This window comes from Psittacula echo (genome assembly GCF_963264785.1).
Source record: "Psittacula echo genome assembly, chromosome: 21".
In the NCBI taxonomy this organism is placed as follows: Eukaryota; Metazoa; Chordata; class Aves; order Psittaciformes; family Psittacidae; genus Psittacula; species Psittacula echo.
Genome location: NC_137757.1, coordinates 5291558 through 5359886, shown reverse-complemented (window position 1 = coordinate 5359886; position 68329 = coordinate 5291558). Strand labels below are relative to the sequence as shown.

Genomic DNA, 68329 nt, shown 5'->3' with positions numbered 1-68329 from the left:
TACCAAAACCATCCCCCCCTCAGGACTGACCCCTCAGCTCCACCATGGGACTCAGTCTCACCCAGTGGGTGAGACCCAGCTCCCCTGGGCGCAGGGCTGAGGGGCTGCAGGGGGTCAGGGGGCCGCGGCCATGCCGGCCACCCTTCCTCCCCCCACCGTGGCCTGGAACTCCTGGAATTTGGGCAGCGGGAGCGCGGCCGCCGCCGGCCCTTTGTTCTCGCTGGCCGGTGGCTCCCAGCCCTGGCCCTCCCCTGCGCTCCCCCCCCATCCCCAGCATCCCCGGCTTGCTCCAATCCCCCCCTTCCTCTCTTTATTTTTTGGGGGTGTGTGTGTGTGCGCGGAGGCCTGGGAAGGCTCCGGCTTTGTGTGTGGTGTGGGACAGGGGCTCTGGGCCCCTTCCTTTCAGATGCAGGAGGTATGCAGCTAATTCAATGGGCTGCAGTTTGATTACCTATCTGATAACAGAGGAATGCCAGCAATGTGTGTGTTTTGGGAAGGGGGCAGGGGGGATGCGCAGGGACCACCAGCCACTCCGCAGCTCACATCAAAAGGCTTCGGTGGGGGGAGAGCTGGGGCACCCCGGCCGCTGCCCCCCTTCCTTCCCTGGGGAGAGGGCGTTTCCTTTGGCCTTTTGGCGGAGGGGGCCGGGGGGGGGTGGTTGTCATCCTCACCGGCTCCTGGAAAACAAATCGCTTCCCCGTCATGTTGCAGCAGCTTCTGCCCCAGCTCTTCCTCCTCTTCCTCACGATGGGGGTAGCGGGTGGCTCACGGGGTGTAGCAGTTTGGCTGCCCAAGGGTGATGGTGCCCAAGCCATGGGCTGTGAGCGGAGGGGGGTCCAGCCTCTGTGTGCCAGGGTCCCCCTGCCATGGCTTGGCTTTATCCTGAGGCTTGGAGCTGAGTGCCTGGGGGTTTTCATCTCCATAGTGTAAACACAGCTGGGCTGCTGGGGCTGTAAACACCCCATCAGGATCTGCAGGAGGACCTGGCTCTTGTCCTGCAGCCTCCGGAGCTGCCTCCTGTGCCATGTGAGTGATGCTCACCATGGAGTAATGCTCAGCTCCTCACCCCCAAAATGCTGCTGCTGATAGAGTGGGGCAAATTCACCATCTGTGGCAGGCCCTGTGGCCCAAACCACTTCACACGGGGTGGTTAAAGGGTTGGTGACTGACCCCAAGGTGAGGATACTGAGCTAAGCACCTCTTGTGCTCTGCTGATAGCTGCTTTGGACACAGAGGTCTTGCTTGGGTGATGCTCAGCATCCTCCTGGTGATGCCCAGTACTAGGGGAAAGCTGAATTGGAGTTGGGGAGCAGAATCTGGCTGTTGTGCTGAGCATGGAAGGGTGTTTGCCACTGGTAGGTGGTGGTGGGACTGCCCAGCACAGCCCTGGATGGGCAGAGGTTGCTGTGAGACCCTGTCATGTCTTTGTTGTCATTAGGGACCCCATAGGTCATGGTTTGGTTCTCCCTTCTGGGAGCAGAGTGGGTCAGAAGCAAAGGTTTCAGACAATCCCATCTGGCCTGCTCTGGACCCCAACCCAGCAGGAAAGTGGACCTGGTGGATGTGGGTGACTTGTCTCAGCCCAGTGGGTCTGTCCCACCCGGAGCTGGGCCCCCAAACACAGAACTGGGGGGCAAAAGCAGCAAAAGGGGCCTCAAGGGTTGTTCCTCGAGCTCTGCTGCGTTCCCACTTCCCTCATGTGCCCGGGGACACATGCACCATGTCCTGCAAGCTCCCGCTGAAAACCAATCACTCCTAAACCCCAACAACTCCAATTCCTCCCTCTTTGTTTTTATGTGAGGTGTTTCCATGTGGGTCCTGGTGAGATTGGGATGGAAGAGGAGACCCGGCCATGCACCCAGCAGTGTATGCATGGAGGCTCTCGGTGCGGGAAGAATGGGCGGCCGCGGCCCACGTGACGGGAACTCGCCAGCATGAATGGGGGAGATGCTCCATTCATAAATGCAGGGTCCCGCTGCAGCCGCGCAGGCGTTGGCGCCGGGAATCCCCAGCCTGAATCCTGAGCCCCTGGAGCTGCTCCTCCCTCTGCCAGCAAATCCCTCTTAACTCTTTGCTCGTGCTCGTTTGAGCTCTGCTAAGAACTTCAGTGAAAGCCCTGCTTGGATCGCTGCCGGGATGCAGTGGTCCTGCACTGATGCTCACGGCAGCACTTGCTGGTACAGGGGAGCAAGAGATGTATTGGCTGCATCATCCAGCTCAGCTCCTTATGAATTTGTGTTGCTAAAATCGTAGAATCACAGACTGGCTTGGGTTGGAAAGGACCTAAAGATCATCTATTTCCAACCCCTTGTCATGGGCAGGACTTTCGGAAGTGGAGTGGATTTTTCAGCCGTCTCATAGCTTCGCTTCCCAGCCTGGGTCTTTATGAACTCTCAGGTTAAATTGCACTGTGATGACCGATGTGGCAACCCTGGGAGGGGCAGGAGATGTTCCCTGCAGTGACAATCCAGGGCCAAACAGCTGCTTAATGAGTTATTGGAGGTAATTAAAGGGCTCAAAGCAAGGCGGCTAGCTGGGCTGGGACCCTGGGCCAACAGTGCCAGCTCCCAGCCCCCTGGCCTTGCTATGGGTTCTGCAGTGAGCAGGGCTGTACGTGCCTATGCAAAGCCTTGTGATCCTTTTGTCTTTTTATAATGATGTTTTGTATCTCTCTGCGAGCAGCCCCAGCCCGGGGTGTCAGGAGGTGCAGGGGCAGCTCTTGCTTGTTCTTGGGAACAAGGGGCTGTTTTGGAGTGCTGAGTCAGCATTTTGCAGCGAACCCTGTTGACATTTGGGTCAGAGCTGGCTCTGCTGGCCCTTGCTTGCCAAACCACTGAGTCCCATTTAGCCAGCTGCCTCAGCTCACTAAAGGCTCTGTGTTATCAAATGGGGCTCCAGAGACTTCATGGAGATGAAGGTGCTTGGTCCCTGATATCCATCCCCTCACAAGAGGTGGTCACGGGGAGATGTCAGCTCTTGTGCCACGGGAGGTGCTTGCTTAATGTGTGCCCAGCAGACACCCGGGTCTGTGCTGACCCCCATCCATTCCCTGTTCCCCCCAGAGCAAGCTCCACATGGAGGGTTTCCGCAGCCTGAAGGAGGGCGAAGCTGTTGAGTTCACCTTCAAGAAGTCATCCAAAGGTTTGGAGTCCATCCGGGTGACTGGCCCTGGAGGCGTCTTCTGCATCGGCAGCGATAGGAGACCCAAGGGCAAGAGCCTCCAGAAACGCAGATCGAAAGGAGACCGGTAAGAGGTGGCTCAATCCAGGGCAGGGTCTAATCCCTGCGGGCACCAGGAGCTGCCCAGCACCCTGCCTCCAGCATGGGGATGGGTTTGGGTCCGGTGGGGCAGGCAGTGACCCTTCCTCTGGGAAAGCAGCTTCCTTTAGTGGTTAATGAGTGGCAGATGCAGCTTGGTGGGGAAAGGGCAGCAAAGCAGCAGTGAAGGGCAGAGGTCAGGGACACCCCAGGCAGCCGCTGCCCTCAGCCGGGGGATCCGCGCTGGGCACGGGTAATTTTCTTGGAGAAAAACCCTTCCTTGTGGGAAGGAAATGTCCGGACGTCCTGGCAGCATCTCCCACGGTGAGGCTGGGAGCCCCAGGGCGAGCTTGTGGCCAGCCCTTCATCCCCCCTCTCCTCTCCCATCCTCTCCATCCTGGCTGCCCCAAGATGCGTTATCCCGGCTTTCCCAGTGGATGCTGCCCACCCAACCCGGCATTTCACATGCAAGTGAGTTCTCAAATGAGTCAGAAAGGAATGGGGAAGGAAAAGGAAAGAGAAAAGAGTTGTGGCTGTCCTAGGTGGATGCACGATTTCAAATGCACACAAGGCAGCTTCCTCTGCCCACACTGCTCTGTGGCACCTCAGGGGATGAGTGCTGCAAGGGTACAGCCATAAGAGAAACCACATCTGGGGTTGTCCCAGCACTGATGGCCACAGTCCCTGTAACTGAGCTGTTGTCCTGTTGCCTGTTCCTGCTCTGCTGCAGGCTTTTGGTCCATAGGAACCCTTGGTGCAGGGTCTGTAGGCACAGGAGCCAGAACCATGATGGAGCCAGAGAGGTGGAAGCCCCCCCAGCATCCCTGCTTTTTGTCCCCATGCTAGGTTTCAGTGCAGGGGTTTGCTGCCATCTCCTGGGTACCAGCAACACCACTGAGCCAGGCCCAAACTGGGGACCAAACCCAGGGCCACCATTCGCCCCCAGAGAGCCTACCCCACATCCCCGCAGCAGCCACCCATCTGAAGCCCAGCGCTGGCTGTGGAGCCAGACGGGCCCCAAGCAAGGCCAACGGCAGCATCCCACCTCATTGTGTTTCTCCTCCTGGATTCTCTCTCCTCCCCCCCGCAGATGCTACAACTGTGGTGGGCTGGACCACCATGCCAAAGAGTGCAAGCTCCCGCCGCAGCCCAAGAAATGCCACTTCTGCCAGAGCATCAGCCACATGGTCGCCAACTGCCCCGCGAAAGCACAGCAGTCCCCCAGCTCCCAGGGAAAACCTGCCTACTTCCGAGAGGAGGAGGACATGCACAGCTCGGGCCTCCTCCCCGAAACCCGGGAATGATGGCGGGCGGCAGGGAGAGGGGGCTTCCACCGGGATGAAAAGGCTTTGGCAAGGCAACGGGCAGCCGCGGGGGCTCGGAGGAGGGACGGCAGGGTGAAAGACTGGGGAGGGAAGGCAGCAGTGCTCATGGCAGGGACCTGGTGTCCCTGCACAGACCTTTTCCCCCTGTTCCCAGCCTGGGAAAAGCTCTGCCTTGAATCAGGATGGCTTGTTCCAAACATAGGGGAAGCAGGGCCCAATGCACCTCTTCCAGCTAAAAAGAACCAAACCCATATTTGATCTAACTTTATTCTTTTCCTAAAGGAAGCCAGGCAATGGTGTCTCTGGGAGGAGGAGCAGAGAAGCAACACCTCAGGGAGGAGCTTATGGCTCCTTGTTCTCCTGAGTTTCAAACAGGCTCTGGCATGGCTTGGATGAGTGGCAGGGGACTCACTCCTTTGCCTGCCCCATCCCTCTCTGCTGCAAGGAGGAAGGCCAAGAGAGGAAGGCTGGCTGCAGAGCACTGGGGAGATGCTGTGGGCTGGCCCCATGGGTCCCCTCATAGTTTCTCACTTGGAGATTGATCTGGGGATTTGCAGTTTCTCTGTGGTTGCCCCATTGCTGAAAGCAGCAGAGCCCAGTTTTGGGCTCAGTCTGGAAGGAAATGGGGTATCTCTGGGCTAATGCTCTCTGCAGTGGGCTGCGAGCTGCAGCCTGGGGAAGATCAAGTCAAAAGAAAACCACTTTTATTTTCCACCTACCTCTTCCTAAGTGCCAGCCCAGAGAGCACAAGGTGGTTTATGCAGCCAGCTCCTCCCCTCTAAGGCTTCTCCTTGCCTCTGAAATGCGGAGCTGGGGAGTAGGAGGGCTTCATGGAGCAGAAATGCTCTTCCCTAAGTGTTGGGCACCAGACATGGGGCAGAGCCAGCTCCCAGGGATGTTGCTGGCAGCATTTCCCTTGGAGGCTGAGGACAGAACCCTCTGTTCACACGAATCCAGCCATGGCTTAAACCCATGCAGGACAAAACCACGTCTCTGCTCCTCCTGCCCATCTCATACTCCTGGGCTGAGCCCCCCCAGGGGCAGAGGGAAAAGGAGCCCAGGTTGTTATCTGCTGCTGCCCTCCCTCCCCACCGGCCCCCCCCAAGTCCTGCCTTTATTTATTGCCCCGGTGGACAGCCCCCCTGGTCCATGTCAAAGCCAACACCAAGTGAAACCTGCACTAGGACGTGCGTGAATGACGTATCTTTGGGTTTGTTTGTCGTCTTTGGTGGTATTTTTTTGATTTTTTTCTTTTTTAATATAAATATTCTGGTTTTGTATTTTTGTATATTTTAATCTTTAAGGAAAAAAAAAAGAAAGAAAGGAAAAAAAAAAAAAAAGAAAATAGAGAGAGAGAAAGGACATAATTCCTGCAAGTTATTCTCAGGTATTCAAGCAATCTCAGGGATAAAATGCTTCTGTAGCCCAGTGCTGGACAGAGAGGAAGGCTTTTTCTAACAGCACAAAAACATGACCAAGTTTGTATTGGAAGTGTAGATCTACCTCACTGGATGTTTGCCAGGTGGACTGACGTTGTCAAGCTTTTCAGTTGTGTTTTTTGGTGTGTTTGGGATTTGTTTTCTTTTTAACTGTGATTTAATAGAGTCTCTTTCCCTTCCCCATGGACTGGCTGAGGAGGAGTTTGGGTCTGTAGATCAGTGTGTGGGGATGGAGAAGCCAGGCAGTGCCATGGGAACAGCTGCTAGAGCCCATTTTGGCTCCTCAATTCCAGATTTTCTCCCAGCCTGGTGGCTTTTGAGGCCTGTCCTCCGTTTCTCTCTCCTGTTTATGCTCCAGTGTCCCCTCCCTGCTGTCCCAATGTCCAGTCTGCCCTATGTCCAAGTCCTCCCATTGCCTGCAGGCTGGGATGCTGCACAGGCTCCCAGCAGGCTGGTGCCGTGTGGCTGGGGGCTGGAAAGCCAGGATGGGGGTCCCGGCCTGTTCAGGGGGACATGGCAAGAGCAGACAGTGGCCAGGGAGGTTGTTGGGATTGAGGATAACCCTCAGTCTGCCCTGCCCTAACTTGGACTCAGGCAAAGGGCTGCTGTGACCTGGGGAGAGGGACTTGGTGCCAAGGTGGACCCAAGTCCAAGGGAGGTACAACTGCTCCCTCTTTCTTCTCCCTTCCTGGCTTCTCCCAAATGCTGGCTCATGATGGCTGGGGGAAACTCTGGATCCTTGGTTTTGGGGCATTAACACTCCACTTGCAGCCTGGGGGCTGGCTGGAGCCTTCCTGTGCTGGCATGTCAGGACGCGGGTGCTGTTTCTGCTGGGTTTTAGGTAGCAATAGGTTTAGGTGCAGAGCAGGGCTGGAGCAGACAGGGAGCACCTACTCCATCCTCACGGATGGGGCTTGCTGAGGCTGCTGGAGCCCAGTGACCCCTCTGAGGCTTTTCTCTGCCCTGCGGCACACAGAGGATGGAGAGCAGCTCCTCGGCTGCCTGCCCTGCTCCCGTAGTTGTAATGGTGAGGTGGTGGTCTCTTCTTGGGAGGGTGGGGGGAAGGACTTTAGAAGTTCTTGACTAGCAATGGGATCTGTACAAAACTACTTCAGCAAAACAGCTTTTGGCTGAACGGGGTAAATGCAATAGAGTGCACTGGGCTGCGCGTCTAAGCCTGCGCCTCAGCCCTGCTGCCGTGTTGTTGGGGGCTGTTGGCCTTCCCCTGGCACCTCGGTTGTGGCAGGGAAACTGCTGCCCCCCCCGATTCTGTCTTCAAGAATCGTGTAGGACCTTTCCTCCCTCCCCCTTGCCCCCTGTTTAATGGTTTGGTGGTTTTTCTGCTAGGTGTCTATAGTGTGTGTCAAGACCTCTGTCAAACTTCCCATTTCTTTCAGTATTCTCCTTGATTATTGTTTACAGAAGTAAAGAGGAAAAAGAAGAAAAAGGAAAAAAAAATATAGCCAAAGCATCCAATATGTTATGGATGAGGGAGAGAGGATGTCCTCTGTGTACTGTCCCCACACAGAGCTGCAAGGGGCAGGAGCTCTGTAACCATCCCTGTCCTAGGCTGAAGTAAATGGCTTAGAGAATCACTCAGGTTCCCCCCGGCGCCAGCATGGTACCGGGATCCAAGAAAACAGGGAGTTTTATCTGTAACGGGAAGCCATGCTGGAGAGGATGGGATTGAGTCACATCTCCTCCTTGCTTTTCCCATGGTGGTTCTTCCCGTGTCTTGACAATAATGAACTAAATTGCTGCATCATCACCCCCCCTGCCCATGCTCGGCTCGCAGGTGCTGGGCTCTATGCATTAGGGGCCAGTGAGGCTGCACACTCAGGGTCCTGCTGGAACACGGGAGTGTTTGAATGTACGATGAGGAGAAGATGTCCCTCACGAGGGGGTGTCCCCGGGTGCGAAAGCCTCGACTCACACGATTGTCTACGAGGAGACGGAAGAATGTAATAATCCATGTTTACTGCTAGCAACCAAAGCGTGTTTGTGTCAGACTCTTGGGGGTTTTATGAAGTGGGAGGGAGGGAGGGAGGTAGCAACCAGGGTGGGCGCTTCCCAAAGAGGTTTCCCATTGGAGGCCCTGCAGCGGGATCCCCAGTTCCTGCTGCTGCAGGTTTTAACCCCTCTGTTTATTTTAATTTGGTTTTGTACCAACTATGTAAAATGTGTTGTTTTTATTTTCTTTTCTGGAAAAATAATAATAATAAAGACCATGGGCAGTGGCTGCTGGTGATGTTGTGTGTGTGGTTACTCTCGCCGCCTTCCTCCTGTGCAGCTGAGGAGCCCAAACCCAAACTGGGGCTGCCTGTGCAGAGGGAATGGGGATACCCCAACCTGCAGGCCATAACGAGCCCCCCATAACCACTATGGCCTTGCCTCATGGGCTCTATAAGCACCCCACTCCCACCCTCAGCTTGCAGTGACCTGTGAGCACCCCAATTCCCTGGCACACCCCAACTCTGGCACGGCCCTGTCAGCCCCCAGCCCCCCCAATAACCGATCCTTCCTCAAAACCAAGCCCTCCCCCGTCACCTCGCCGAGCCCCGGCTCCACCACCGCCGCCCGCTCCCTTCAACCGCTTCCTGCTGTCGCCTCACAGCGCTACTGCGCCTGCGCGTCAGGCCCAGCCTCCTGCCCTGCCCCGCCCTGCGGCACGGGCGCTTGCGCACGCCCCCAGCCCTGGGCGCGGGTGGGTGACGTAGGCGGAAGGGCACGTCGCCCTCTGGTGAAGGCTGAGGTGGTGCCGCCGGGAGAGGTAACGGGCGGTGGCGGGGCCGGGGCCGGGGGGAGCTGAGCAGCCCTTTGGGGCTGGGCTGCTGTGCTGTGCGGTGCCGTGGGAGGTGTCTTCTTCCACCGGGTGTTACTCGCCGGCGACCCCTTCCCTCCCCTCAAGGAGCAGGGGAGGCCTGAAGGCAGCCCCGCTGCCCGCCGCCCCCGGAGCGGGCGCTCCGCGCGTCCTTGCCCCCCGCTCCCTCCGCCCCTGCTCGCACCGCGCTGTGGGTAGGGATTGCGGCGTGAAGGTCCTGCGCCCACGGGCTGGGCGGGAGCGAGTCGTGCCCCTCCCGGTGCTCTGTCTCGGTTTGCAGGCACGGGGCGCCTGTGTGAAGGTTGTTCTTTAAGGTGACTGTGTGAAGTGGCATGTGAAGGGTGGATTGCTTTGACAGCAGTGGAAGAGGATGTGTTTTCAGACCGAGCTGGTCGGGGGGAGCGTTAAGAGCTTTAGTAACAGAGGCCGAGGTTCAGCAGTTCTTTGCCTTAATGTTTTGTGGCTGCGTCTGTGGCTAAACATCTCTTCCTGAGGGAGGAAGCAGAGGAGGCCCCGCACAAAACTAATGCAGTCAGTGTAATTTGAATCTATTCTGGTCTCTAGATGGGTACCAGGTGGCTGGATCTGGACTGTTGCCCCCGCAGATCTCTCTTCAAAGCTGCTTTGCCCCCATTCTCAGTGTTCCTAGCTGAGAGAATTGGAGATTAATGTGGAAGCTCAGATTTGATAACTCAAACCAGATCTTGGTATTTGATGTGCCGATAATGTGGTAATATTTTTACAGCTCTGGAGCTGAAAGTGCTCTTTGTGAAGGAAAAGCAATATCAGTCGAGACACAAGTGCAGGGCAGTTGGTGATGTAGAGGGTTGCATCATTTGAAGGACTTCCAGCAACTCCAACACAAAAGCACTGAAGGTCAGTTTGTGCTGCTGCCACCCTGTGACGTTCCTGGTGGTTGCCCAACCTGTGGGTCTGTCCCAGCCCACCAGCACCTCAGCTGGAAGATGCAATATGTGGGTTTTCTTCTTGTTACCAAAGAAAAAAGAATCCAAAGAATCCCCTTTGCTGACACACACCTGGAAAATTCCAGTGCTCATTTCTGAGCTCCCCCATTTTATGCGTATCAAAGTACTTGCACAAATGATAGAAAGGGCTCCAAAGCAGCTAGTCAAAGCTTATTTTTCTAAGGTGATTGTTTGCAGCGTTGCTTTGGGCTCAGACTTTTCTAACCCCTATGTTTTCATCTTCCCATTGAAAAAGAAAAGGAGCTCTTGGTAAAACATGTCGTGGATCAGAGAGGGTGAGCTGACCATCATAGAGAGATTTTGTGCCAACATCATTAAGGTAAGGAATTAATTTGGTTACCTGTGGTAAGGGACTGGGAGGTTCCTCAGGGTGCAGAGGGGAACTGCCTGTGTGGCTGCTCTGTTCTAGAAAGGCAGTGTTCTAGAAAGGGTATGTGTTGGTGCTGGCACTGGATGTACATCCCTTAGCATTCGAGGACGGAAGATTACTTAAGCTTAGCCTTGCAAATGAGCAATGCTGTAGGCAGTGCTTGCCAATAATGAGCTTACATTCCCAGGCTTCCATGGTGTGTGCCCTTGCTGATGAAGGCAAGGGACAGAAGGAGAAGGGAGAGAAGCAAGATGGTCAAATTATGAGTCTCAAGAAAAGAAACTGAATTTCTCTTGATTAGCATAACAACTCACTGGTTCCAGGAATATTCTCCTGCTCAGCAAAGTCTTGAGGCTGGTGACGATGTCCTTGTGAAAGGGTCTGTGCAGACCTGATGGAAAAGAATACTCAACTGGGGGAAGGCCTTATGACTTCCTTTGTTTTCTCTGAAGTGTCTGTGAGAATGCCCTTGTACTCTGAAATAACAAATACTTCCAATAGCAGCAGCATAACCCTGCGTGCACCCTCCCCATTGCTGCAGAGAGGTAGCTGTGGCACTGCTGCTTACAGCAGCTGTTACAGGACAGAAACGGGGTAGGCCAAGCTGCTGCTCAGTTTAGGCTGATGTCAATACTTGACATGCTTTTTAGAGAGCCTAAACTGGGCTTAGCAAAGGGGTCATTAGCATTGTGCTCCTTCCACCTCCAGACTTGAATCTAGGAGATAACGTTGCAATCCTACAAACAGGCAGTGCTGCCAGGAATGGTGGCACTAAACTCTCTGTGGTGCAAGATGCCAGCTGGGCTGTTTGCTCTGTTGGGTTTCTCCTCATTTTCCAGGCAGGTCCAATACCCAAGCATGTGGCCTTCATCATGGATGGCAATCGCCGTTACGCCTGCAAGTGCCATGTGGAGAGGCAGCAGGGGCACTCACAAGGCTTCGATAAGCTGGCTCAGGTGGGAGGACATTTGCTGCCTTTGAGTTGTGTGTTGAAAGCTTGAGCCGTGTTTCCTGGTGTGTTGTGTTCCTTTTCCTCACTGAAGTCAGGTCTGTGCTTGGAGCTGATGTTAGTCATCAGAGTTCTCAGCTTCACCTCCTGTCTGTCTGCTGTCTTGCAGAGTCATTCTCATCAGCCTTTTTTTTGCCCTCTGTTTTGCACTCGATTAAAATATCCACCTTGCAGATCTTGAGGCTTTTAACTCTGTGAAACAAGTTGAATTTATTTGAAAAGATTTTGAAAGGTATGATATTAAATAATTCATAATGTTATCTGCAAGAGGTGCTTTCCCCTGGCTGGATTAATCCCATATCTGTTACGGATTCTCATCCATAGAAGTGCTGTTTTCTTCCTGTTCTTTAAAATGAATCTGAAATTCTCATCAAGTAGGTTTTATTGGCAGCTTTCTGTGGTTGTTTCTTATAATCCAGTCTTAGCATAGTGGAAAATAACAGGAAGGTTATAGCAGCGGAGAAGCTGGGTCTTGCTGACCTGATTGTCTGAATCTGCTCATCCGGCTTCTGTTTTTCACTCTGTTTCGTCTTCTTGCAGACACTGCGGTGGTGTTTAAACCTTGGCATTCGGGAGGTCACTGTTTATGCCTTTAGTATTGAGAACTTTAAACGCTCCAAGGAGGAGGTGGATGGACTAATGGATTTGGCAAGGCAGAAATTTAGCCGCCTACTGGAAGAACAGTAAGAATCTTCTCATGTCTGTATCCCACATTGTGGAACTAAAGCAGAACATGATTAGGAGTTGTTTACAGGGATGTTACTAGTTGTGAAAATGGATTAAATGAAGGAAGCCTTTATCTCCAGTCAGAGTTTTGGGTTGAGGGACTTTGCCCACCCGGATGGGATGTACAGCTCCTGAGTGGGCACAGTTCCTATGCATACTGGATTTGTGTCTGTATCCTATGGCTCACTGCAACAATCCCATGCAAGCAGCTGGGACAATGCAGCTTTCGAATAAGCACAGCACAATTAGGAATTCTTGCTTAGCACAAGATGCTCTGTGCCTTGTTTCCATGAAGTCTCAAAGCCCTGTCTTAAACTCTGTCACAATATTCTTGGCAGATCAGAGTTCAGCTCAGCAACTTGAGTTGTGGTAACCCGAGACTTCTACATATGGGCACACAGTGTGTTACATCACTTGTTGGAGTTGGAGAACTAGTTAATGTATTGTGAACAGATGAAACTAGTAGAGGTCTGGGTGAGCAGGGAGGAGTGTTACAGTGCTGTGTGGCCCAGTAACTCAGTGGATATGTTGGTTTCCCCATGCCTGACTGATGCATAGAAGGGGTCCTTATCTGGTCAAAGTAAATTTGAAAGGCAGCAAAGGAGCATAGCTGGAAGGAGGGAGAGAATAGCTTGGGTGTGCTGGTAGGAGCTGGGAAGATCAGGGCTACCTGAGCACTGCAATACTCTGTGATTCAAACAGGCCGTTTCCCTACTTTATACCTGATACAGCCCTTCATCAGGGAGTTTGTAGCACAAGACAGACAGCACCAGGAACCCATAAGATCCCATGGGATGTCCTGTCTGCTCAGAATACTGCTATATCAGGCATGGATGATTCTCTGTCTCCTCTGATGTTCACTCCACCACCCTCATTGATACATTAATCTTTCCTTGCACCAGAAAGTAGCTGTGCCACTCTATGGGTGACCATTAGTCATCTTAATTTTTAATTAGATTTAGGTGCCAAGAGTCTATGGTTGTATTCTAAGTTTTCCATGTGGATTTTCATAACTTCAGGTAGGAATGCCTAATCTGTGATGATTTTCTAGTCCTTTGGTTACATTTGTACCTCAGGAACTCGTATGGGGAATGATCAGTTCCCCTTCATGAACAGTTTGGGATGATCAAATCTAAGGCAGCTTTCCACACCTGAAAAACATTTGGTCATTTTGCCTTTTTCTAATTCTGAGCTGTGCCTGCTGCTTCCTGTCTTCATCTGGTTGAACAAGGCAGATCTGGCACTTGTGCAGTAGAGACTGATCTGTTTTCTGTAGTCCTCACTCTTCTTGTTGGGTGTAGGGAGAACCTGAAGAAACACGGTGTGTGCATCCGTGTCCTCGGGGACCTGCCACTTCTGCCCTTGGATATTCAGGAGCTGCTTGCCCAAGCTGTGCTGGCAACGAGGAACTACAACAAGTAAGTAACACACAGCTTGAAGTAGCTCATACCTCTCACGTCATCTACCTGAAGGCTGAGACTAGGCAGGCATGCTGCGCCTTTTTATGTGCTTTGTCATACAAGCACATGTAACTGATGTAGATATTCCCTCTGTCATCTGCTGGACCTTCCTTAGGTTGGTCTTTCACATCTTTCTCTTTTCAGATGCTTTCTAAATGTTTGCTTTGCATACACATCGAGACATGAAATCAGCAATGCTGTCAGGGAGATGGCATGGGGGGTGGAACAAGGACTGCTTGAACCCAGGTAACTCTTGTCTTTCTCTGAGAGGCTTCATAGGTGAAAACTGCCTCTCTTCCCACCTATGCTTTGTTACTAACCCCTCAAAAGCCAAGTGGCTTTTAAATAGATCTCATTAAACCAGTATGACTGGAACAAATGACTTAAAGCTACGATGCAATGTTTGGCTTTTATTATGGCAGTTACCATGGCGATAGATATACAACCAAGACAGAAGAGAAATTAGGTCTGTGTCTTAAGCTAGTTTAAATGTGAAGGCAGATTTTATGCCACAACAATTGGCTGCTTGGCTGGCAGTCTTAGCTATGAGGTCAAACAACAGATGAATCATGAATACTAAACTGTTCCTCCACCCTGGAGGAGATGGAGTAGTTAATGTTGTGCTCTCTGCTCCAGATGGAAGTCCTCACAGTCTGGTTCCATCACAAAAGCACACAGGGGATGCTTTGGGGGCTGAAAGAACGTTTGAAATAGCCTGTGGAACAGAGAGCAGTGTCCATCAGAAGCAAGTTGAAGACAGGCTGTGGTACAGCTCCACCACCCAGTTTTAATCTGCAGTCCTGTGTTTAGAAAGAAACCAAACCCCTCATAATTCTGATTTAGCAGTGCCACCTCTGTCGGGTCAGGGAAGTGATCTCAATAAGATGCCTCTGTCTCTCTTAGTGACGTGTCTGAATCATTGCTCGATAAGTGTCTGTACACCAACAACTCCCCTGACCCAGACCTCCTGATTCGAACCTCTGGAGAGGTTCGACTGAGTGATTTCCTACTCTGGCAGGTAAAGTCTTTGTTTTCTTCTTGACGTATTCCGTCTTTATATCAGTGTTCTGCTGACTTCAGGCATGAGCTGACATGAGGGCTCTTAAACTCTCTCTGCCAGGGGTTAGGTAACTTCTTGGACGGACTAAGTGCTGGGGCATCTCTGAGGAACCTGTTTCTTGCAGTTCTGTGATTGCCTAAAATACCTTGCAGCATGAGTCTGACACTGATCATCCTGAAAACAATAGGAACTCACAAATTAGTCTAGCTGACAGCAGCCAAGGAGATCATGAATTGCTCATCCTTTGTGCCTCACATTTAGGTAATTCCTCATTTGTTAGTAAATTCCTGGCTTTCATTTAACCTGGCAACATGTTTCCTGGGATGTGGAAGATTTCTACATCCCTGGGAGACGTGTTAGTGACATGCCAGCTGGAGGTGTAACCCTGTAATGTACGTGTAAGGTACATCCTTGACTTGTCACAGCTTCAGAAGTTTGTTAGACTTTCATACTGAAACAAGACCCCAGAAGATATGTTCTGTGTTCTGAGGCTGGCATAGTCAAATCAGCATGATGAGGCTGCTAAGCTCAAACCTAGTAAGTTCTTAATGCATCTAAAGCTCATGTATTTGCAGGTACAGTATCCAAAGCTGCTTCCATTTCTCTCCTCTGTGCTAGGCCTTATTGACTTGTTTGTAACCCAGATTTTGCAGGAGAACATTTGAGTTGAGCTGCTTTACTTAAGGCTAACATTTTGTTTTACATGTACACAGCCAAAACCCAACTGCCTTTAAGCAACCACATCAAATGTTCTTATTCCAAGTTATTTAATTGGCAGGTTCACAGAAGCTGTCTGGCCTGAGCTGTGGTTGCCTTCCAAGGCACCCCCTCTCCTCCCGGTGTTTTTGGAGGACCTGTACTCTTGCCTGTCATGGATTACAGCATGAGCAGCAAAGGAGAATGTGTGATTGTGCTCCTGCTCTTCCAGCTCACACACCAGAGCAGTAGTGCAGATTTCCCTTCACTACCAATTGTGTGTCTCCTGATGGCCCCAAACTAGGAGGAAATTGTGCTTTCAGGATGATTCTCTGATGTCAAGGAAAATGTCCTTATGGTGGTGATTGTATAGAATTGACACTAAGTTTCTGTAGCATCACAATTTTAAGAGTCATACAGAGTCCATTAAGTGTTAGATATTGTAGTAATGGTCATAGGAACACTTTTACCTGAAACTTTGAGGACCTTGATGGCAAAAATAGGTTTTTAATTTGGAAACTTGAATCATGCAGCATTAGAATCAATTCAGTGGACCTCGTGGGTTCATTAAGCAGTTTAAATGCTATGAGTGGGCAGCAAGGAACAACACAGGATGTCATTTGATTAAATGTCATGTCCTGATCCTCAGTTCATCTCTTATTCCTTTAACTCAGCTTTTGGTAGTCCAGTGTTGCTATTTTAGTTTTGTTATAAGTCTGTGATGCTTAAGCCTGTAAAAAATACCTCTGTGAAGGCCAACATAGCATTAGAAAGAGTTCTGCTGGTATCTTTGGAGAAATGGATGACTGGTGTCCCAGCATTTAAAAACTAATTGGAAAGACTCTACGCTGTGTAATTTCAAACTCTCCTGGCCAGTATTTATTTCATTTGAAGTAGAATCTGATAACGCAGCTTAGGTAAAATCTTTATGGGAGATCTGGCATAGTTTGACCATTAGAGCTGCATCTTGATGACTTTTCGCTTGCTACATGACTAAAGTATTGGTGATCTTGCTTTCTGCAGACATCCCATTCATGCCTGGTGTTTCAGTCAGTCTTGTGGCCAGAATATTCCTTTTGGAACTTGTGTGAGGCTGTCCTTCGGTTCCAGATGAACTACAGTGCTTTACAGGTAAGGGAGCTGGAGAGGGATGGAAAGCCCAACACAACATGTTCCCTGCACAGCAACGTGCTGAAGATCAGGTGAGAGTGTGCCAGGTGGGAACAGAGGGACTGTTTATTCAGTGTGGATAATCTTGTTTCAGTAGCAGGTAATGTTGGATGTGTGGCTTCTCCTGTACCTGTGTCCTTTGTTGTATCTTAGCATGTGGCCAGACTCCTCTCTTTTGAGGAATACCTAAAATATCTGAAGTCGCCACTGTCTCTATTACTCATTGCTCATTCCACCAGCTGGAAGTATCTGTCTCCACTCCTCAGCTAACAGGACAGAATAAGGAAGCACTCCTGATTTGCTACAGGATAAAATCAGCCAGTTCAACTCAAACCACTTCATCAGTGGTTTACACAAAGACTGCTGGGTTCACTGTGGAATGAGCAGGGAGGACCTGCATGCTCTTCCTCCGACTCTATTGCTTTTAGGCTTGTTACAAGTGGGTTTAAAGTTTCCTTTCTGGGAGCTGAAGTGAGGCTGCCTGCATTGTGAGACTGTGGACAAGTGTCCTCTTTCTGGTGGGTCCAGATGTGCCTGCTTGAGGTTGTTCCTATTGCTTGCTGTCATTGTTCCTCTCCTCTTAGATCTTTTGTTGTGAGCTCTCCCTGACCTGGTGCTGATAAGTCTGGCCAAGTTAGTAGTGATTTAGTAATCTGGTTATTTTTAAGCAAAACAAATTTGGGAGCTGGAGCTCTTGATGGGGAAATGTAGGGGGCAGCAGCTTGTAGCACAGAGACGGCAGTGACTGGCAGGAGGAGGAATTCAGTGTGGTGAGTCTTACCTCTGCTGTATCTGGTTGCCGAGTGTGTCTGTTCCTTAATTATTTGGGTCCTCTCCTTTTAAAGACAGGCATTATATTGCCCTTTTCTACCTTCAGGGACCTTGCTCACCTCTGAGAGCTGTCAAAGATTATAGACAGCCATGGTTATGGGTGAGTTTAATCAGGTCCAGTCAGTCTGGAAACATCCAAATTCTCCACGTCCTTAACCTCTCTAATTCCTATTTCTGCCCTTTTCCTACCAGCAACTCATTGTATTAGTACAACTAATGACAAGTCACCTTCTGCATGAAGAGAAAAGCAAAAAAGGGCAGTAGTGTTTGCCGCTGACATCAGCTTGGCCTCTGTCTTGAACAGTGTTGAACAGTAAGGTCACTGTTCTGCCTTTGCTCCTAGTGCTCATTTCTGATGGGTGACAAATGCTGCTTCTGTTCTCAGCTTGTCTCATCTTTTCTTCGTTCTCGTTTGTGGCTATGTGTGTTCATGCTATGCTATTATCAAGGTTTCTTATTGTCCAGCTTTGTTCTTTGGTCAGTTTTCTTGCTGTAAGATCCACTTTGCAGTACATAAAGCTACCCTTTTCTCAAGGGATGCAGTCCAGTTGTGCAGAAGGGAGGACATCTCACTCAAAGGAAATGATCAGATTTATGACCTGGGGCTCAGGGGTTCATTTGCTGAGAAACCACAGTATATAGCAGTAGCTGTATCTGCTTTGGGAGAGTGCTGCTGTGTTCAGGACACTGGAGATAGTTACAGTGTGGATGGGCAGCTGCATGGAAGGTTTAACAAGGTACATAAAAAAACCACAACCACCTTGATTTGGAGGTGTTGGCAAAAACTATCCTCCTTCCATCAGCTCTCAGCATCATCTTTAATGGCTGTCTTCATTTCCCACATAGCCTGCTGCTCAAGGAAGCCTCCTGCCTGGTTGTTGGTCCCCACTTAGCCCCGGGATTAGCTCTAACTCAATTTTGATGTGTGGTGGACCCAGAAAGAGGGTGCAGATGTTGGCTGGCAAAGCTGCCCTGTGGAAGGGGTCATGCCAAGCCTTTCCTGGTGAACAGGCAGAGTTTCACTCTTTTCGGGGGTGGAGCAGGCTGATGATCTCTGCATTTCAACTCAACAGATCTGCAGCAGTGGAGTGCTGTCAATTCACTGGGCTTTCTGTAGCTAGGGATATTTCTACTCTTGTTCCCAGCACCACAAATGCTAATTTACAGTGCCAGAGCATAGACTGAGGCATGGGGAAAGTGTGGTGAAGAGTGAGTCAGGCTCTCATTAGAATAATTCTTTCTTGCTTGTTTGAAAGGCCAGCACTCCTCCCCAGCGTGTGTGCGTGTGTGTCAGGTTATGTCGCAGTGACCAGTTCTGTTCTTGTTTTTCTAAAACTGAAGGCTGCAGATGTGTGTTTGCTGTTGGAGGCTGCAGGTTATGAAATGTGCAATAAGAAGAAATCCCAAAGTGATGCTCTGCAAAAATATTCCAGTCCTTGAAGGGTAGGCGAGGGTAGCTACTGCCTCTACCTTTCTCCTGCCCATCCTGCTGTGTCTGGAGCCAGGACATTATTAGATCACAAGCATTTGGCAACCCTGAGCCCTCATGCTTTATGCTGTAGCTGATTTAGCTCAGTACCTGATCATCTGCTCAAAGAATTGCCCCATAAATGATTGTTCTGAATCCTGTAACCCCTTTCAGCTGCCATGTGAATAGGATCAAAGATTCTGCAGTGACACTGGTGAGGATAGATTGTGTGTACGTCCGTGGTTTAAAAGTCCTCCTGTATGCTGTTCCTCTCCAATATCTGAGGGTTGCTCCACAAAGTGTGTGACCTTTAACTGTTTTACCTAGGAGCTGATGCTGTGAGCAGACTTGGCTCTTGAGGAGAAGGTTCAGAAGCGTATCTCTGTATCTCTTTATAACCAGTCAAGCAGGAGGAGGCACGTGCAGGGCCACCCTTCATTTAACCTGCAGCCTGATAGCCCAAGCAGAGGCTGTTTCTTCCATAACCTATGCTGCTTGACCACAGATGAGCTAAAAGGCCTGCTAAAGTGCTAACACTCTACTGCTTTTCACTCTAGAAGGCCAGAGACTCCTACATGGAGGAAAGGAGGCGACAGCAGATGGAAAGGGATCAGGCTTATGTGGCAAAGAAGCTGCAGCAGGAGGGGGTTGCGTCCCACGGAGACTCTCGGCGCCGACGGACACTGTTGCAGAAATGCACTGCCATGAGGGAGGAGAGAATCCAGAGCTTCCTGCAGGCACTGGAGCACAAGAGAGCGGACTTCTTTGAGAGATTGTGTTCGGTGTCCGCATGACACAGGTGCTGGGTTCTTCATGGGAAGGCCATTTTAACCCGTGTTAGAGAGAACAGCTGCTGCCCTGAGGAATTCACTCGCTGTGGCGATGCAGGTCTGCTGTAGGACTTGTCCCTGCTGGCCCTGACCAAGGGCAGGGACAGAGAGTACTGTGAACCCTTCTAGTTCTGTGAATGCTGCCGAGGAAGGTAATGCCGTCCTGACTTGCCTCCCTGCCCCTGGTGATGGAGAATAAGCACACTCCACTGTATCTCTGCTGCTTGATACGTTACAGATCTGGGGGTTTTGGTGACAAGAAGTTACCTGAAACGAGCCTCTGGTTGTGTTTGACTCCTCATGAATTGGCCCAAGCAAACCAGTTCAGTCCTGTTAAATCAGTCCAGGCTTGAATTCTTTCCATAGTGAATCTCTGTGGAGATTTCCTCTGCTGTGCAATAAAGGGAGCCTTCCTTCCTGCAGGGAAAGGGTAATTTCTGGTTAGAAGGGAGCCCCATGCCAAGCAGTGGCAGAGATATTCCCCACTGCCTACTTCATGAGAGTATCTTGGCTTTTCCCCACCTTACTCTGCTGGTTTGAGTCTGCTCTTGTCTTCCAAAGAGCTAAAGTGAGGTGGTGTCAGCCTTGCTGTAAGGGAAAAAAGATACTCCAAAGTCTTGTGATCCCTTCTGAGCACTGTGTGTTGGGAAAACCCAAATGCCAAAGATGCTGATGTTGAAGCTGACTGTCACTGCTTAGCAAAGGCTCTGAGGAGCCAAGGAAGAATGACTGGGAATTAACTTCATGGCTCAGAATACAGTACCCAAAACCAACCTCTGCCCCCAGCCAATATGGTTTTGAAGGATTATTTAACTGATTGCAATGGGAGTGGCCAGAGCAGCTGTGGAGTGTGGTTTATTCTCAGAGTTCCATTGGCAGGGACATGGGCTAGCTTATTTCCAAGCCCGTATCCACCTCTGAATTCTCCTGGTTTCCGTCCCCATGGTCAAAATAACAGGAAATGTCTTGATTTGTGTTTCTGATGCACATCCAGGTGCAACAGTACCAGCTAGTGCTGGATTTCAAGTGTTCCTTTTTACCTCCAGGTGAAAACTAGGAAAACACGGAGTCAAAAGACTTGTCAGTGCTGCAAACCCAGCACTTTGTGATTGTGAAGAGGATAACTATTGTCAAATTGTGAATAAAGCCTATCCGTACCAAACTTACTTAAAACCCAAGCTGAACATCTAAAAGTATGTAGAGCTGCTTCTCCTAAGGTGTGATGAAGTTGGTCTCTGGGTCTAGTATGATATTGTTTAACCTGTGACAGACTCCTCATCTGATTCTTGTTAGACTGGAAACAATTTGAAGGCTGTGTTCTCTTTACAGTCTGGTGTGAGCAATTTGCTGCTACCCCAAGGCTTGGCTGAGTGAAGCTCCGTGCACGTACCTCCTCTTGCGTAAGTAGCAAACAGTAGCTTGGCTAAAAGCATGGTGAGATGATGGGAGCTGTCGATTGGAAGCTTCTTTTGCTGTTGTTTTCCTTTTCTCTGTCTTCACCTTCCAGGAAGCTGTTTGTGGAAATAGTTTGCTCTGCATGAGATGGAGCACTCTGCAGTCTGCTTGGCCAGAGCTGTTTTCTACCCGAGGATGTATTTTTACCTTAAAAAGGGGTTTGGTTGTGTTATGATGATGTAGGTGACCAAAGCTACAGCGGTGGTTTTCCATACTGTGGTACTACTGTTGCAAGGGTGTGAATTGAAGGATCTGGTTTACAAAAAGCTTGTAGGGAAAGAGTTAGTCCCTTTTATAATATAGCCTTGGCTGTAATAGGGGAGAAGAAAAATGTCCTTCACGCAGTGGAAAAAGGTTTCAGTTACCCGATGGTTTATCCAACCTGCATTGGTTAATCCAGTAAAATGTCAGGTCTCCGTTAAGCCTTCCAGTTGGGGTTGGCCATGAGTTACGCAGGCAAGCTCTGCCTTTCAGGGACGCATCTTTCCAGTGAACCTTGGTGGCAGTTGTGGAAATACCAACCAGGAGATGGCAGGAAACCTGGAAGAGGGGCTTTGGCAAGGGCCCGTAGGGACAGGCCAGGGGAATGGCTTTAACCTGCCAGAGGGGAGACTGAGATGAGCTCTTAGGCACAAGCTCTTCCCTGTGAGGGTGCTGAGGCGCTGGCCCAGGGTGCCCAGAGAAGCTGTGGCTGCCCCATCCCTGGCAGTGTTCAAGGCCAGGTTGGACACAGGGGCTTGGAGCAAGCTGCTCCAGTGGAAGGGGTCCCTGCCCGTGGCAGGGGTTGGAGCTGGAGGAGCTTTAAGGTCTCTTCAACCCAAACCAGTCTGGTTCTGTGCAATAGAGCTACAGACTTACTTCAGGGAGAATTTAACTTCCCTAATTGACGTCTGCATGGTGAAGATGTGAAAAGTCAGCGCAGCCTTTGGGGTCTGATAAAGCCTGAGAGGTAACAGGGAGGGGAGAGAGCTCCTTGGGCTGGATTTTGGGTGAGGTTCCAGTAAGAGATGAGAAGTTTGGGCACGGTGAAGTGTGCATCTTGTATCCGGATTTGCAGCAAATGGCTGTGCCCATGTCCCAGTGTGGGACATGGCCCCTTTGGGAAGGAGCCCAGCTCTACAAGTGAGTGTGAGTGCAGGCCCCTGTTTGAAGTGTTTTAATGTCATTTCCCTGCATTTCGACTCTTTTGTCCACTCCAGCCCCGCCGCTGCCTCTCCCTCGCTCCTGGTCACCAATCCCCATCCCCATCTCCCATTATTTCGCAGGAGAAGCGCTACGGGCCCTGCAGAGCCCGGTGGGGGCCCGGGCCGCGCCGTGCCCGCGGCGGTGCTGAACGAACAGCTCCGCTCCCCCCGCCGCGGACGGTTCGCAGCTCCCCGCGGAGAAGGACAGCGGCGCGGGGGGGGGGTGTGTGTGTGTGATGTGTGTGGAGTCACCCCCTTTCCCCCCGCGCTCAGGCACCGTCCCGCCGCCCTTTCCCATTGCCGCTTTTTGCCTTTTCCTCCTCATTTTTTGCCTGCCCCCCCCCCTCCTCCTTCACCCTCAGCATTTTCCCGCCCGCGGGAAGCGGGGAGGGGGCGCGCGCGCCGCCTCCTCAGCGCGTCCCGTTCCTCCCCCCCCCCCCGCGCTCCCTCCATCATCTTCTCCCATCCCCTCCCTCCCCGGCTGGCCCCACCCCACGTGACCTTGCCTGTCCAATGGGCGCGCGGGGCGGTGGGGATCCGGCTGGAACCGGTTGGGCCGCGTCCGGCTCTATATAAAACTTTATAAACAGCCGCTCCGCAATCCGCGGGGTCGGTCGGGCAGCAGCGGAGCCCCCGCCGGGAGCAGCGCCGCACCGAGCCCCGCCGCGCCGGCCGCACCGCCCGCTCCTTCCCCTTCCCCGCTGCTGCCCTCACTTCCCTTCCCCCGCTCCTCGCCGCCGCCCCGCACCGAGCGCGCCCGGCCCCCCCCCTCCCCACCTCTCCGCCCTTCCTCCGCCTTCTCCCTCCGCCCCCTTCACGCCGCGCTCCGCTCTCCCTCACACACACACACACAACACGCCCGCACGGAGCCATGCCGAAGAGAAAGGTACGTGGCGCCGCCGGGCCCCTCTCCGCCGTAGCGGCCTACAGTCCCGGTGCCTCCCCCTTCCCTTCGCTGCGAGCGCCTGTGCGGGATGGGGGGGGGCGGGACTACGCGCTCACACCCCCCCCACTCCTCCTTTCCCGTTTCCCCCCTCCCGTTCGGGGCGGTAACGGTTGTGAGGCCGCAACGGGCTCGGGGGTGGGGGCGGGGCGGCGAGGAGACCGTTACCGGCCGCGCCTGGGGGGGGACTTAACGGGCGCGGGGGCCCTCGGAGGGGGGGGGAACGGGAAGGAGGGGCGCGCCGAGCGGCGCCGGTCCGATCCGGTTGGTTTTGGCGGGAGGTCGGAGTGAGGGGATGAGGGGGGAGGGAGGGAAAGGGCGGGAAGCGGCCGCGCTGCTTTGCCGCCAAAACCGCCGCCCCGCGGGGGCAGCTGTGGGCGGGAGCGGGGCCTCCCTGAAGGGGCAGCGCCGCTTCCCCGCCTGCCCCCACCCCGGGGAGGAGGTGTCCGCTCCCGCCCCAACGTGGGGTGGGTCGCGAAGGGGCCTCCGCCCGGCCCGGGGATGTGAGGGGCGGCCTCCAGCCCCTCCCCGGATCCCGGGGCCTGGCACCTTCCGGGAGCGGGGGGTGGGGGGGGAACGTTTCCCTTTGGGATGGGGAGGGTTAAAAATAGCGGCCGGTGCGGGGCTGGGGACTGAGAGTGCGTCCCCCGAACTTGCCGGTACTTGTGTTCACGTCCTAGGCTGAAGGAGATACCAAGGGCGATAAGGCCAAAGTTAAGGATGAGGTAAGAAGTTCCAGTATTCGAGGAAAGTTGGATCATAAAGTGTTTGTGTTGGGAGAGAAGTTGAACTTTGTCGAAATAAAGAAGTGGGGAGCGGGGGGAGGCTTGGTCTTGATGGATTCTGATTCTTCTAAAGGATTTAACTCTTTTAGCCTTGACTGTGAAAAAAATCTACTTTATTATCGTCAGCTATTAGAAGGGATTCAACTGGGACAGTCTCCCTGTTCCTTGAGAACAGGGGGCAAAAAGGGACCTAAAAACTTAAACCTGGGATTTTGCTACTTGGAAATGAAAGTTCCTGTATAAGTTCTTGAGCGTTCATATTCCACCACGTTAAATGCAATCATTTTCCTTTTCGAACAGCCACAACGGAGATCAGCGAGGTTATCTGCTGTGAGTATTCTCTTGTTGAGCAGAGGTGCCCCGACATTGAGCAGGTTTAAGCTCAGTGTTAGGTGCTGCGTCTACGTGCGGTATTCTGGAGAGACGCATTGTTCAGTTGAAAGAAAGTTACTGGCTTAACAAATTGCCCCATTGTGTGGTGCTGTGGGAGCAGGAGAATAATGGACAAACCAAGTAAGTGCTTCAAGTTCAAGTGTTTTGATTTGCTTTCCTATTGCTAAGCTATTGGGGTTGAGTGTTTTAAAACCAGGTAGTGGGTGTCTCTTAAAATAGCTTGGCTAATCTGAGGGGTGTTTCTCACTTACAGAAGCCCGCTCCTCCCAAGCCAGAGCCTAAACCTAAAAAGGCAGCTCCAAAGGTAAGTTGTTGTGGCAGTGAGTGTTGAGACGTAAATTTGTCCAATCATAACTAACAAAACAATAGTATATGTGGTGATGGAATTGAGCTGCATCGTCACTTCTAGAAACTTGCACTGAAAACCTTGGAATTTTACAAAATTGGCGTTAAAAATACCTAAGGGAAGACTCTTTGCAGTTGTTGTCAGTCTCTTAAACGCACACACAGTCGTGTGTTGTGTTCTCTTGTCATGCCAACGTCCAGGGTTGGGTTTCACCATTCTAGTTCTTGGACTCTTGTGGCTCAGTGCCTGTCAGTAAGTGTAACAACGTACCTCATCTTCCATTTCCAGAAGAGCGAGAAGTTGCCCAAGGGAAAGAAGGGGAAGGGTGATGCTGGCAAGGAGGGAAACAACCCTGCAGAAAATGGAGATGCCAAAACAGACCAGGTATAACAGCGGGTCTGGCAGCGTGTCTCACATCAGCTGTCACACACAGGCAGGTCTTGGCTTGCGCTAATAAATTATCACTTGATTATTTGGACCTCTTGCTTCTGACACTTAACACCACATCTATGGGGGGGGGAGTGTTGCTTGGAGCTTAAAGAGTTAAAGTTGTCTGTTTGCCAGTTGAAGCTGTCACATGAAAATGACTCTTGTGCCTTGTTCTGAACTGCTGTAATAAAGCAACTCCACGTTGCCTTTTAGGGTACCTGGAATGTTAGATTTCATGTAGTTAAAAATCACAGTGGTGACAGATACGATTCCCTCTGTCCAGAGGATTGCTCTTTAGAAGAGCAAGTCACCAGCTGTTGGTGTGAGTGCACGGTGTGTATTGACTGGTTCCCTTTCTCTTCCAGGCACAGAAAGCCGAAGGTGCTGGTGAAGCCAAGTAAAATGTGTGAATTTTTGATAACTGTGTACTTCTGGTGACTGTACAGTTTGAAATACTATTTTTTATCAAGTTTTATAACAATGCAGAATTTTGTTTTACTTTTTTTTAAGCTATGTTGTTAGCACACAGACCGCTTCGTTGTTGTGTTGGGGGGGGTGGGGGGGTGGGCAGTGGGGACAAATGTCACTTAGTCTATTTCTCAGAACCTAAATTTTAATAAGAAAAGTTCTCCCCGTCTCCCAGTTTTTTGGAAGAAGAGCTCTTCCTGAATAGAGGAGGAAGAGATCCCTTCATGCTGCACGTGTGTTAAGCTCTGTGAAGTGCATCCAAGTGAACATCAAAGCTCCCAAGATGCCCGTTGTCCACTTCCGAACGGCAGTTTGTAGATCCCTTTATGTTCCCTTTGGTGTCCACGTTGTTTGCCCAGATCCATCGCTCCGAAACAACGGCAAAACCGGAATTTTGGGACTTGCCATCCAGTGTGTTGTCAGGGTGTCCAGTTTGGGGTACAACAGCTCTGCCAGGAGCTGCGCTTCCTCTTTTATATTGTGGATCTTCAAATTAAGAAACCTGCATTTTCAGTTTTGTTTTCCTCTCAAAGTCAGGGTAGGTTTGTGAAGAGTTGTTAAACAACATGCTAAATGTGAAAGTGTCCACCCTCACTCTAAACTTTTCTCTCTACCAAGTATGAAATGAAGATTCTTCGGTTTTATAGCAACTTTTACGTTCTGGTAGTCCATGGAGGGAGGGGAATTTGACAGTTGTTGTAAAATGTTGCAGATTGTAGCCCATGTCCTGCCTAAATTACCATGATTGTTTATGAAAAGTACCTTTAATAAAGCTGGATACGGTTTGGCTTGGACTGTTCTCAATGCCTGTCTAATTCCTCTTTGCTTTTATTTCATCTCTGATGTGGTTAACATCAGGAGAATACTTGCTGTGTACGTGGTTGTACTTACGCAACGTTTTGCTAATGGCCAATAATTTGTTTTAAGCATCTTTAATTCAGATAATTAATTTGGGCTTAAGTGAAAGGCAACATTTTCCTTACTGAAACACTGGATAGCTGCAGGATGTTTTGAGACTTACTGGGAGGCCCAGAACGGAGCATGTAAGTGAATCTACGAAGATAAATGATCTTCATTAATGTCTAAAAAGGAGCACTACACAAAATGGGGAAGAACACAGCAACCTTGCAGTTGCTGCAGCCAGAAAGAAGCTGGGGTATGCTTCTCTTGGTGGTGGAACCAGAACTAGCTTCCTACCGGTGATGGTGTGTTATTTCTGCACTTATATTGAATAATTGTTGCTTCTGCTAATGAAATACAGACTTTGCTGTGGTAGTGACTAAGGAGGAAACAAGATTTGTTGAATAAAACTGCACCATTTTATTGTCACTACTTATACAATAGAGCAGAGCCAAACCAAAAGTTCTGATGTGTCAGTGTCTCTTGCAGTCACTTTTTAGGTGCAATTTTTTCCATCTTTGCTCGGCCTTTTCTGAGATTTCAGTGTCTGTTATTGAGGAAGTTCAGTGACCTGTTTGAACCTGTGCTGCTTTCAGAGGGAATCCAATGAAAAGGAACAGGCGAAGTGTCACAGCCAGAAAATAAGTGTCAAGAGTTCTAGAAATAGCCTAGAAAACAGCCAGTTTGAGCTGTCCTCATGCAAATTGCTCTCCTCATGTTATCATAGCTGGTATGTCTTGTATTCACCTTAGCAAGTATAAGAAAAACCATGATGAATGATTTTGTGTATACCCCACCCAGAAGTGGCAGCTTAGAAATGGCCAACAGAAGTCCCAACATCTTGCTTGAGCAACCACTGATGGGCTGTGGCTGCCAAAAGGCCACAGCTCCCCAGGAGTGGACCAGGCAATGTTGTGGACCAAGGCCTTGAAGAGATGCAGCTCAGGGGTTGAGATGGGGCAAAGTGTGTCGACGAGTTGGGATAAAGGCTATTTGGAAGCTGAGGTGTTGCTCTGTGTTGTTCCACCTCATCCCATGGAAGAGCCACCTTGTAGGGAGCATGACTGGCTCTGGCACCAGAGTGAGAAAGGCTGGTGGTGGGTTTGAGCTCTGGATCTCCAGCGAGTCAACTCTCAAATACCAGAGGGAGCTGAAGCTTGAGGCTGTGGAATGATCCAAGATTTGGGGACAGTCTGGGTGATGCTGTGGTCTTCAGATGTTTTAAATCAGGAAGTTTGCAGTGTTTGCAGAGCTGCACGTTGTTGGGCTTCTAGAAAGAGAGTGACGAGTTGCCAATGGATGAGGTTTGGAAGGGGTTGCCACTGGCCACGTTGCCAGCTGGAATGCCGTGGTGTTCCCTTCGAACATCTCTGTGGTTGGAAGGCCTCTTCATCCCCTAGTCATTAAATCAAGTGCTGCTAATGAAGTGTAATTGCAGGGTTGCTGTTTGCTGAAGAACTCCCTGCTTAACTACTACTTAATCTTTTCAGTGCCTGGAAGTCTAAACCGTGCGGTGCTCTCCTGTACAGGATGTCTTCACCAGCCCAGCAGGAAAATGGGTGTTTTACGTGGTAACTGCCACGTAAGTCTTTCTGTAGTTACTCCACTGTGTCTTTTACTGCTAACAGGGAACTTCCAAACCTTGCTGTGTCTTGGCTGTACTGAATCGACTGCCTTAATGTCTTTGCCACGCGTGTTACTTCACACTGATACCATAATATGCTTTGGAAAGTACTGATCTTTTCACTTTAGCTAGAAAACTGTATTTTTCCTTTATCCTGGTCTGGAATCCCTTTGTTGATCAGAACATCCTCTCCCCTCCATATATGTAGAAGTCACTAAAGCAGCTTTAACCCACCTGGATGATCCATGGTGGGTATTCTGCCTGTCTCTGCTCTGCCCTGAAGTGACATCTGTATTGAGTGCTGCACAGTCTGAAGCTCTTCCAAGGTGTTGCCTGATGGACGTCCCCCTGCGCTGGAGTTCTTGGCCTGTTGGGCTTGACTTGACATGCAGGGCTCATCTATGTCTCCTGAAGCAAATAGAGGGTAAAGGATGCTAAAGACAGTAAATCCAACTAATTAGTTCTGTAAATTAAAAGCTAAAGAGCAGACAAGGCTGTGCTGCAATCCGTGAATGTTTAGTGGTTAGAATAGCCACAAATCTGCATCTCCAGCTGCCAGAACGCCTGAAGCTAAAAATAAGCTTTTCTGTTAAATTGTAATCATTTTATATGGAAAATTGTCTCCGTGTATCTGCTGGGAATGTGATTTATGTTGCCGGGTGCATTTGAAAAGCCAGCCTGTCAGGTGGTCTTTGCATTAGCATGTGTTTTGTCCTGTCTGTTGGAGCTTACAAAAACTGGAGACCATCAGTGTTTGATGGAAACAAAGCTAACCTGAAAAACTACCCAAGGACCTCCTGTTGAAGGGTACCAGTGCAATTACTTTCCAGCTTAAAAGGCAGAGAGCATCCTATTTTAAATCAAGCCAAGGATTTGAGCATTTCGAAAAACTCCTGCGAATGCACAAAACCAGTTCCTGCTTGCAGCTGGTGGTTAGGAAAGACCATGGACTGCAGTAACTTCATGTAAAACTGCAAGTATCAGATGTGCAGACAAAGAGCAGTCAGAGCTCAACTGTGTTCTGGAGCTTTTCTCAAGGATCCTCTCTAGGAATCTCTTGTAGAAGACATCCTCCTCCATTCTTTGTCCTCTGTTCTTCAATGCTTCTCAATGTTGCTATGATGAGGACCAGCAATGATGTTCTGAAAGGGCAAGGAAACTGGGGTCCTGGTAACATTTAGAAAGCTCTACTGCTTCATTTTTGCTGGTTGCTGTACACCTTGCAAGCTGTGCCAGGCTGTTAGGCAGTGCTGGGTACAGCAGATGAGTCCTGTACTTAAATAAGACACAAAAGCTTTTTGTCTTTCTGCTAATTACCCCGGTTCTGAACACTTGCTGTCAACTGACATGATAATTTTTCTTGTTCTCCTGTCTGATGCCTTTCCCACCTTCATTTTATCCATCTTACAGGAAAACTTGACTTTTGCAAGAGATGCACAGAGAACTAGAAGTCTGATGCGATATGTCAGGGGAATCTGTTGCTTGGAGTTGCAGCTGCAAAGGGGAACAGCCACGTCCAGGATCCAGAGTCACTGCTGGCAACACGAATGTGTAGGCTCAGTGTTCCTTATCAGGCCTCAGAAGAAGTAGTCGTGTACCAGTATGGTTTAAATCCATGCAGAATGGCTGTGCTGCTAAACTGTTTCTCAATTTATTCATTTCAGCACAAATTGCCTGGGAAATAGACCCAAACTGCTGTTAGCATTTATTTGCCTTTTAATAGGTGAGATTGCAAAGAGTGGCCAACTTCATACCAGTGCTGAAACCTTTGGCAGGCTTCCAGTGAGGCTGTGGATGATTCTGGTTTTCCAAACGCTTCAGACTTTTGCTGGGATCTTAGGAACATTTAGAAGATGGAGAAATGATAAAGGAAAGTCTCTGGATTCCCCCAAAGTAGTGATGATTAAAACCAAGTAGAAGTTAATGTGAGCTAGCTGCTGGCCAGTGGATTACTCACCTTAATCAGAACCACCTTTCTCCTGACTGTGTTTTTGCTTTCAAGTTGAAGTGGATTGGGCTAAAATCCCCATAAGAACAAGTGAACAAGTGATCGTGTTGGGAGGACTCCCCAGGAATGACACACTCCTGTCCCTGCTGCTTCCTGTGCAGTGCCCTTGGATTACCAGGTTTGAGTTTCAGGATGATTCCCTCCTGCAGCAGTTTTCATCTTGCATTCCTTGAGCTCAATTATAGTTTTAAAAAGTGACAGTATGCTCCTCCTGTCACCCATAGCCCTGCCATGGGTGGTATGGAAAGGAACAAGGCAAGAAAAGGGACTGAGTTCCAGGGAGTGCACCCAGTGAATATTGAGCTGCAGGATCATGTGTGGCGGAATTGCCTAGCTTGATGGCACAGGGATTTCATTGTTCCTAAATCATCCCAGATATGCTAATACCATACCCAGGGACTAATAGTGCTGACTGTAATTCCTGAGAAATGGGTCCTTGTCCTGCAGTTTGGAGGGATGAAATGGAGCTAGAGTTAAACTCACAATTTACAGTGTGAGCCCATCCTCATTTGCAGCGGATGGGAAGGAGGTGGCACAGGGGGAGGTGATTCCAAGTAAAGTTTGATTGAGGCTAATGAGGAGGAGATACTGACTAACAGAGAGCTTTAGTATGCTGGCATTAGGAAGGCTTCTGATGTGAAAGGCTGGGCCTTTTTAAAACCCCACCTATTCTGACAATCTTTTGGGGGTTTAACCATCTCCTTGCAAAAGGAATTTTTAGGGTGCTGAAACTCCATGGTGTGGCAGAAGAAACAGCAAAAGGAAACATTAGGAAAACTTCCTAAATGTGAGACCTGTTACAATGCATTAAAGCCTCCAAATAAGAACATGTTATTGCCTTAAGTGCATAAATACAGCCTGGAGAAAGTACTAAGGGAAGGTAGAAGGATGATCCTGCAGTGGCTGTAGGTGTGTAATATCCTGCTCACCTTCCAAAGCACCTGCATGTTCCAGGAGCCTTTGCATTTTACTACCAGATCCTTAACCCCCCGAACTTTCTAGGTTTCCCCTTTTCAACAGAGCTGAGAGTGGATTTCATTTTATCCTACTCAGTTATCCCACTGAGTTTACTTTGGGATTATTAACACATTTCCCTCTGGGCAACAGCTCTCCTCTGCTCTCCAGCTTGTTGGCTGCTGTTGCTGTGCAGAGGTGAGTGTATATGGCAGTTGTGCAGCAAGCCAGGAGTTACTATTAGATTACTATTAATCTAGTTATAGTAGATTACTATTTCAGCATTGCCCAGATGAGAGATTGTGTTTGCCTTTATTCTAATAAAGTGGTATCTTAGTGCTTATTGTTGCTGCAAATACGTGTTATCTCAATACAAGAACTCAATGTACATATATATTAGAGGTTCTGAGTCTAGCCTGAGGACTGATGGCAAACGTAGGCAATTAAATTGCTTTTTCACCTAATTTCCTTCTTCCTGGAGATAATACCCGAGGTGATTACTATGTTGTGGGTGTTTGGTGAATAGGTTTTGTTGGACTGCAGCCTGCGTTGAGATGCCCAGGTTTCCCTGCCATGCCACGATCAAATTGGCTCCCGTGTTGGCAAGCCCTGCAGGAATCAAGGCAGGAAAATTCCACTGATGCTGAATTAATTGCAGAAAGCCCTCCACGGTTTCCAAAGGCAGCTGGATCTGAGGCACGTTGGCAGGGGAAGGCTGGATTTGGCAGCCTCATGGTATCTCCTTGCCATAGCCCAGTGGACCCGGGGATTTGTGTAGCGCCGTTTATCTCATTAACACCGCTTTGATTAGCAGCAGCCTATTCCTTCCCTTCACCACACGGTGGTACCAGGAAACACAGAATCGGTGCTTGGAAGCCGACAAATGGCAGGCAGCGTCCAACTGCAGCACAAGCTGCCGTTGGCAGGCTCGAGGGGCTGGTTTACCGCAGCCTAATGCGTGCTCTTTGCTCTCGGAAAGCGGGAGAAGCGCTCCTCCAGCAACTTCCATCTCCCCGCAGTTCCGCCACCCTCGGGGGATCAGCATTCCGCAAGCAATAACCTCCTGGGCAGTGTGAGTCCCCTCCGAGCCTCTCTCGTGTATCCACACAATCCCAGCATGTGAGTGCTCTCCGGGTTTGGTATGGTTTTGCTTGAAACCCAGGCGGAGCGCCCAATTCATCATCGGCTTCCAGGCATTGCTGACATCCCGCAGGAACCTATGTGTGATACAGCAAGCCTTTGAACTTGGGCTTCCCAAATTCTATTTTAAGAACCAGCGGACTGTTCCTTTTCTTCCTCAGGCACTTGTTGCAGCTGCTGGGGCACGTCCTGAAGGTTTGAGTGTAAACTATTGCTGCTGCTATCCGTCTTATCTGTCCTCAACTGGGAAGGGGATACTTTATCCTAAACCCAGATTTAAATAGGTATTGTATAAGCCTGGTCACTTTTAGGCCTGTTGGTACAAACTGCTGGTATCAGACTTGATGATTCTTCAACCTCAGCTTACAGAATCAATTGTATTGCTCCAAGAAATAATACTTCATTGCAAAGCTCCCCGTGCTTTTTTGTCATCTCTCCTCGTGCTTTTGTATGCCAGTATTTTGAGGGTCTGCTTCGCTTCTACCAGCTAAATCTAGGAAATCAAAGCATAATATTTGTATTAATTCCCAACACTCCCTAAAAGTCCAACTAATGTGATCTTTCTGTGCCCAGTCTGCTAGCCAGCAGCTTCAATACCAGCGTTGCATTTGTCAACTGTCACAGAATGCCATCCTATAATGCGTATTGGGCTGAAGCAATGCCATCAATTGCAGAGAGCTCTTTTTCCTTCACCTTTTACATTATTACCTTAGTCACTGGGTTATCTCCTTCTAACACATGCTTTCCATATTTACCTTTAGCAAGGAGCAGTGTGTGAAGTTGGAAAGGAAGTGGCTGCTTCCCAGGGTTGACAAGATTGCATGTGAAGCATTTAACACCCTTGTGATACTTCCTTGAAGTGGATGCAAACCAGGAAGATGAGCTCCTGGTAAACCAGACTCATTCCTTTTCTCCAGTGCTCAGGACCTGCTTGGGGTGGGCATTTATGCATTTGTTGGATGAAGAGGGCAAAACATCACCCAGAATTACAGGGAAAAGGCAGAGATTTCCAGTCGCGAGCAGAAATGCTGTGGCATGGAGGTGTAGCAAGCTTTGAAACCAGATGTTTGGGGGACATCTGAGTGTGCACCGTCCTGAAAAACATGATGTAGATTTCATTCTCATGTCTCCATCACACAGCCCCTGTCACCGTGCCCCACTAGTTCCTAGATAACAACCCTGCAGTGATTATTCAGTGATTAGCAAAATGAGCAGACCAGGGCTCTTATCTGTTTGCATGGGAATGCTTTGAGAGTTTGGCTTGCTGATTAACTCAGTAAATGAACAGTTTCTATCAGCAAAGCAAGAATGAGCCAGCCTTAAGCTGAGCTTATGGTTTGTGTTTGGGGAGGAAAACAATAGGGGGTAGGGATACTGATGGCCCCTTTCCTCCTGTCATTCTTGGAGCCCCACAGCCCCCCTGAGCGAGCACACTGGAGTGTCCTGGCCCCAGCTAGGTTATACCCTATACAGTGCCTGGCTTGCACACACGAGTAAACAGATTGTTGAAGATCAAACACCCCAATGTCATGCCAAGGTCCTTCTCGTGTGCTTTGTGCTCAGCACCGGGTGTGTGCGCTCGCTGCCTTTGTGCACCCGAGCAGGGAGAAGCACAGTGATAGATTTTCTGAGCTCAGAGGTGCTGGGTTCCTGCCTGGTGGGAAGAAACGGTGTCTGAGCAGGCAGCTCATGACAGAGCCACACGTAGTGAAGGCAGAGCTGTGGCTCCTTCGCTGGGCGCAGTAAACCCAGCAGCAGCTCCCATGCCTGCCTGCCTTACGTAAGTCCCCGTGCAATACCGGGCTTTCCTCGCAAGAGGGATTCCTCCAGCATCCACCCCTCATCCACACTCACCTCCTGCAGACTTTCTGCATTTCAGGCACAATCCCTGTCTTAAACTAGGAGACAAATAACTCACTTTGCCTATGACTGGTGCTAAGAACTGCAGGACCATAAGGGGTAACTAACTAATACTCCAAAAGGGCTGATTTGCCCTGTTCTTGATCTGGCATCACCCTTTCACATCACTGAACAATCGGTTTCTAGGGCCACAGTGATATTTAAACCCATCTGTTTCTGTGTACAGTGATGATATTTAAACCCATTCATTTCTGCCTGTGTCTTCCTCTTCTGAACCGCTTGTGTCAGCAGGTGAGCTTGTGCCAAGAGTGAGCTGGTGATCTTGTAGAAGGGACATTTGCTCATTGGTAATTGACTTCCATATTGACTTCCATATTAACTTCCAAGGAGCTGGCAAACAGCTGCCAAAACCCTGTTTTCCATCTCTCCTGATCAATATTGCCTTTCAACAAGTATATGGTGTTACTGAGCCACAACAGCCAATAGCACTACGTTTCTTGTACCATTTTAAGGGCCATAGCATACCCCAATGTCCTCATATCTGGAGTTAAATAACGTTACATCAGATGTTATTTATTACCCAACATACAGAGCCTATTTCCACCATATCTTATGCTGGGCTGCTGCCATAGGATGTTCGCCTCCAACCTTATGCTAGTGGCTTCTTAGGCTGAGGGGGGGAAATGATTTCTGTGCAGGCTGTAAATAGAAAAACAAGGCAGCAGGTCTGGCCAGGGCTTTCTAACACCAGGTTGTGAGCAGATACCTGATTTCCCACAGGAAAAGGGTGAAAGGAGTCATTACCTAACATGCAAGCCTCATTTTTGCTGTCACAGCAGCAAAACTGAAAAGAGCTTCCAGTGTTGGAACCTTTTAAAACACTCACTGCCTGTGGCAAAACCTTTGTTGATAGAAAGCAGTGTGCAGGGAAGCTTTTATCCACCGGGTGACAAAATACCCATTGCATCAAGGGTTTAGTTTGTAAATCACTGTTACTCGGTGGCTGGAGATGCAGTGTGAGCAAAGCAGGGGTGAGTGGCATGGGAGATCCTACCAATGGTGGGGATGTGTCCCTGGAGCACTCTGGCTGCTGGAGGCTTTCTGTGCATTGAGCAGCCTTTGGTTATTTATTTTCCTGTGCTTACTTGATGAATTCCTCTGGAAAAGATAGTTAATCCCCAGGGATAAAACTTTGCTGTCTGAGCAGCGCTGCCCTCCCCTCTTTACAGTGACAGAGGAAAGACACAGCGTAACCAAGAGATGGCTTTTGATCACATGGGTGCCCACAAAGTTTAGCGGAAGAAAGATAAAAGTAAGCTTCTTGCTTTTGATCTTAGAAATTATCTTTTCTGAGCAGTTCTGGAGTATGACAATGAAATTGAGAGCAGCACACAAGACTCAGGCAGGAGGAGTTTTAGCCTGCTAATGGAAAACCCTTTGGGCTGAACTTTGAATGCCTATAGAGGCACTAAAGAGTAATTCTGAACTAGGATTTTTCTAGTTAAGAATCAAGTGGCTCTTCCCTCATCAGCAGAGCTGTAAGTCCTCCAGGTAAGCTCACAGAGAAGTGCACCAAGCCTCTCTAAAGAGAGCGAGAAACAGCTCAGCTGGACAGTCCTTGCATTTCGATTATAAACCGTAAGTGCCTCTTTGGAAAGGAGAATGTCTAAAGAGCAGTTTCCAAGCTCCCTTCTTCTATCCATCATGAAGGTGAGAGGAGGAAAAGAGCAATTTAAACAGCCAAGCGGCAAAGTACCGACCTTGTGTTTCTGCACCGTGTTATAGGGTGCTCTCAGACATGCAACATGGCAAAATACCCAAGAGCCTCACTAATGCCAGAACCTGGGGGGTTCGTAATGCTGATAAGAGACAGAGACTTTTTTCTGTGCCAGGTAATCGGGTTTCTGACATCGCTGAACCTGTTGTGCCTTTTGTTCGCTCTCCAACAAGGAAACCATTGAACACTGTGTATCTGCTACCTGACCATGCAAACCACCTGAGTCATGTCTGAGCTGCTGCACTGCCTTCATCATAGAGTCATGGAGTGGCTTGGATTGGAAGGGACCTTAAAGCTCCTCCAGCTCCAACCCCTGCCACAGGCAGGGACCCCTTCCACTGGAGCAGCTTGCTCCAAGCCCCTGTGTCCAACCTGGCCTTGAACACTGCCAGGGATGGGGCAGCCACAGCTTCTCTGGGCACCCTGGGCCACCGCCTCAGCACCCTCACAGGGAAGAGCTTGTGCCTAAGAGCTCATCTCAGTCTCCCCTCTGCCTTCTCTTCTCCAGGGTGAACAAATGTTGTTAGAAGAGAAACTGGAGACCTGCTTCTTTCTCCTTGAATGATGAAGGCGCCTCCTTCCCACACCTCCCTAAACACTTGTGTTTGTGTTATGCCTTCCTATGTGATACAGTTGGTCACTGGGCCAAAATATTCTCAGTCAGGATCATTTCTCGTATGTTGGAGGTTTGTTTCTCCTGTTATTTTGGGAATGTGGCTTTACAAGTCTGGATGTGTCCAACAGTCTGTTTCGAGAGAGGACTAAGTTGTTAAATACTGCCAGTCTTGAGTATACCAGTCTTAAATCAGAAATACACTTTGGGGGTTTTCCCTAAGGAAAATCGTTTCCTGGGGTCTTACTCCTCAGGGCTGCTGAAATTCACCTCCAATTCTGAAATGGTTTCTTTTTCTTTACTTTGACTGCTGGCATCCCAAAGTGTGGAACGGGTGTTTGTGTGTGCCCTCGATTAAGCAGGACCGGACTTGTTCAGTTGCATGATGTAGGCTTGAGACAGCGCACACTGGAATGACATTCTCCTCCTGGTGGAGCTGGGTTTCTGTTGACATGTGCTTTTGTTTTCCCTTGCCCTGTCTGGAGAAACCGGGAGCTGTGCACTCTGTGAGTAACACAAAGCTGAGGGCATCCATTTGTATCCACTTGAAAGCCTCATCGCTTGTTTACAAGTTCTTAAACCTAAAAGAAGCATAAACCCAACTGTACTTAATGCTGTTGTTTACTCAGCTTTCTTCTGGCTGGGGGGACAGTGAAAACAGGCCTGGGAGTTTCACTCCTGCTTACAGTCTCTAATAGTTTTCTCTTTCATGTTATCACTCCCTCCCATAGTGCTGCACTGAAATAAACTACAAACATAGCTGTGTGCTCATTGAAAACACAGTTTGTCAGATACCTCGCTCTGAATAACTTCCCACCTGGGCTGCAGCCTGCCTTAAAAATGATGAAGAGGAAAGAAAAAGCAAGCAATTGCTTGTATTTTATATATATGGGGGTTTATAAAAGCCTTTTCCAGGTGTAGTTTGAGCCACATAAGAGCTGAAGGCCCTGGAAGCCGCAGGATTCTGCCTCTGTGTGTGTGTGCTGAGGTGACAGCGCCTACAGCCAGCAGAGCCCGAGTCTGGAGCAGCTCGTCTTGAATCCAGGAGGCTGAGTGAGAGCAAAAGGCTGGGAAAACAGCTCCTCTGAGGTGCTGGGAAATAGCCAAAGGTTAGGACAGAACCCAGCGCAATTGGACAGAGCAATATCAGCCTCGCATAGCTCAAACACTGAAAAACAAGTCACCTCCTACTCTCCCTTCTGATGTCTAGGTTTGAAAGAGGTGATTTTCTCCTTCCGATCGGATGTCAAGGGTTGTGTCCTACATGGGAACAGGAGCAGAGCACTGCTCGTTCATTTGCGTCCAGGAAAGGGAAGGTAACTGATACAGGAGACTGGCAGCGATTGTATCCATGGCAACCAGCAGATATGGCCTCCTGCCTCCCAGCTCATTCCCCATCGCCTCCCCAGGCACATCCCGCTCGGACTGGTCGCTCTCCTCAAGGGCACCCCTTGGCTGCAGCTCAGTGTTCCTGAGAGATAAGTGCAACAGTCACAGATGTTGCCCAAATGAAGCCAAAATCTGAATCCATTCTGCCAGCAAAACCCTCACCTGGCTGGAGCTGTGTGTGCGTCAGCCAGGGAGCTGTTTCAGAAGCTCTGCTCCATGGAGGAACCTCATGGTTTACAGTAACACCACGTAGAAGCGGGGTGGGCTTAGCAGACTGAGGGTCAGTTTGCAGAACCAGCAGGCAAAATGCGATATATTCTGCAAGAGAAAGGGGTTCACGTGCACTAGACCCCTTTAGGAAGACAAGTGAGCTGAGCAAGGTAGCATGATGTTCACCTTTGTGGGAAGTAGCAGTGAAGGTCAAAGGTGTTTGCTCTATGAATAAGCCTTCAGACTGCACAAGCCCTGTCCAAGGGAATGAGACCTGCCTGGGCTGTGCTCCCTAAGGAGCTCTTCATCCCACTGCCTGCATTCCACCCGCTGCCTGGACCTGCCTTGGAGAACGCTGGCATTCAAGGCAGCTGCAGTAGCCCATGGAGCTAAAGAAATCCATCAGACAGGCAGAAAGCAATTCCGCTGTTAACCACAGCCAAAGTTTCTCATTTCCAGGGTCCTGCTTTGTATCTTCAATGCTATGTTTGTACCACACTAAGGAAAAATGTGTCCCTGGGATCCAAACAAGGCCATCTGTCATCTCTGTCTTCATAGCGGCAAAGCGAAGCAAGAATGAGATTGTGAATTGAGAGCTGGGAATTAGAAGCCAGGACGTGGAGTTCAAGTTCTGCCCTCAACCTATTGAAAACATGACTCAGTTTCTCTATTGGTACCACAGGGGTAACAATGAGCTATGGAACTGATTAGTCAATCTTGCAAAGATAATGAGGGTTGCTGCAAGCTCTAATTAAATGGCTGTCTCAGCATAAACACAAAGCAGATGACACAAGTCTATAAATTGTAGGAGGCCTTTGGGATTCAGCCCTGCGAGTTCTTGTGCCTATGAGCTTCCTGAGCTTCCGTCTATGTGTAAAAGCAGCGTAGCATGGAGCAGGCAGTAAATGAGAGATACTCCTTGCCTTGGGTAAAAAGAAAGGAGATGGTGAGCTGTGGGTTACTCTATGGGAAGGTGGAGAATCACTTGGGCAGCTTGTGGAATGATGAGGAGGAACTGGACGTGGTAATGTGGATGCATCTGCTTTGCAAGTGCTCCTTTGGGGATAAGTGGCTTAACGAATGTTGTCAACCTCTCTGCAAAGGAGAACGTTGCACACCAAACGCCGCCTGCAGAAGTGGAAGTGCCTGCAACTGTATTTGAGGAGGGTTTGATGGGTTTAAAACCGAACTAAACCCGCAGCCTTTTGAATTGTCAGCAAACGCAACACTGCCAAAAGGGCCGCTGGCCCACCCGGGGTCTGCGCTAACCAGAGCAGCCTCTCCCCAGCCTGCGACTGCCTCGGGAAAACACCACTGTAGGTGTTTTAATCACTGTATTTAGCCATGGCAGTCACCCGAGTAGCAGCCTCAGTCGTTGAACTCCAAAGAACTCTCTTTGTACCCTGCTTTCAGGATGGAGGCTGCTTTTTATAGCTGTTCTTTAGGAAATAAACCCTGGGGAAGACCACTACCTCATTTCCCTTATGCAAACATCCTGCCCTGGACTTAGCAGCAATCCTGTGTGGCACGGTTCACCTTCTGTTAATCACCTACGATTTGGCATTATCTGGTTGTCGTGGTTTAAGCCGAGCCGGTAACTCAGACCCATGCAGCCGTTCACTCACTTCCCCCCTTCTTCCCACCCGCTCCCAGAGGGATGGGGAAGAGAACGGAAAGAATGTACATCCCATGGGTTGAGATAAGAGCAGTCCAGTAACTAAGGTACAACACAAACCCACTACCAGGGCATGTCCACCCGTGCTGCTGAGCTGCTGTGGTATCACCTAGGCTCTGTTTTGTGGTGTCAGTATAATTCTGAGGACACCATAGACCTACCTCAGCCAAATGCTCTCCTAGCCTTTAATAACAGGAGCTGCAGAGATACAGGCAATAATCACACACAAGTCATTTGTGCTCCTCTCCCCTCTCTTTAGTTTGTTGTTTTACTGAAAGAAGTGGGCAGGATGATTGGGTACTTTCACTTAGGTGCAGTGGGACCTTGATGGGTTTAGAGCCGTCTTTTTCTTCCAGCCTAAAGAAGTTATTGCTCCATAAAGCTTCCTAAGTCCGGTCTTCAGCCAAGGTCATGGTCAGCCTGCCTGTCCTGTTGTGACGTACAAAGGACCTTCTGCACCTCAGTAGCCCTGCTGGGGTGCAGGAGCAGCAGAGGTTCCTGCCTCCCTTCCCTCACCACATTGCAATAGGCCTTGTGCTGCCTTTCAACCAGTTCCTCTGTGTATTGCCCGTGAGCTGTAAACCTTACAAAGGAGGTTTTGCTTTTCTACTGGTCACTGCAGCACCACCCTATGACCCTTTAACACTTCCAAAGTAATTTATCTGGGTTTTAGCATTATTCTTTTTGCTATTTATAATAAGCTGTGACCCTGGAGTCAGAAATTCCCCAGGAGTTAATGACCAGCATGGCTGAGATTCCCCCCCACAGCTGCTGCAGGTAAGTGCTCAGCACCTATCCTGCCTGGTTTGGAAGCTGGGAGGCATTCAGAAGGTCACCCCATGGGAAATGCACTTTGTGCCTGGCATTATGGCTTTAAGTGTTCACTGTGGGCTCATCAAGCTCTAAGCACATCAGGATGCGATGTCCAAAGGTTGGATTCATTAACTCATGGTAGGTCACTGAGTAGTGTCTCAGTTTATTCCCCTTCCAGAAAGGAAGCAGCACTGTCCTGCACTCCCGTCCCTCTGCATTCCTACCCCACATGCAGCAGAGCAGAGAGGGAGATGTGTTTTGCAAACAAATGAGGAAGGTAAATGGGATACAGGTGTTGACATCATTGCGTTACTGATGTCATTTAAAGCAGGTTGCAGCAGCTGGAGGCTGGATGTAACCAGGCAGCACACTGTGTACCAGGCAGGAAGGGGACATTACAGATAGCTTTGGAATTGAATGAATAACTCTCCACAAGATCTGCTTCAGCTTGCTCCAGCAGGGACATGAGTTTAATTGGCTATAACAGAACCTCACACGGACCCAGTCAGGTGGATTTGTGTCATTTAATGCCTTCATCTGGTGGCACTCAGGACTCAGGGACGGCAGCTCCCAGGCTTGGCTCAAACACTTGCTGTCACCATGGGCATCTTCTCCACTCGATTCCTCCCCATGCAAAAAAGAAGACAGCTCCGGCCTCAGTCGCAAGCAGGTCCTGACGATGATTTACAGCTTAGCTTTGAGTGCTGTGCAGATTAACTGGATTGTCTCAAAGCACTGTCCTGATTTGGCCCTCTCTGAACAGGTAAAGGGCTTTGGGCTGTCCAGCCTCAGCTTCCTGGGACCAAACCCCCAGCTCTCTGTGCTTTCACTTAGGCTCATTAAGTATTTCCAGCCACACCTTGATGAAGTCAACCTTTAACCATGCACCTTAGAAAAGATAGGTTTCATTTATTTACTTGAACAATTTTCTAGTGAAACCTGACCACGTGGTGCTTTGGGGTTTGGTTAAATATGAGTGGAAGAAAACTCCTCCTGTTTGAGAAACCCAGCAGGTGATGAAGAGGAATGGCCTTAACCTGCCAGAGGGGAGACTGAGATGAGCTCTTAGGCCAGGTTGGACAGGGCTTGGAGCACCCTGCTCTAGTGGAAGGTGTGCAGGGGTTGAACACACACATCAAGAACACTTGTGCAAAAGCCACCTTTCCTCTGAGGCTCTCCTGAACACCACAGAAAGGCGGGGATGTTTTCTAACCATGTTTTGTAAGGCAGACAAGGGGGGCCTCGCTGCAGGCAGAGATGAGCAGTGACTCATCGCACATCTCAAACTTGGAATCCGGATTTCCCAGAGCAGTTTCCTGCTTTAAGCAGCAAAGCTGAATTGTGTCACCGAGTTTCTCCTCACCACCTTTTCGCCGGGGATGCTGTGCAGCACCGTGATGCTCCTGGAGGGGGGAGTGGGAAACACCTTCCCAAGGCCCAGGAGAGCGGGACCCTGGATGTAGCTCTCAGTAAGGGTTCCGGGTGATTGGAGGGCTCCCTGCTAGCGCCTTGCGAGGAGCCAGCGGGGTGAGATCCGTTCGCATCCAGAGCCTACCAGGGCAGGGTGAAGGGTGCGGGGGTCCCCGCAGCGCCCCTACCCCGGTGCGTGTCTGCCGAGGGGGGGTCCCCGGGCCGAGCCCCGGCCCGCCCCGCGGCTCAGCGGGCGGAGCCGCCCCGCCTCTCCCGTCCCCTCCTTTCCCCTCCCGCCGCTCCCGGCCCGGCCCGGGCAGCCGGTGCCCAGCGCGGGCAGCTCCGAGCGCAGCCCCGCGGGCAGCCCGGCGGCACCATGCCGCTCGCACAGCTCGCCGAGCCCTGGCCCGACATGGAGGTGGTGCATCTGGACACGGAGGTGAGCGGGCACCGGCCCTGACCGACCGCGGGGGCTCTGCCGAACAAAGGAGCGCTCGGTCCGGTCCCCTCATTCCCTTCCCGGCGCGGTCCCCGTGGGTGGAAGCGGATGAGCGGCCCCGGGGGGGGGATGCAGGCGGCCGGGGCTGTGCGGGGCCGGGGTTGCTCCGGCCGGCGTGGGGCTGGGGCGGGCGAGCTTCCCGGCCCCGCTGTGCGATAGCTCGGGGAGCGCAGGCAGCGTGCTCCTGCATCTCCAGCCAGGCAGGGAGGGAAGCGGTCCCCGCTGAAGGCCCAGGGAATGGATGTCTCCGGTTTGGGGTCTTTCTCCTGCAGGGTTCCTCGGTATCCGCTTTCCCAGCCCCAGCTGCTCTCTCAGGCCTGCGTTTCAAACTCCGGTCACGGTCCTGTGTCACTTTACTGGATGTGCGCCCTTCCTTCCTGCTTTGCTCTTTTCCTTCTAATGCAGACCCCCCCCACCCCCAGCCAGATGTGCAGGACAGCGCACTGCATCTGTCCACATCTGCAGGCGTGCATCACAGCCATTTCAGAATAAAGGGACAGCTCGTAGCAGTTTGCAGCCATCGCAGAGCAGCCGCTGAAGCACTGTGCTCTGGCACTCTGTAGTTACACATCTCCTCATCCAGCCGGGAACTAGCAGCTCTCCTGGAGAAACCGGGGCAGGGAGGGATACATCTTGGTGCTTTCCCATCGTTTTGTCTGGATTCGGTGCTGTCGCGCTCCTTTATCTTGCCTGGGGATGTCTCGATCAGTCAGATTTGCTCGTTCCCATTTAAATTTGCCTCTTGAGAGATCTGTGCTTTGACTGGAAGCAGCATTTCACCACTGCTGCTGTGACAGCGGGGGGTCTGCTGGCGATGGGGAGGGAGATTGCCTAATTTTCATTGAGCAGATGTGCGGCAGCTTCTCCTAGAGCCCCCCGTGTGTGGGGGGTGCGATGGGCTCAGGGCATCTGCTCTGAAGCATTGCTTGAGTCGTGAGGGTGGGTTTGTGCTGGAAGGTGGGAGAGGAGCGAGGTCCTGCAGTGATAATTGCGTTGCCTGAGAGCACATGGTGCGCCTCAAGCCAGGGTGCAGGCTGGTGCTGGGGACAGGGCTTTTCTTTGTGGTTTCTGAGTGGGAAGATAGCCTGAAAAGCCAAAAAATGCAACTCGAGTCATAATGGGAGGAAACCAAAGCCAGTGCCCAGGGCGGTGAATGCCGCGGGTGAGATTTCAGTTACTCCTTAATCCCGGGTCTCCCAGGTGCCAGGCAGGCGCTGTGTCAGCATCACGGGATCTCTCCCGAGCGGAAGAGGCCCAGGGGGGGCCTGGTGCATTCACAGCCCAAGTCAGCTGCAAGGACCATGGCTGGTTTCCCCATTGCATTGGTAACTGGTGCGCTGGCTGTAAATGGAAGGTGGAGGGCCTGCCTCTGGCTTCTGAGCTGACCCCGTCTCACCTTGGCCATGGCTCTAGGGCAGGGTCAGGAGCTGTTTGTAGATGGTGTTTCTGCAGATGGGTCTTTTCATATCTCGGGATCGTGAGTGGGACGCTGGCAGTTTACCAGTCCTAAGGTGTGGAAGTGCATGTGCTTGATTCCAGTGGAGAAAATGAACAGAGATGTTCTTCACCTCTAACCCTGGCTGCCATTGCCTGGGCCAGCAGTTAGGGGGATGCCTGAGATCCAGCGAATATCTGCAAACAGCAGAGGGGGACTAAGGCTTGGGGGGAGTTTTGTACCTTGAGGCCCAAGGTAGGGGCCTAAGGATTAAGTTTTCCCCCCTCCTGGGCAAGGTGGCACCGCTGAGAAACCCAGGTGACGTTTTGGGAGCATTGGTTACGTAAATTGCCCTGGGATCGCTGCCATCCAGGTTAGAAACCGGCTCCCTCCAACCTTTGCTTTCTGAGTCATGGAGCAGAGGTGCTGTCACCATGCTGGTGCATGGAGGCATCAGCCCTGTTGTTACGGGATTTGGTGGTTTTCCACTGCATTCCAGCAGTGTTGGCTGTTTGCTGCTGGAGATGGGTCATGACTGGTGCCCCTTGTCCCAACCCACTGGGGCTCAGCCTGGAGCTGGGCTGGGCAAGCAGATGGGAGCGGGTGGCAGTGGGAGCCTGAATGGATCCCTTGCAGGAGACAAGTCCCTCAGTGCTGGCGACGGAGCTAACATCGTGATACTGCTCCTTGTTCTTCTCCTCCTGTTCTCCGTGCTGCTCGTATTACTCAGAATATTGCTTATGTAGTAGAAAAACCTGGCTGGGGCAGAGTACAGCGATGGAGGCTGGAGTTGAATGATTCCATCACCATAGCGATGGATGCTGTCATCGGGACCTTGCTTTACTTTGAAACTCTTGTCTTATTACACAAGCATCCAGCAACACAACTGACGTGGGATTACGCCAAACCCAACCACTTCAAGCTAATTATTTTTGCCAGTGTAAGTGTCTCATCCTTTACTGAGCAGGAGCTGTTCATGAATAACTTATCTGTTTCAAGCATCTTAGCTGAACAATGCAGAAAACAGCGATCAAAAGATAGGGGAGGAAGCTGGGAAACTGTTGTCTCTGATACGCTTTGTGTGTAGACTCCTTGGTCTGTTCGGGCTACGTGAGTTCTTTTGGAGGTCTTTATTTGTGCAGGATCTCTGACATGCTGCAAGATCCACAAATTCCACTTAATAGTAATAAACTGCCTTGTTCTTGTGTCAAACTGCCTGATGCTCTGGGGTGAAGGGTTTCTTCCCTGTTCCTTCCTGCTTGAACGCTTCATGGTTCATCAAAGTTGAGTGAAAGAGCATCCCTGAGTACCTGGTACCCTTGTTGTGTTGTATATGGGCATCTCCGAAGTGACTAGTCAAAACCTAGAGGTCTAGAAATAGCAGCAGGCTGCTCTTCTAAACAGAGCTGTCGATAATCCAGGATGACTTGTGCTGGTGGTGCTAACTATAGAGCACAGCCCTCGCTGGCACCAGGAGTGGGCACAGCCTCACATGGTCCTGCCGGGGTGCCACTCGTCCCTGTTTCACATCAGAGCAGCCCTCGCCTGTCCTGTAAACTGCTCCCTGTGCTCCGGATTATGTGGAATTAAAAGGATTTAAAATGCAAGATGTCCTAAGATAAATATCTCCCAAGTTCAGCCACGCTGGCGGTTGCGTAACCGAGTGCACTTGTTTTCCAGGATACTTCTCTGCCTGCTATGAAGAACACTTATTAGAGCAGCACGTGTGCACAAGGGCTTTCGCATTCCCTCTCAGGCAGCTCCAGCTGTCACTGGCCCAGAGGTGCCCTCGCTGCCAGGCTGCTGCTCCATGTGCCCGTCAGATTAGCTCTGTAATCCCTGTTTCTGCTTGGCCCAGAGCAGGGCTGGCTGCAGGGACAGGCTGCTGGCCCCTGGTAAGGCTTGTGTCGCTGCCTTCTTGGTAGCCCAAGCCCTGCTCTACCACCACCTGCATCAGCTCCTTACTGCCCTGGGCAGGAGGGAAGGGGCTGTGCCTCCCTCTTGCAGCAGGCATTGCTTGATTGCCGCCTATGAGGGAGCTTCAGGGTTGCTCTCAGAGTTCAGGAGGCTCCTTTCCAACCCGAGAACAATGTGCTGTAAGAGGGCACCTGGCACAGAGGCAAACACATGTGCACTCGCTAGCGTGCTGTGCGTGGTATGCAGGGGGAGTGCAGAAAGAAAGCATCTTAAAGAGACAAATGTCAACCCAAGAAACCCACAAACTCTTTCAGCTCCACTCACAACACGGTGAACGGCTGTAGTTTATCTCGGGAGGTGATGAGTGTGTAACTGTGAGAGTGTTTCCATCCTGGACACTTACAAATGGCTCTTGATTCCATATGAGGGAATAAGGACTGGTTTTGCTCTGGGGTAGAAGGAAGCACTTGGCTCTGAATACTGTGATTCTCTCCTTGTACATCTGCCTTATGTCAGCTTGAGAAAGTGACTGTTTCATCCGGAGCTTCATCCCTCTAGGACCATGGACTTAAATGCCCAAGAAACCTCCTTGGCATGGACGCTGTTCTTTCTTTCCGCCTCCCTTCCATTCGCAGGTAGGATGGATTTCTGCCAGCAGCAGCACGTAGGACAAGTGTTCCTCAGGGTAGGGAGCTGATGAAATGCAGCACTCGAGGAGGAGGCACCCGATGTCTCCTACTTTATCCTGGCAGCTGAAGGGTTGGACAGACCCTTGCTAGTCTTCCCAGAGGAATAAAAGAGCTGCCCCATGCATCAGCTCACCCCTCTCCTGGCACGTGCCTTGTAGATCTCTCCAGACCACGAGCCAGGCACTGCTTCCCTCTGTCCAACACTGAAACTCTACTTCTTAAGCTGTTTTAGACACAAACAGCCCTCCCGGAGCTATGGTTTGGATTAGCAGCGAGTGATGGATTGTTGATCAGTAGCAGCCGAGCCAGCAAACACGAGCGTGCTTCCAAGTGTGGTTATGTTGAGCGCAGCGTTTGCCCCCTCTTTGTGGAGGCTCTGCATAAACACGGACTCTTACTTCACTTCTTTGCTATTCTTTGTCCTAATGGCACCAAGAGCTCTGTGTAAACATCAGGGAATGCTCCTCTGGAAGGACTTGGCTTGTGCGGTGGTGCCGTTGCTTTCTTCAGTCCCTGCCTGAGAACACTTGGGAACTTGAGCCCAGTTGAAGTTGGTACTAAGGTGAGTGATGGAGCTCAGGGTGGACCCATAGAAAGGTGAATTTTGCAGGGCCAGCATCAGAGGCTGTAGCATCAGAAGACAAGCAAGAGGCAGATTGTCTTCAACCCATCAGGTGTGGTGGTACTCTGCACTGTGGTCGTCCTGGGAGGTGGCTGAGGTGGGAGTGGAGAGACCTGAACATGAAGATACGTGGAGGCTCTGGACTATTGTCTGTGGATCTGAAGTAGCTGAGAACTAAACCTGTGCTTCAGTTTCGTTCGTTAGCATTGCACCTTTTCTGGTTGTGACCAGGCAGCCAAGCAGGGATGGCTTCCTATGGGAAGGAGAGGAACCTGGAAGCACCCAGGGAATGCTGTAGAAAGCAGGTGGAGGGAGGTTTCCTCAGCGGCCCCAAAGCTCTCTCTAGATCAACAATTGCAAGGTTTATTTGGTATTAGAAGTGGGAGGAAGGCAGTGTTAAGGCAGAGGTCAGGTTGATGTCCCCTTGCTTCTCCAGGGAAGGAGCTGCCTTTGTTTCTGTTAGACTCCTGAAAGGCCTCAAACCCAGTCAGTGAAAGAATCTGAGGCTGACATACGGTTGCATTGCAGCTCTTCTCCTGGACTACAACATCTGAAAAGGGGTGAATAAATTTGCTTTGCTCTTTCAGAGAAAGAGAGGAATTCCATGATTTCTGGAGCCTGAGACTGCCGCACAAACAGATGTCAAAGCAAAATCTTCTTGCCCTTGTTTTTCTCCAGAGTCTGCAGAAAACCTTTTATACGCGCTTACCCTGCTCTGAGCATCTCTCTCCTTAAATCCCACCCATCTCTGCTCCTGCTGGCTCCTGCAGGCACGGGGCTGTGCTCAGCCTGATGTGTCTTCATGTCTCCAGTGCTCGGTGTGAGTGGCTGATGCTACTCTGAGCGGTCCAGGTCACCTGCGGTGACTTTGTGCAGAGCTCCAGCAGCAGGAGCTGGGTTTTCAGGCCAGAGGTGGCCTGGAGCCGAGCAGCAGGTGCAGGTTTCCTGCTGACAAGGGTATAAAGGTACTAAGGAACTGATAAACGGTCATGCTATCGCCAAGGTCATGGCACAGTGGCTGTTAACTGCACTCTATCACTGCTTTCCCATCCTCGCCTCCTCTCCCCTTCTTGCTTCTTCCAGGAATCCCTGCGAAACAGCAGAGGGGGTGGCCCCAGGCGGGGTGCAGGAGGGATGGGATGGTACGAGGGATGGGCTCTGTCTGCAGAGCAGTTTCTGCAGCACGTGCTGCTTAGGGTTGATTCCTACATGCACCCCCCAGGGATCCACAGCTGAGGAGTGTGGCGGTGCTCGTCGCCCCACACGTGATGGTTGGTATATAAGCAGCCCTGATTTCCTTCGGGGGAAATTAGGGCTTAATAAGTGTGGGGTCTTCCTTGGCAGACAGCGTCTCCTGTGTGTATGGGGAGTGTCCAAGTTGTCCCATGTCTGAAAGTGGCATCGTCCCACTCCTTGTCCTGCATGAAGGGCTCTCAGAGCCAGCAGCCTCTGTAAGGGGGGGGTGTAAGGAGCAGTCCTATGCCTGGCACGTGCTAATGGCAAGTTCTCTTCTTTTGCAGAATGGGCAGGCTGCTCCTGAAGAAGGTGGGAATATTCCATCCAAGGTAAAAGCGCTCTGGGGTTGTGTTTTCAAGTCATCCCTCTGAGCTGCGTTAATTACAGCTAGTTTTAAACCCTGTAAACTGCTGCTTTGTGATCTGGATGGGTGCATGTGGGAGAGGAAGGGACTGGAGAAGGGGAAGAGAAAGGTAAAGCCTCTTCCTTTCTCTCCCTTTCATCATCCAAGTACCTGGAAAGTTTCACAAAGGGCTCCCTCAGTCCAGCACACAGGCGATGGACTGGGGGCTGTAGCAGAGGGTTAGAAGTGAGAATCCCTGGGGTGTTTCAGTGTGGTCTTTACACCTTTCTCTGCGTTGTGATCTTGCCAAATGGGCTGAGAAATACGAGAGTATTGGATGGCTTTGGCACAGCTGCCTTTGCTGAGTGCCTGGTGTCTGTTTATTCTCTTGCTCTGGTGGGGCTGGGAGAAGCTCTGCTTCTGTCAAGTTGCCCTCTGCATCCCCGTTAACATCAGCTGGGAATGGCAGAGGGAACTGAGCTGCTCTCTTCCATATTTTGGGCAAGAGTCTTGACCTTCTTCAGACACCTAAAGCTCTTCCTGCTCCGCGCGTGAACTGCACGATGTTGAAGGGCTTTAATTGCTCTGATGTGAGCCCTCTGAGTATGAGGCAGGGGCACAATGTTACTGGTGTGGGTATTTCCTAATTGTGCCCACAGATACTGTGCAGGGCAGAAGGGCCATTGCAGTACCTTGAAATCAGAAGCCTCTCAGGATCTCCTTTTCTGCTATGTACATGCTGTAACCACCAAGAATGACACAACGTGCTTGGTTCGGCTGGGGAGACCAAGCATGGATCGTGCCTTCCCCTCAGGGAATGCCCGGTACCACTTTCTCTCTCTGAATCACCACCGATGCTAAAGGCCATGGGGCTGATTGTGTTGGGTTTCCAGTTATATCTTTAGGAAAATTCAAACCTAAAACCCCATTGTCTACATTCCAGACAGGTTTGATCAGAAACTTCTGTTGGGATTTCGAGCGCTGCCATTGCACCTCACCTGCCTGTGCTGCATTCGTGTCCCAGGTGCTGGGCTGGCACTTTTCCAGTGGCTGGCAGAGAACTCTGACATGGGTTCTATGAACTGAGGTCAATGAGACTGTGCACGTCCCTCCCATGAGATTGATGGGTTTATGGCTCTTCACTGTGCCTGCATCTCTGGCATGGGAAAATAAATGCTCTGGTTGGATTCCAGCTGGGTTTCTAGGACTTGAGACTTTCATCCTCAAACCCTTGGCTAAGCTGCCCCCCCATAAAGCCACTGAAGGATGTTGCTTTAAAAGTACTTGCAGAGTTTTTCTTCTTTGAAAGACACCACGGAAACCCCTGTCTGATCCCATCTGGAGATGCAGCCCCATGGAACGATCATGCGATAGAGGCCAAAAAGCACTTGGGGTTCTTTTGGCTGCTCTGGATCTGTCCCTCTGCGGGGCGTGGATGTGAAGTCCCCAGTGCAGCTGGGGGGAGCTGGAGCAGAGCAGCAGGAAGCCTCCAGCATCCCCCAGCGTGCAGGTGTCCGGCTCTGCACTTCTCCAGGGCACTGTGGCCAAAAAGCCTGCGAGCGGTGCCTGGAATCCCATTTTCGGTAACGTTTGAACACAGGGATCCCTCTCCACGCTCCTGAAATAACCCCGGTTGTGTTTCCTTGTTTGTACGAGGTACGTTTGCTACCAGCACAGGCAAATGAAATCCTTCCTATAAACACATACCTTCAACTCGAGGGCAAGCTCTGGTGCCCTGAACCAGCTGTGATGCTGCAGATGGGGGAGGCAGGCACCACACTGAGGAGCGGTGTCTTTTTCTGTTCACTTGGCGGGCAGACGCCAGCAGCAGCTTCTGGCACTGGCTCTGCCTGCAAGGACTGAGGAAGGACAAGAAAGGCAGTGAACATCCGAGCTTGGCTCTGCTCAAGTTGAAGGTTGCTCAGGATCCCTCCCATACCTTCTGTGTGTGGAGAGCTGGAAGGGGAAGAGGCACCTTTATCCTCGGTCTGTACTTGCTATCCCTTTGCAGCTAATTCCGTGATCCCTTCTAATAATAGCCTGAAGCAGTGACAGTGGCGGTTACTCAACACCCACACGGAAGTGCTGTCCCTGTCCCTGTAGGGAGGATGCTGCCACAAATACAATCGTTATTTGCCTGGGCAATAACCAAAGGCACTTTGCAAAGGAGGAAATCCAAGAGTTCCTCAAACGAGTTGGGAACTTCGCAGCTGGTAGCATGCGACTGCGGCGGTCTGATGCCTCCATCATCATCTCACCTGCTCTCATTGCACGTGAGGGTCTTTGGGCATGACATGGGCACTGCAGAGGCAGGAGGGGATGCTTTGGGCCAGGCTGGCTGTGAGCTGGTACTTTCTGGCTGCTTTTGCAGCTCCAGCTGAGCATTGTGCCCAGGACAGCGGCTGCATTTCACAACCTCTTGTGGATTCCCACCTTTCAAGAGCAATTGTGGAACACAAGTCGCTGCAAGCATCGTACCTCGGCGTGTTTATCTGAGTATCTTGGAAATGCCTGCAAGATCCTACAGGTTGGGATGCATCCCTTTGCACGGTCACAGGACCAGGTCTGCAGTCAGGGCCACCCCAACAGCATTCCAGCTCTGTGGCCATAAGGAATTCCAAACAAAACCTTCTTCTGTCAGCAAGCACAACCCTAGATTGCTCATGCCCGAATCCTTGCTTATCTGGATGTTCTCAGTGTGTCCCTGCTGTAAAAGCTTTCAATCTGTCAGGCAAGCCTGGCCCCATCCCTAAAGCCAGACAGCTATTCCAGCGCTGCACTGCGCAGGACCTTTGGCAAGGACTGGTACAAGGATGGCTTTCTGGGGTTCTTATCTCTTTGGTGGTGGTGTTTTACCTGTTAAAATTTGATGTCGGCTTTAGGATAGCAGCAGCAGAGGTGGTGCAAGGCTTCAGCGCAACATCCGTGGGCTGCTGAACAGGAGAGCTGCTCTTGTACTGGTGGCAGAGGAGCAGGATCGCTGCCCCAGCATCCTCTGCGCTGCAGAGAGCTCAGGGTCTGCTTTCTTCCTGCTCTGTCTCCTTCGACATAGCCACTGAGAGAAGCATCTCTGTGACAGCCTTGGCTTAACCTCAGCTGTGTCTCTGAGCAGGTCAGGAACAAAGCAGGAGGTCCCTTGCTGTGCTCTCCAAAGCTGCTCTGCCCCAGGGGCTAATCAGCAGCGCTGTGCATTGGTCCCTAGGTACTGAACCTTGTTCTCCTCCATGTTCTTTAGATTTTAATTGTCAGGTAGGCTGAAGATTGGGCATTGTTCAGCAATAGAGGGCTTGAAGTCAGTGGAAAGATTGGAACCTCTCATAATTGGGGTTTTATAGCCTGCTCTGCAGCCAGCTTGGCTGAGGAGTGAGCTGGTGCTCCCTGAAGGTGCCAAGTGTGAGGAATTATGCATAGAAGTACAACACCCAATTAGTGAAATCACTTCATAATGAAGAGCAGAGGAGGGGATTTGCAGTGCTGAGTGTGCCCACTCTCTCTCTGGAGGTAGATGAGGCTGGCAGTGCTGATCAGCTTGTTCTTGGGTGAGAACTGTGTGCAGTGAAGACTGGGGAGGTGAATAAGTAACCTCTTCCAGCTCTGCCTTGCACCATAAAAGAGACCTTTGAGACCGGAGCAAGGCTTTGCTCTGCTGCACGTACCAGGCGTGAGCTGCCCCACCTGCTCAAGGCAGGAAACCATGGTGGGAATGCAGTGAAGGGGAGGATGTGGCTCTTTCCCAGCTCTGCTGATTTATCCTTGTGTCCTGACCAGGTAACGCTTGCAGAAAGGCCTTCCCCTGCAGTGTGCGTTGGTCTGGGTGAAACACCCCTCTGTAATGCCCTAGTGATGACAAAGCACAGTTGCAGTCCCAGCTCTGGATTGTAAGTCTTTGGGATGAGCTGGAGGAAGCAGGGCTGTAGCCACGTACCTGTGATAGCTCTGTGCCAGTCCTCTGGGTGGTTCAACAGCACTCGGCTGCTGTTAGAAATAAGGTTGCTTCTTGGCTTTGCTGCACTCCTCCTGTGAAGAGCCCAGCTCTTCACTGCCACTGCAAACTGGATGTATCTGGAGCAGCTTTCCTGCAGGCTGGACTTCACTGCTGGTGAGGAATCCTGCTCTCACCTCTAGTCATGAACCGGGAATTCTTCAGGATGTAAGAGACAAGGCTCCATCGTGGCATAGAGCATTAGTGCTTGCTCGTAGCTCTGCTGTCCAACAGTGCATCCCTCTCCTTCACACAGACCTTGCGCTGCAGAACATCCATTGATGGTTGCCCTGTCTTCTCTGGAGCTGCATCGCTGAGCATGCGAACCCAGCTGCAGGCTGAGGGCAAGACACAAGACACCTCCAGCGATATGATCCTCATCAGCGCTGGCCACCACCAGTCGCAGCCTCTTAACACAAAGGGGTTTAAAACAAACAAGTGAAGTTCTCTGCTTTGAGCCGTGTTTGCGCAGCTGCTGCTCCCTTCTCCAGGAACTGGGAAGCTGGCAATGTGGGAAGAAGCAGGTACCTTTGCAGATCCCCCTCTGCCCAGTGCCCCTCTTCAGTGGCTTCCAGCCAAGAGTGCTCTGGCCAGTCTGGCCCTGGATACCCCTGGGATAACCTGGTGGGAGCAGAACACCTCAAGCATGGCGTGGTGCTGCCTGGAAATGCGCCTTCCCCTCCGCACCGCAGGGTCTGGGCTGCAGCTATTGCCCCTCTTAGTGCTCAGCTTTGCCGGCCTGGCAGCACTGAAGCCCTCGGTTGGAGCTGGCTGCTCCGTGGTGTCAGCTGGAGCGATGGAGTGCGTTTGGTTTTGAAGGAAAGCCTGACGGCTGCCTGGCTCCTTCCTGCCGGAGCCTGTGCTCCGCGCCCTTGGCAAGGCCAGGCTCTGGTTAACAGCGAGCTCCTCAAACAATAACAGATAAATGCCTGTTTGAGGAGCAGGGGCTCTGATGAGCTGCAGGCTCTAATGAATAATGGAAGAGGGGTCAGTTTACAGGACTGCACGCGAGGAATGCAGCCGTCTGCAGAGCTGGTGCTCCAACAGCCCTCACCCATCAAAACCACTTCGGTTTCTCCCCTTCCATTTCCATCCCTCCCGTGGCTTCATGGAAATTGCCTCGAGCTCTGTCTCCAGAAAGCCTCTGCTATTGAAGAGGAGAAAAATAAACCTTTTACTGTGTGCTGCACTGGAGGAAACCCGAGTCATCCCTCTCCCCATCAGAGCTAAAGGAGTTCCTGAGCCCGCAGGAAAGCAAGGGAGCCTCCTGCCAGCCTTGGCCAGGCCTCCCCCGGCTGCCTGTGCTGGGGAGGCAGAGGGCATGGGATTGCTGGGATCAAGTTCTTTGTGGACCCTGGAGGAAGCAAGGCTTCTCCCTGACTGAAAGGTGGATGGAGACCGGCTGCTGGGGCTGGGCTGGAGGCAGCTCCCTCTGTGCCCGGGACAGCAGCAGGGAGCTGGGCCAAAGAGGACCCCGAAGAGCTCAAACTTGGCCTTTGAAGGGGTCAGAGTGGGTTTCAGTGTCTGGAGCTGTGCGTCCCCTTGGCTGGGTTCACTGGGGGTCCCTGGCTCTGTGCCTGGCTGAGATGCTGAGCTCGACTCTCCCTGCACACGCAGACAGCCGCAGCTCCCGCAGCTTTACAAGGCTCAGCTTTAGCTGGAAGCCGAAGCCTGGTTTTAACAGGAGCAATAAATTCCTTCCAGAGCTTCCACTGGGCTGGGGTCTGTCCCAGGAGGATGGTCCCAGCTATTAAATCCTCCTGCCTTGCCTGGAGCACTTCTTTGCCCTTAGGAAAGCCACTGGCTGGGTGCCTGGGGCTGCCTCCGCAGCAGGGAGCAGAGGCATTGCCTCCCAGGAGCTGCTCTCACTGCAGAAAGGGTTTCCCAACTGCAGCGTGAAATCCAGGTTCTTCCCTTGCCAGTCCTGGAGTGCTCAGCTGGGAAACGTCACCCCTTTGGTTATGGAAAATGAGGGAATTTATCCCTCATTTGTACTTGAAACCTCAGGCTTGGCACCGCTGCTGGTGTAGCTCTGGGAATACCGAGCGGGTGGTGAACACCATCTTCCTGTGCTCCTGGAAGCACTCCGAGCTGTGTGCATTGATTTCCTCGCCATCAGAGAGGTGTATTTAACTGGATGGCTCGAGCTGGGGTGGGTATGGATTGGGAATGTGCTGTGTCTGCTTACAGCGGGGGGAGGCAATGGCTCTGCACCATCACCAGGGCTGGGGGCAGTGGTGGCCTTTGGGGTCACTCTTTTTGTGTAGCAGCACCAGGGTCTTCAGGACAGAGCAGGGGGGAAAAGAGCTCCTTACAACAGCATTTATTGTATCTTAGGGGGACAGGACAAAGCGTGGCATTCCCAGCGCTCAAGGTGATTGTGATTCCCATGCTGTGATGTTTGGGAAGGGGATGGATAGAATCATAGAATAGTTAGGGTTGGAAAGGACCTTAAGATCATCCAGTTCCAACCCCCCTGCCATGGGCAGGGACACCCCACACTAAACCATGGCACCCAAGGCCTCATCCAACCTGGCCTTGAACACCGCCAAGGATGGAGCATTCACAACCTCCCTGGGCAACCCATTCCAGTGCCTCACCACCCTCACAGTAAAGAATTTCTTCCTTATATCCAATCTAAACTTCCCCTGGTCTGTTTTGAAGTTTGAACCCGTTACCCCTTGTCCTGTCACTGCAGTCCCTAATGAAGAGTCCATCCCCAGCATCCTTGTGGCCCCCTTCAGATACTGGAAGCTGCTCTGAGGTCTCCACGCAGCCTTCTCTTCTCCAGGCTGAACAGCCCCAACTTTCTCAGCCTGTCTCCATACAGGAGGTGCTCCAGCCCCTGAGCATCCTTGTGGCCTCCTCTGCACTTGTTCCAACAGTTCCATGTCCTTTTTATGTTGAGGACACCAGAACTGCACACAATGCTCCAAGTGAGGTCTCACGAGAGCAGAGCAGAGGGGCAGGATCACCTCCTTCGCCCTGCTGGTCACGCTTCCCATTACAGTCCCATCCCTGGCACACAGGGGATGTGCCCATGGCAGAGCTGAGCTACAGAGGGGCTTTTTCCAAGCATTAACGAAGGCACTCATCCTGTACACTGTCACTGGGGTGCTGGTAGCACACAGCTCAGGGTGTGATTTGGAGGTGGTTTTTTTCCCTAACACTGCTGCAGTTCAGAACCACCATAGAAATGCGATGATCGCTTTCATTTCCATGGATCTCACCCTTGTGTCCATCCCAGAGGGTTGGGAGAGCTGGGTTCTCCCAGCGTGCGCACACCAGAGCCTGGTAGGTACCAAGCAAAGGCTTTTCCAAAGTCCTGAGACCACTTTTCATGCATCTTGCAACCAGAACACCAGCAGCAACACAGGGGCTGTGGGAGGAGTGTGGAATTCCTGCCTTCCTGCAATAGGGAATAGTTTCCACATCCCACGATAACTCCAGGGGCCACAACAAGTTCTTGCTGGGAAACCAGCGCTGGGTTTTATGCTTCAGTTAAGAGCTTTTATCTTCTGTACTGGAAGGAGCAAAACTGCATCGTGCCCAGAGGAAGGACAGTGCCTTAATGCTGGGTCCTAAGAGTAATCTTCGCTTAGAGGAGCCTGGGATGGGGTCTCCGGGTTTTACCATCATCAAAGCATGAATTGATCCGCATTTGCTGAGCATGAACCTTTCCTCCTTGCTGGGAAACATGTATGGGACTGACTGTAATGTGCGTGTGGAGAACTGTACAAGCTGCATAACTCATTAGTTCCTTATCTCCTGTTAGAGTTTTGCTCTCTGGCATCTCATTTCACTGGGTGCGAAGGCCTCCATGGCAGGCTGCAGTGGCACTTGGGCGCTATTGGAAAGTCCCAGTGGGGTTTGGGAGCATCTTTTGCGTGTGCTTGTATTTTGAGCCCGAACTGCTCATTGTCAGCTGATCCTGACCAGCCGTGGCCTGAAAAGGGTGGAGAGATTCAATCGAATGGGATTGTTTAAAAGAAACCTTCAGGATCTGGTGCCAAATTGCCCCTGGAGAGAGCCAGGAGCAGAGAAGAGACCAGAGGGGGCCTGTGCCTGAGCCCCTCAGCTCTCTCCATCCCAAAAGGGACCCGAGCCCTCTGGCATAAAGCAGGTATTTGGGTGCTCCTGGGGAAATGAGTCAGTTACTGAGCAGCTCAAGAAGGGTGCTGTGAAGCAGGACTTGCCTTGCCATGAGAACTGTGCTGTGTGAGCCCCCCTTCTGCCTTCTTCATCCTCAGGCTTTGCTTTGGGAAACATGTCATCCCTTCATCCCTCCATCCCCCTGCTCTAGAGCCGCTGAATCTTCCCCCTGAGGCGTTTATGGAATAGGGGCTATTCATGAACAGGGTCCTTTTGGCTCTCACCCTCCGCTTTCAGACCAGAAACAAGGCTTTGGACATTAAAGGTGCTCCGAGTGCCACCTGCTGGAGTGTGCTCGGGGGGAGCCGGGGCCGGGCAGGGTGCTCTGGGCTCGTCCCCTTTGGGGTGACCCAGCCCATCCCATGGCTGCACACACCATCACCACCCTGTGCCATCACCACCGTGTGCCGGGAGTCCCGTGCTCTGTTACTGGAATCCCAGCGCTTGTGGCCTCCAGGATTTTGCAGGGTTTCCCCCCCGTGCCCTCCTCTGCAGGAGATGATGTGTGTCACTCTGACATACAAGAAAAGTGAACTTGCTGCTGAGAAAAGGGGCCCAGGAACAGCAAAAAAGGGTGGAACCGCTCCATGTGAGCACCAAACAGGGTAAAACTGCACCGTCCTGGGCTGAGTCTTCCCTTTTTAGGGATTTGCTTGTAACCCCATTGCGGAGAGCCGAGATCACTGCTCGGGGTGGCAGCAAAGTCATTCCCAAGGGTCACCACATTAATGTGACATTGAGCAGGAAGATGGCAGGGGCCCTCTGGGGTGCTCTGAGTCAAAGGCTTTTGTTTTAAGCCATATGGGGGAGGTTCCTGGTGTTTTCCGTGCCAGGATGGAGCTGCTCCTTCGCTTCTCTTGGCTGCCTTGCCCTGCATGGAGGTAGCGATGAACAGGGTTTGTAGACACCAGTGTCCCCACGCCCTCCCTGTGCAGAGCTCTGGCTGTGACCTGGCTTCCTGCTCCCTCCCTCCCTCGGTTTGAGTTTGTTTGGGTTTTCAGGACACCACTAAAGGAGTCCTTGGAGCCGGTGCAGGGTCAAGCGTGCCTCTTCCCACCGCAGTGCTGCTCCCTCGCACTAATCCCTTCCTGCGAACCGCCAGCGGCAAAGCTCCTGCCAGGAATCCGCCCCCATCCTTATCCACTTCTTGGGAAGTTCCAGCTGCTGGAGTCTCCTTCGCTGTGGTTGTAGAAGTGACTTTATCCAAGACTTCCATCTTCAAAGCCGCCCCGCGGAGGGCCCTGGCTGCCTCCCCAGGCTTTTGTCTGTCAGACAGCAGATGCCCATATTCAGCTCAGTTTAGTTTAAAGGACTAACGAAGCCGCCTCTTTCCCTGCGCATCCTCTTGGATTGCTCTGAGGATCTCCTTCTTCTTTTAAGCTTTGTCTGTGACCCCACACGTTCACGCTGTTCTGGTTTTCCCCCCTCCAAAAGCTGTTGCTGATTCTCTGGTGTCTCGTAGGGGCGCAGGCTCACCTCTTCCCTCTATCTGCCACCTGATATTATAACACACCCCCCCCCCCAGACTGAATTCTTCTGTAGCTTTTCCAGCTCCAAGTGTGGTTGGAAGTGGCTGAAGTGAGAGCTCTCGTGTGTTTTCTCCTCGACCTTTTGCAGATGCAGGCATGCAGGTACTAAGCAAAAGTAACCCTGTCTGCGAGGATGCAATAAATGGGGGTGAGCCCTTCGCTTTGAGCAGGCAGCTCTGCAGTGATGCTGGATCGGTGAGGTCTGGGATGATGCTGGGCTTGGAAAACCAGAGCCCGCAAGGCTTCATACCCAGAAGGGAGGGCAGCAGTGGGGCAACAGGAGCTGCGCGGCCCAGGGAGAGTGGGCTGGAACCTGCTGGGACATGTGCAGGAGAACAGGACAGAGTCTTCTCTGGGGCAAACTTGCCTAAGGTTTCAGATGATTACTGTTTTCTTTAACTGTGTGTGCTATGGGTAAGCACGAGAGATGGCTTTGCTGTTTCATCTTGAGAACTACCTTGAGACTGTGATGTCCGCTGGATGAGAGAGACTGAATTCCCCAGGTGTCTGGATTTTTAACTTCAGCAACTGAATGGAATTGGTGCAATGTCACAAAGTGTTCTGCTTGCCTGGGCTGCTGTGTTCAACTTCTCCCCTAAGCTGGAGCGAGGGCAGGCCAGGAAACAGCCCCTTTCCTGCACATAGAGGAGCAGCACCGCTTATTCTGACCCAGCTCTTGCTCCCCGCTCCCAGCAGAGCCCCAGGAGTGGTGCTGGGCTGACGTGGTGCAGGATGTGCACGGAGCACGGGTCCATGGTGACATTTCTGAGCTCCTGGTGGCATCGCTGCTTCACCTTCCCGGAACAGAGCGAGTTCAGATCTGCAGCTGCTGATGGGACGTTGCTGTGGGTACCACTTCCTCTCATGGCAAAATGGCTCTGCCTCAGCCCCAGCTCCCTCCTCCCCATCCTGGCTCTCTAAACAGGTCCAGCCTGTCCTCTGGTGGGGTCTGTTCGCATGCAGGTACCGCGAGCTGAAGCCCTTTGCTTTGCAAGGCTGTGCAGTGCCTCTGCTCAGGGAAGAGTGGTGCTGCTCAGGGACAAATGTCCCATGGGATTGCTCGGGATGGAGCACTGAAGGTGATCCGCCAAAGTGCAGGGAAAAGTTCTGGCCAATTCTTTGATTGCAAATAAGCCCAACCACCAGCGTTACCCAGATAAGGGCTCTGCAGGAGGGAGGCAGTGGCTGGGGAGGTTGCTTTGCTTTGTTTGTTCCCCTTTTGGGAACCACCACTCTAAACCAGAAGTTCCAGGCAGAGCCTTTGCCTCTGCTTTTGACAGCAGCAAACATCAGACTTGCTTCCTCTGCAAAGCAGCAGCATCTCTTGCTTCCCGTGTATTTCCAGCTCCCTCCAAAGCAGGAGTTGCTGCCCTGCAGGGAGTTGTTGCTCTGGAGTAGGTTGCATAAAATAACTTGATGCAGAGCTCAGGAGCGCAAAGCTCCCTGAGCCCAGCACCAAGAGCAGCCTGTGCTGGAGGGGTCTGCAAGGTCTCCTTCATCCAGTGCTTCCTCAGCAGCTCAAACCGCTGCTGAGACATCCCTTTGGTCCAGCCTGGGGGCACCTCTGCGGGAGTGCATTGATGTGACAGCAGCTGCCTCCCTTCACACCATCACCTTCCTGTTTATGAAACCCTGACCCTTCCCTCCCCGATGCTGTTCCCAGTGCTCAGTGGGGTGTAACTGGATCCTGGCAGGAGGCAAAGGCCTCCTGGTTGCTCTGATTTAAATCTGTAGGGCTAGGAAGTGTCCTGCTTTATGGAGCCGATGTTGGGACTCGCTGGAGCTTAGTCCTACAGTCTCGTCTGCGGACACAGAATTGGATTACAGCATCTTGAAACCTTGTGTGTCTGGCACCACTGGATTCGGGATTGTCTTTCCATGTGCCAATGGCAGCAGGTTCACGCAGAGTTTACAGCTGAGTCTTGGCACTTCATTGCCGGTGGCTGGCTCGGTGCAGCCCAGACTCATCTCACTGCACACAGGGTCACGGGTAAGGGAACAGAAAGAAGAGAATTGGCAAAACCACTTCTGTCACCAACTTTTGCTTCTCAAAAGGACAGATTAAGGCTTAGAAATGGCTTAACTCTGCCCTAAAGGCAGCAGACTCAGGCGGGGTGTGTTAAGGTCATTGCAAGTGTGATGAAGAAAGGCTCTTAGCCCACGTGTTGCTTGCCCTTAGCCCCACAGCCTCCCTACTGGTGTGCAGCTGCGTGCGCCGCAGCTTCCTTTGGTTTGTGCTTCTTGCTTTAGATTTATCATCTAATATCGGGATTGTTACCTGCTTGGTTGGTCCTGGTCCCTTCTCCTGGGAGCAGAGGCAGCGAGGCAAGGGAGGTTTGCACTTCTGCAGCAGCCTTTCCCTCCATGCATGTTAACTGTATCTGAAGCAAAGAGCTGATGGCTTCTGCTTCTGGCCAAGACTGGTTTGTGGTCTCCAGGTTTAGCAGAGGGGCTGTGACTTCTTTAAGGTGCAGAGCAGGGACAGGTAAAGGGATTCTGTAAAGCAGCAAAGGAGCTTGCAGGGGCACTGGAGAGACATTGGGTAACTTCTGAAACCATCCAGGGCATCTGTTTTGCATTGACGAAATGCAGATGTTCTCTTGACGGGAACTGGGAGTAAGCGCGTGGCTCCCTCTTTTCCTTGCAAACAGAAACTGGGAGAGGACTGGTTCAGAACCATGGGGATGAAGCCTTCCTTCCTCCTCCCCTGCCTGACTCAGCCACCTCCCATCTCCTTCCCGCTCCAGCCCTATTTAAGTCATCCCTTGATGTGGAAGAGCAGGATGCAGAGCAGTGTTGCGGTGCAGGACCCCAGCGCGAGCAGGCAGGATTGTGCAACCCTCCCATAAGACATCAGTGTGCAAACCTCACACAGGGCATTGCAGCGTCCTGAAGACCTGGTCCAGCAGATGCTGAACAGCAACTGAGACATGGGGCAGGGACAAACTGGGGGAGGATGCAGAAGCTGCCTCCTGCTGCCCTTTTCCCTGGGGACCTGCAATTTGGCTGATCCCACAGGGAGAGCATTTGTGCTGGACTCAGCATCCGTGCTGCTCAGAGCAGGGACAGGGTAGGTTTGGGGAAGGAAAGCTACAGGGATTCTCGGCTGTTGCTGCCTCGTGTAGGGACTGAAGTTGTTCTTTCTGTGCCTGTTTTCCTGTCTATGACACAGGGGACTACACTGATCCTCTTGAAAAGCCTGCTGAGATTTGCTGATGGAAAGAGCCATGCCTAAGCACCCGTAAAGCCATGCAGTGTTTTCATTTGCCTGCTGGTATTGTGCAGCCATCGCCACACAATGCAATTTCCCCATACGAAACCACAGTTTCCTTTCAGCAAAAAAACTCCCAAAATACATCCCAGTGACGTAACGACCATACCCAGGGTTCTCATGCTGCTCCGGGTGCTGCGCAGCACTCTAAGTCCAGAAACCAGCTTGCAAAGTATGGGAGAATAGCAGCTTTGGAGATGCTGAGGCTCCTCTTTCGCAGCAAGCCAAGGATCCAGGAGGCAAGTGTCTATGTGCTCTGCTACAGCACGGGCTCTGTCTCTTCTGCAGGACACAAGAAGCTGGTGAATCTCCTGACCTCAGAGAGAGGTTTAATTAAGCCTTACCCAGGTTTAATTAAGCCTTACCCAGGTTTAATTAATGACTTCTCTTTCTGGAAAGGGCTTTTCTGATGGTAACGTTGCTTTCTGAGAAGTGTCTGTCTTAGGTGCTGCCAGAATTGGGGATTGTTTGGGGACCAGAGCATGTGTTGAGGCAACAGGAATTAAAACAGCTTCTGGTTAGTTGTTGATGAATAGGAAGCGAAATGCCAAAAGCATAAGCTGTTTCTAGCTCTCGCAGGTTGTTTTTCTCCCCCTTGCATTGCCATGTGACTGTCTCAAGCAGCAAAGTGACAAAACGCGAGCAAAAACAAACCTGTCTCTTGGCTTCTGGCTTGTAAAATCCTTCCTCCAAAAGGGGGAAAGGAGGAAAGAGGACTCGGATTCTGAACTGGGTGTTGGAAGGAGCCCCAGCAGACGCCCGTGCTCGGATCCAGGAGGACTGAGCCATCTGTGTGGTTCAGAGGCGGCTTTGGGAGGTTCAGAAGTTGTCTCCTCCTCTGACTCGAGCGACTGCTGCTCCCAGGGCTGGCTGGTGCCTGGGGGTGGGCTCTTATTGCCCAGGAGCAGCAAAGGCCATTACCCAGTGGTGCAGGATCGGTGTAAAACGGCCTTTGCCAAGGGTGTGGGTTCAGAAGGCGGCTGGTGGCTCACAGGAGCAGTGTCCTGGGGAGGGGGGATGTGCAGAGAGGTGCCTGATCCATCCCCATCCGAGGCAGGGGTTGGTGCCTGCTGGTGGGAGCTGGTGTCCCCATGCATGGATGTGATCCCTGAGGGGTGGAGGGAGACCCCTGAGGGTTTTGCTGTTGCTTTTGGTGCTCAGGAAGGGTTCAGTTGTGGTTTTGGTAGATGGGGGCATCTGCTTCCCACGGGGCAGGCACCCTCTCCCATACCCAAAGGGATCTTGGCTGCTCCTCCACAACAAGAGCAGAGCGATGGAGGGGAGGAAGGGGAAAAGGTGCAGGGGCCCCTCGGATCTGATTCAGTCCTTCCGGAGCTGAAAATCAGTCGATTCTTAACTCTGATCTCGCTGTTTCCCTTCCCTCAAGACTTGCTGCTTCTCCTCTCTGGAGCTCCTGTCCTACTTTCAGGTCACTCTGTGCCCATCAGTTGACGTTGCCCGCATCGTGAGAAGTCAGAGCTCGAGTCTTAGATCCCCTCTGTCTGCAGTCACATGAGTTTTATCTCATCCGCAGTCACAGACTTGAGCCTCGCAGAGGAAATGTTTCAAATCTGATTGGATTTGGGGAGCGGTTTGATTTTTCTATTCAGACTTAGCCATTATCTAGAACACAAGTGAAAAGCACCTAGATGTGATAGCAAACCTGTGTACCTTCACTGAAACACAGCAGGGGTGAGGGCTGGCCTTGCAAAAACTTCTTCCTTAAGTCGGAGGGGTTTTTGAGGAGAAGGAGCCATCTCCTAGCTAAGAAGCAGGTCTTTTCTGAGCTCCCCTTAAATGCTTCTGCATCTCTCCCTCTGAGGGTTCACAGAATTGCATCTGGCCCCGGAGGCAGCATGAACTAGCATTTCTAATGCTGTTAAGGGACCTGTTGGAGCAGTGGGGCTGGCCCTGCCCTGCTCTGCCCTTAAGGGATGTGGTGACTTTGAGTATTTGAGCATGTTCCTCGTGGTTGCTTTAGAAACACTGAGTGTGACCCTGCAGAGAAGCCTGAGAAACCCTAAAGGGGCTACAAGAAACCTGGAAAGGGGCTTTGGACAAGGGCCTGTAGGGACAGGCCAAGGGGAATGGCTTTAACCTGCCAGAGGGGAGACTGAGATGAGCTCTTAGGCAGAAGCTCTTCCCTGTGAGGGTGCTGAGGCGCTGGCACAGGGTGCCCAGAGAAGCTGTGGCTGCCCCATCCCTGGCAGTGTTCAAGGCCAGGTTGGACACAGGGGCTTGGAGCAAGCTGCTCCAGTGGAAGGGGTCCCTGCCCGTGGCAGGGGTTGGAGCTGGAGGAGCTTTAAGGTCCCTTCCAACCCAAACCAATCTGGGATTCTATGATTAATCAACCTGCCAGAAATGAATTCTCTCTCCTTGGCTGATTCTGATTCTTGGGGAACTCGTGTCATCAAGTCCCATCACCGTGTCCTTCTCCACTGCCCGTCAGGGTTTATTAAAGCCTTTAATAACACAGCTCAGAACTGCATCCCAAGGAGCACTGTCTGGTGGGATGATGCCACCAATGCCTGTAAACAGCTCCATTGGTCTTGCTAAACAAGCTCATGGGGAAAACTTTAGCGGAGTATCATGGCCCCTGTGTGCTGATGCTCATTTATTGTCCTGCAGGCAAAATCAGACATCACTTGGATAGAGAAAGACCTTGTGGACTCAGCAGACAAGGTAAGAGCCTGCTGTAGATGTGCACCTCAAGGAGACTCATGCATTTAACCTGCACCTTGTCCCATGACGTTGTCCCACGTATGTGGGGGCATGGGCAGAGCTCACAGGGACCTCTCTGAAAGCCTCATCTCAGCTAGGAGGGGTGGCTAATACAGAAAGCAGCTATTACTCACTTGCTCAGATGAGATCCTGGACTTGACTTCATCCTCCTCCTCCTCCTTCCTCCCCACACCAGACTCCTTTCCATGCTGTCATTAATGTCTCCTGTGGCTTTCTGATCTTGTCAGCTCGCCAGGGCGGGCGCTCCAGCCTTTGCACTGCCTGGAGGTACAGTGGGGTTCTTTGATTGCCTTTCTGAGCTCCTGTCCCTCTGCTGAGCACCTGAGAACACAGCATGCAGCGTTCTCTCGGTCGGGACAAGAGTTGTCAGGTCTTGCTGAACCCGTGTGCAGAGAGCTGCATCTCCTCAGAAGCAGTGATGCTCACCTCTGGATGGTACATTATGGACGTGGCTTCTGCTTCACTGGGCCTGTGGCAGCATGAAGGAGGTGTCAGGATGAACGGTTCCATGCTGCTCTCTTGCTCCTGCTCCCAGCTCCCTTGCTCTGGACCTCATCAGCTATTGAGGTTCCCTCTGTGGAGCTGGGGCCAGCTGCCTCGCTGGTGTTAAGTCATTTGTTTCTTTCATTATTGGCTCTCAAAGAGCATGTTGTGGGGGTGGAGGAGGCACAACAGTCATAAGTAGCCTCTTCAGACCAAACCAGATCCTCTTTTCGTACTCTGCACTCTGGAGGCACTCACAAATCACTGCTGACATCGGGTAATTTCTAATTGCAAACGTGTGTGGGTGTCTCTTTACTCATTTCAAGGGGTTTCTTTCTTACCTGCACCCTCTGGGGTCTTGCTGCAGAAAACATCTGTCTGTCCTGACCCAGTGGAAAGGTCAAAGAGGGACAGGCTTGGAGGAGGAAGGAGGCAAAACAAGAGATCTGAATACCCCCTCTCTTTCCTGCTGATACATCCGAGGAGCAGCGGGGGCAGAAGCTGTCTGCATCAGAAATGCCCTTAACAATACCTTGCATGGAAATTCCCAGGGTGGCTCTTAGGCACCTCCAGCATCCACAGTGAGGACTCCTGTGCAGCACAAAGCAAATGAAGGATGTGGTGCCAGAGGCTTTGCCCATGGGCTCGATCCAGCATCCCTGTGACAGTGTGAGAGCAGAGCTGTGCAGCTTCTGGAGGTGGCGTTAGGCTTCAGTGAGAGGTCTTGGGAGTTTTTCTCTTCCTTTTTAAAGAGCAAGCGGCTTCTCAGAATGTTCCCCTGGGACAGAAATACCCCCAGGAGCTCCCCAGTGCCGTGTGATTGGTGTAGCTCTACATGAAGTCACTTGAACTCAACCACATGTGCTTTCTGTCAGCGAATTGCCACCCAAACGTGAAGCAGGAGCTCGGAGGTTATCCTTGTTTGAAAGCAAAAGCAAAGTCAACCAAAAGCGCCGACCACAAGCGCTGCTGCCGGGGAGTGGGAGCACGAACCCTCGCTCGTCTCCACTGCGCATCTGCTGGTTGGGCTTTACCCACCTGCATCAGCTCCATCCGGCTCCCGGGGGTGGCGGTGAGCGGCGCTGGGCCATGCTGACGGGGATGGGAGGATGGAGAGGGACCCTAAACTGCCTCGCATCTGCGCCTTCCTCACGCTCTGGCTGCAGAGGAAGCACCGAGCCAAGCCCTGCAGCCTGCAGCTGCCTGCCCCCAGCCAGCTCTCCAGCCCGGTCAGTACTGCTGCCTGCTTGCTTGGCTTCACTTGGTGTCCCTGGTTGCTCATGCAGTTGGGCTGATGCTTCAGGTGGATTTTGGAGCAGTCTGGGATAGTTTGCTTAATGGTGCCATTGGAAGGAATGTATCTTGGTGCAAGTGAAGCCTGTTTGTGCTGCAGCTTGGTGGCACACAGGTGCTTTTGTGCTGGAGACTTGTTCTGGTGTGCTGCTAGACAGGCTGTAGGAGCTGGTCTCCAGCCTACTGTTGAATTGCAAGTACTGGATGAGTCCACGGGAGGAAACCTCCCTTGTGTCAGCAAGATGCCAAATGGCATCTCAAAGCTTTTCTCAGCAATGTCTCGGCTGATGCCACTCGTGGTCTCATTGGTACATGTGTGTGTTTGCTGATGTGGCTGGTTGGCAGGCTGTGTGTGCAGAACTCTGCTTGCCTTCAGGTCCAGCTTGGGCTGCTGAAACTTGCCGTTAAACACATTGGGTCTTGCCATTGGCCAAGGGGGAGAATTCCCACAGCTGAAAAGAGAAGAGCCGTGGTAGGAGGATGGGTCCAGATGTGTCGGAGTGGATGGAAGAGTTCCTCTTAAATGTTCCTCTCGGCATAGGTGTGTGATGCTACAGGGTGAAACCTGCGGTTGTACAAGTGCTGATGCTGCAGAGACCTGGTTTTCTCCAGTGTTTTCATGGAGATGGGGTGGGGGAAAGAGCCACAACTTCCACTGGTCCCATCCCTGGGTCTCTCCCTACTGAGGACTCTACTCAAGGACCAGCAGGAGGAGACCTCTTGGCTGACTCCTGCTTAGGCTCTTAGCTACAACTGGGAAGCTTTTGCCTATCAGGAACTGTCTGCCATGGACTAAGCCTCCAAAGGAAACCAGAAGGGTGAGGTGGGGGTGCTGGGGAATCACACGGAACATGAAAACTTGTTGTTACAGGGATTGTAAGATCTTGCTTGCCTGTGATCACTGAGGGCAGCAAAAGGCAGGATAACAGAGGGGAGCTCCTGCCCTCTCCCCGTGCTCAGGCTGTGCGTGCTGCACTGCTGAGAGTGAGGGCTTCTCTGCCAGGTCTTAGTGTCTGAATAATGCAGGATCTGGAGAGAGCAAAGCTACCAACAGGGAAACAAAGGCACTGCTGAAGCTAGAGAAGAGCCAAGCGTGGGAGTGGGAAGCGAAGGGAAGGGTGCACGGTGCAGGTAGGCAACCACATCCGCGGGTGCTCGGCAGGGCCACCCTCCCCAAGAAGGTGCTGGGCTGGGCTGCAGAGGAGAGGCAGGGCCTGAACCTTGGTTCCTGTTGTTTTTAAAAGCCGCTTTGATTTGCTGGGTTCCAGAGCACGCAGCTGAATCGTTTCAGGAAACAGAGCAAAGCTTTCCTTCCACCAGCATTGCAAGGGGAAAAGCTAAACAGGAGTTCCAGTTTCTGACAGCCTCTGGTGGCCACGTCTGCCCTAGGGTCAGAGAGCAACAGTTTAACGCCCTTTGGAAAGTAATTGCTGCACTTCAAGTCCAAATAGTGACCAGATCACATACAACTGGATACCGTGGGACTGAAGTGCTAAGAAGCCTGGACTTGCCCTTACAGGACGTGCAGCTACAATGGGATTTCTGGCCTGAGAAACGTTCACGTCTGTAGAAGTGGGGAGTTGAGTCCAGGCTGCCCAATGGGTTCTCCCTGTGGTCAGTTGGAGAGGGGCTGAGGAAAGCTAAGTCAGGATGTACTGGCTCAGCGTGATCAGGAGAAGTAGAGGGAAAGGCGCAGCTGGAAGACAAGTAGCATAAAAAGTCTCTTTATATAGAGAGATATCCCTGGGCTGCAAACAGCAAGCAGCACAAGGTGTTTGTAATGAGCTGAACTCTGGGCTTTGTGCACCAGGGTATGGACAGGGTTTGCTGGGGAAAAGAGGTGTTGGAGCATCACCCTGGGGCCTGTGGCTGTTCTCGTGTGATGGCCCAGCTTCACTGGTGAGTTTATTCTAGATGCTGCGGATTAAAGCTCTTTTTCTTCTTTATTTTTTTCCAATAAAAGAATGTGTTTTCAACAAAACATGTGCCAGAGACCTTGGCTTCCCCTCAATCTTCTTGAAGGCTTGAGTCTGTTAAAGCATCATCTGTATGTGCTGAAGATGCACTAAGACTTATGTTGCGGAGTTGCTCAGATTGCCGAGCAGATGGGCTCCAACATGTCTGGTTTTTGCCAGCCCTGGCCGTGTTTTGACAACAGTGCCGTATTTTTGTGTTGTGGGATTTTTTCGTGGCATAAACACTCCTGTTTTTGCTACCAGTGCCTTAAAAAGGAAGGTGCTTTTCAAGCACCCTTCTGAAACACAGTTCAAAGCAGCGCAGCACCCGTGGCGTGAGGAGCGGAGCCTTCGGG

The 68329-nt window shown here is 51.4% G+C and overlaps 4 protein-coding genes across 21 annotated transcripts in view; all 4 read left to right on the top strand.

Moving 5' to 3' along the window:
- The window catches only part of LIN28A (lin-28 homolog A), a gene marked incomplete at both ends in the record, with an annotated part of 11910 nt that extends 7348 nt beyond the window's left edge, over positions 1-4562 (top strand). The window contains 2 exons of the mRNA XM_080632590.1: positions 3063-3247; positions 4349-4562. Coding sequence (XP_080488716.1) covers positions 3063-3247; positions 4349-4562 — 399 coding nt within the window. The remainder of the gene's footprint in view (positions 1-3062; positions 3248-4348) is intronic.
- Positions 4563-8718: 4156 nt separating this feature from the next.
- Positions 8719-22723, top strand: DHDDS (dehydrodolichyl diphosphate synthase subunit). Of its 13 annotated transcripts, none has more exons than XR_013958290.1 (11): positions 8719-8792; positions 10065-10148; positions 11039-11155; positions 11749-11891; positions 13236-13352; positions 13539-13640; positions 14298-14412; positions 16174-16281; positions 19177-19601; positions 20779-20849; positions 22170-22723. XR_013958290.1 is itself a non-coding variant. In XM_080632586.1 (10 exons), the coding sequence occupies exons 3-10, from the start codon at positions 10086-10088 to the stop codon at positions 19411-19413; spliced, it is 1002 nt and encodes a 333-aa protein (XP_080488712.1). In that variant the 5' UTR covers positions 8736-8792; positions 9589-9719; positions 10065-10085; the 3' UTR covers positions 19414-22723. The 13 variants fall into 13 exon arrangements, 5 of the variants coding, with proteins under 5 accessions (XP_080488710.1, XP_080488712.1, XP_080488714.1 ...); XR_013958291.1 differs by having other exon boundaries at positions 20957-22723; XR_013958292.1 differs by having other exon boundaries at positions 20779-22723.
- A 124-nt stretch (positions 22724-22847) lies between these two features.
- On the top strand, positions 22848-26246 carry HMGN2 (high mobility group nucleosomal binding domain 2). Of its 6 annotated transcripts, none has more exons than XR_013958298.1 (7): positions 22848-22974; positions 23712-23756; positions 24117-24146; positions 24463-24513; positions 24844-24988; positions 25350-25388; positions 25628-25712. XR_013958298.1 is itself a non-coding variant. In XM_080632595.1 (7 exons), the coding sequence occupies exons 1-7, from the start codon at positions 22960-22962 to the stop codon at positions 25651-25653; spliced, it is 279 nt and encodes a 92-aa protein (XP_080488721.1). In that variant the 5' UTR covers positions 22848-22959; the 3' UTR covers positions 25654-26246. The 6 variants fall into 6 exon arrangements, 4 of the variants coding, with proteins under 4 accessions (XP_080488721.1, XP_080488722.1, XP_080488723.1 ...); XM_080632595.1 differs by having other exon boundaries at positions 24844-24939; positions 25350-25365; positions 25628-26246; XM_080632596.1 differs by having other exon boundaries at positions 24844-24939; positions 25628-26246.
- Positions 26247-64141: 37895 nt separating this feature from the next.
- Positions 64142-68329, top strand: part of RPS6KA1 (ribosomal protein S6 kinase A1) — a 15811-nt gene continuing 11623 nt past the window's right edge. The window contains exon 1 of the mRNA XM_080632581.1: positions 64142-64182. The gene's annotated coding sequence lies outside the window, so the exon portion shown is untranslated. The remainder of the gene's footprint in view (positions 64183-68329) is intronic.

Excerpts from the sequence above, each read along its gene's own strand:
- DHDDS (XM_080632584.1), top strand. The coding sequence starts at position 10,086 with ATGTCGTGGATCAGAGAGGGTGAGCTGACCATCATAGAGAGATTTTGT. Across the intron at positions 13,353-13,538 it reads GCAACGAGGAACTACAACAA|ATGCTTTCTAAATGTTTGCT; the intron begins GTAAGTAACACA and ends TTCTCTTTTCAG. Across the intron at positions 16,282-19,176 it reads TGAACTACAGTGCTTTACAG|AAGGCCAGAGACTCCTACAT; the intron begins GTAAGGGAGCTG and ends TTTTCACTCTAG.
- HMGN2 (XM_080632594.1), top strand. Across the intron at positions 24,940-25,349 it reads GAGATGCCAAAACAGACCAG|GCACAGAAAGCCGAAGGTGC; the intron begins GTATAACAGCGG and ends TTTCTCTTCCAG. Across the intron at positions 25,389-25,627 it reads CTGGTGAAGCCAAGTAAAAT|TTTTTTGGAAGAAGAGCTCT; the intron begins GTGTGAATTTTT and ends CCCGTCTCCCAG.